A 60,948-nucleotide genomic window follows, 5' to 3' on the forward strand; every position below is an offset into this window, starting at 1 on the left:
TTTTAGAAGTATATTATTCTAAACTGAACCTATGTATCATAATTTTGCTTAAAATTTGAGACTCCTATTGCAAAGTACTTTAATTTTGCCTAACACAAAAGCTAGAGAATAGTAAGTACCTATTTTTTCATATCGGTTATTAACTGATACCACTAAGTATCAGTTACAAAAAACTAATACTTTATAAGTATCTGGTACATATCACATATTCTTAATTTAGATCTTAAATGAAAGTGGAGGAGAAAAATTTTTAAGTAAAATTTCTGTTGCTTTTGTTGGTGCAAAAAGTTTATATTGAATTTATAAACTTACCTAGAATTTTAATTTGCTTAAATTGCAGGTTTAAAAGTAGTTTTGGTTATGAAATTAAACAAAGGTTGATTTCAATCGATTATGAAATTACAAATATTTTGTTAGATGAACAACGAATGTGAAGACATGTTAAAAATACTAACATTTTTTACATGTGTTCATTATTGTTGCTTACTATGAATTAATTAAAATATAATAAACCATAGGAATCATATATCATATAATTAAGACAAGTTCATCTGTTAATAATAACTGAAAAATGAACTAAATGTAACCCTAAACAAGGCATTTTAAGTTTATTTCCTTTTAATTAAACTATAAGGGCTCATTAGGAGTTTTTTGAGGTCATTGAAGAATTTTAAACACATTAACCAAAGTAATTGGTTCTAAATTTTTGTGAAAATAATCAGAAAAAAGCTTATGGGGAAATCACTCTAAATAAATAGTAATTAATAGTACCACAATAAATATTTATGTAAATTTATTTATTATTTTGCAAGTTGAAAATAAAATTAAAAAATTGTGAAAGTATTTTAATAAATATAACATTAAAATGTAATCATATAGAAATGAAATTATTTTACAAAACTGTGACAAAATATCTGTATCGATTTGAAAATATCAACTTGTTACATTTTGAAAAAGGCACTGTTTCAGATTAAATAATCAGCAGTTGCAGAGTCCTACCAGATCCAGAGTAATCATTTCACCTAAGTTGGCACTTTCAAATTGATACAAATTTATACATTGATAATATACTTGCTCCTTAGTGGTATTGATATGGAGAAAATCCAAAATGAATGCAATTCTGAAGGAATACAAGATTTTTTTTAAAATTGTGTAGAAACCTAGAAGTTTAAATAAGATTTAAAAGTTATTTTTCGCTTTTTTAAGAGATTTAGTTAACTTTATTCTTTAAAAATGAATTGATACAAAATGCTCTTGCTATATTCATGATGTATTTTTTTCAATGTTCTAAGTATTAAGTGCTTATTACAAAATATCAAATGAAATAATACAGACCCATCTTTAAATTCAAATTTTCTCTTTAACCTCCAAACCTGGTGGACAATATTTGCAAGAAAAATTGGTGTGAAAAAAGGTAGGAAATTAATATATTATATAGAAAAAATATTTGTGCACATAAGCAGTTTATAAGTTCAAGATTTTGTCCATTATCAGATATTCTCTTTTAAGGAAGTGGGTCAAACTTTTCTCCAACCGGTATTGGACGCCTCTGCTTTACTGAGTTTTGAGGTAAGTCTCTGAGATGTCCGTTATTTGGAATCTTCGAATCGTACATTTGGTTCAAGTTTTCTTTTCTTGGGGGGTAGTAATTTAATCCAGATCCTCTTAAGTAATTCACATCTGGCGGATTTCCTCTTCGACCCCCAAACGTAATGGGCAATCGTTTTCGAGGGAAATCAGAATAAAAATTGGGTGGAAACTTATACAATCCAGGGAAATTATTACTATATGCACTGTCTAGATCGTTAAGTCTATTCCCTAAATTGTTACCTTGCATCCCATTCAATCCTAAATTGCTGTTTTGTAGATCTTGTCCATTTATATGTATCACAGAAGGCTGATTCAGGGGTCCACTTGGTGCATTACCCATGTTATGGCCGCCCCCAATTATTATTATTTTGGGAGCATTATTGCTATTGGCATTATTTCCAAGAAGTGATGACAAGCTGACAACGTTGCTGTCCGATCCTGTTAATGATTGCAAATTAATATTTCCTGAGCTGACTGAAGGTTGTGCATAGCCGTAGGTTGTAGATCCTGTTCCATGACTAGAAATGCCTCCTAAAATTTGACCTATTCCTGGTGCATGATTTGCTCCATTGCCTCCACCTCCTATGACCATTGTTTTGCCGCCGCTGGAAATCCTAAAACATAAATTTTTAATTACAGGTCTTTACAATATGGAAAAAATAAAACAGTGCGATGATTTAAATTACGATAAATACGTATTTCATTCCTGTCACAATTGCAGTGTGCTCGTTTTGACAAGACAGAAAATAGTATTTACTGTTATTAAAGAGGATATATAATAAGCGCAGTGTGTCAAGTTTGCTAATTTTGGATACATGTTCTAAACCATTTGTAATTAAATTGAAGGGCTTATTTCTGTATAAGGTAAGTGAAGTCGGATGCACTTATTGTCGGTGAGAGACAAGTATAATTTAAAAAGGGTAATAGGTAGCTCAGTACCTACGCAGATGGAAGGTTTTACATTAGTGCCCGGTTCTTGTACTATAGGAAACAGCTATATTGTATTCAATCAAATAAAAAAATGCAACGAGCCAGGATAGCCTGATTGGCAGAGCGCTGGACTAATGTTCATGAGAGCGGGAGTTCGAATCCAGCCGACCGAAGACAGTAATAATGCAGTAAATGGTGACTAAATCCTCCATGCTCCCATAACAAATTATATCTCTGGGGGTACTGAATTGGAAATTGATCGTTCTCTGGCTAAGATCAAAATTATGATCTGTGGATGAATGAATGGGTCCGTATTCTAAGTTTTTATTTTTACTATAATATTTTAGTTACTGCTCGTAGAAACAAAAAAGTTGTCTTAATTGATTTAATAAGCATTTATTCCATAGATAAGGCAAAAGCATGTAGCACTATGGTTGTTACTTCAGTGTTAAAAAAAATTTTAGAAATTAGTAGCAAAATTTCAATTAAACAAAATAAAAATTCGGTACTGTAAGTTTTTAATTTGCATTAAAATGTAAATATTGCGCATTTAAATTACTAACGTCCACGTCATTCTGGACGGTGTAATACTTCCAGCATCAAGATGTCACTCTTAGTCTATGACAGGAGAGCTTTTCTTTAAAAAATCAAAAAAAAAAATCAGGAGTTGCTTATGCGGAGGAAATAAAAAAAAAAAATCTTAAAACTCTTGGTCTAAATCCTTTTTCCAGATGTCCCTTTGTTTTCCCTTTGTTTTTGTTAAAAATAAGCATTAAATAAGTTTTTTTTTTTATTCGTTGCATACAGTTAAAAAGTATAATTATTGTGCCCTTTACAACAAGAAACGCACCCTTCTTGCCTTAATGGCATACGACAGCACATTGTGCCCTTAACGACAAAAATAAAAATCTGCATTGTGGGTAGGGTAATTAATAATAGATAATAAGAATAAAAGTGAAAAATAAAAATTGTTTTAAAAGAATTCTAATCTAAATAAAAGTTAATTTCGAGCAGTATGTAAGCAATAATAATAAAACAATGAAAAATAGTTAAATAAAGTAATGGTGTAGATCAGGGGTTTCCAACTTACATGAGTCCGGGGGCCACAATTAAAAACACAAATCAAATGGCGGTCCGCAACTTTATCAAAATTTTATGTCGGACTCTTTTATGTTTGAAGGAACATTAAATATTATTGTCAGATTTTCACCAAGTTGTACAAAACAAAAGTATTGAATTACAAATTAAAAAAAAAAGTAGATTTTTAAAAATATTAAAATGCGTATTAAAAATACAATAATTTTAGTGTGCTCCCATGTAGTAAACAATTAATGTGCAACAGATATCTAATTGTTAAGATATAAAACTTTTAAAAGGTTGATATTAAAACTTGCATAGTAGCACACAAAATGTTCAATAACAAAATTGAGGTTTGTTTGCTGCAACCACCAGAGAATAGATATTTACATTTAAAATTTACAAATGTGTGTGTAAATATTTTCGTCTAAAATGAGTGGTTTCAAAAAGTTAAATCGGAGAATTTCTTCTAGAAAATGTCTGATAGGCACATGCTAAATTATATTCACAAAGTACAAAAAAATGAAATAAAAAAGAGCAACATACCGTATATTCGGGCGCATAACGCGCACACGTAATTTCGAATTATTTTTTTTAAATTTTAAGATACACATCTTCGTATAACGCGCACGAAAATTTGGATTGTACATGTGCAATATCTCATCTTTCAAGATCGTAAATAAAAAGTATTTTTCCCTATCTTTTGCAAAAATAAAAGAACTGAATTTGACATGTATGTGAGGGTAGAATTGAAAGAGCAATAATGTGATTCTGGATGGACAAAAATGGTGCTAAATTGTGGGTAAAAAATATCTGGCAAATCCGTCCTGGCTGCGTAAGAAAACCAGAAAGCCCTTTAGAGTGGGACATGTTTAGGTCCCACCTTACAGATAATACAAAAAAAAGTTATAATTATAATACAAAAAAATTTTAATAATTGTAATTGATAGCGGAAGACGAATATAATGAACTATTTATGTAATAACGAAAATCAATGAAGTATATAGGTAAAGATATGTTATTTCTTTAAAATAAAAGTATTTTTCTATATTTAAATTTTTTTAATCTATAATTTTTTATATTCGGCGTATACCGCGCACCCGTAAATTCCAATGTTATTTTTTGTATTAAAAGTGCGCGTTATACGGTACATACGGAATATACGGTACATGATTATTTTTGTATTTGAATAAATATTTTCTTGGTTGCAAAACCTGTAAAAAAAAATTTTTTTTTGCACTGTTGGTATGCTAAATTTCACAGAAATGAAGGAATCAGGTTTTTATTAACGAGAAAAGTATTTTAAACCCATAGTGATTTTTTACGAAAATTGTCCACAAAAAAATGACAATTAATATATTTTAGTTCGCGGGCCGCCAGTTGGAAACCACAGGTGTAGATAATTAAGTACAATTATGATGGGAATTGAAAATTGAAACAAAAAAAGAAACAAAAGAACATTGTAGCCAGAAATTTTACAATCATCTTTTGAATAGTACATTATTAGAGGTTTATAATACTATTAAAAATTGTATATAAATCTCTTGGAACACTAATGAACTTAATAGAAATTTACTTACGGTAATTTGATTATCTCGTTTTGAGCAATAGGGATAGGTATCGGAATTGGCACTGGCAATATGGTTGGTCTTTTTCCCAAAGCTCTTGCAAATGCCACCATAGTCATAAATTTTTTCATTTTGTAAAAATGCCACATATCGTGACCGTGATGACTTTCGATACAGAGGAATCCAAGAGCAAATAAAAGAATTATTTCCCATTTAATCATCCAGTTCGATAAGTTCATACTGTTTGATCTAACTGAAAAGAAAAACAATTATAGTTTTACAATTTACTCAAGAGTAACTTCGTTGAAATGTACATTACAAAAATTATTATGTTTCATCGTTTTATTCAATGAGTTAGGCAAACTTGTCATTGAGAAAAGGTCACAAAGCAATATAATGATAAGCCACATTTTAACTTATATTACCGAAGTTATTTTCATTTAAATTAAGATGTAAGATTACATTTACAGGCTAACTTTTTTTACGACATTTATATATTCAATAAATTTTTATTAAAATAAGCTTTTTTTACTGGCGTAGTTTTTTTTTAAAAAATAAAATATTTTATTAATAACGTTATTACTTATGAATTGAATAATTACGAGGAACTGAAGCGTAAAGATATTCTTGGCAATAATGAAAAAATTTCATTTACGTGAAAATTACTTCGTTTACTAATTAAGGGGGAATTAAGTTATTTCATTCCTATTAAGGTGAATTCATTTCACAAATATATCTTGTTTATTAGTTCATTCCATTCTTATTTAGTCTCTGATTTTTTAATAATTATAATCATTGTTTAAAATAACAAGTTGATATAATTTTTGTTAAGTGCTAAAAAGATGCATAAATACCACATGCAGATATCTTAAACTAATTTCTGTAAAGAATATATATTAATATTTTTCATCAAATGCATGGAGGATATATATTTTTACCCAATTATCGTATCTCAAATATTAGCTTAGGAAATTATCTGTCCTTTATGATTAACTCTTTTTGTTAAGACAAGTGTAAACAATTGAGTTAATTAAAATATTAAATTGCTTTTTCTGCATAATAACCTTAAATTAAAAGTAGTAGAAAATGTCTGTCTTCACGCATGCGCATAATGTGATGTGACAACGAAATCGAATAAAAAGATAATAATTGAAGGAAAACAGAGAGTTAAGGTAGCTGAAAATGTAGGGATTGTGGGTTTGCTTTTTCCGAGACAAAGACATATCACAGCAAAGGAAAAAAAAAATTATCATGAAGTTTTTTCCTATGTTTCCGTGGTTTCTAGCCTACTTCCATTTCTTCACTGGTTTACCTGTTCATGACAAGGAACAAAACAAGTACATACTTTATTCTTGGTATTATTGGAGAATTATTTTAATATTAAAGTATAATGTTGAGTTGATATATCAAGTATATTATATGACAGTAATAGCCAAAGACATTAATGATTTGTTTGGTTTGTTAGACGTTGCAGTCGGAGCACTAGTGATGAACTCCCTGACTGGTAAACACGATAGACTTCTAAATTTGCAGAAAACAATTAAGGAAGATTTAGGAATTGGAGTTTTTAAAATTAAACCAAGTGATAAGCGCTGGATACGCATCATGGGATTTTTGTTTTTCTTCAATATATTCGTATGCACGTTTTTTCTTGTGGGTACATTTTTAACCTACGATGTAGACCTTGAGAATTACATTTTTTCTTCGTGGGAGCTGAACTTTACTTACATTGTATTCATGTCTATTACTAACTGGATGACGGTTGCCAGTTGTGCTTTGTTTTACTGCGCGTTCTGTGTACATTTAAAATCCATGTTTCAGTCAATTAATAAAGAGGCCGTGCAATTGGTTCAGAATGTTGAAAAAGATAGAGATAGAATTCATCTGTGTAAGCGAAAGAAATGTCGGGTGCTGGAAAACACTGACGTAGAACTGGTTGAATTATATAAGCATGAAAAGCACGATTTACTTTACAGCAGTTTGGTTTCAGAAGACTTCGACAAGCAGGTTGAAATCGAAGCTTCAAGTTCTAATCAGTCCGAAAATATAACTGACATACAAATTTATGCAGAGTCTAATGTTGATCAATATAGTCTAGCAATTCCCGCAATCAGTATAATATCCATTAATAATGCAAAAATCGATGCCGCTTATCAAACCGACGAAGAAGAATCTCAAAAGGGAATTCTTTTGACATTAGATCATAATATTGCCGGTTGTATTCGAGATATAAATAAAAGGTTTCTAAAAGCTGCAAACTTGGTGAAAGAGACGGACGATATATTTTCCCTACAAGTTTTATTTTTATTAACTTTCACTTTAATTCGTACTTGCTGCTATATTTTAATTTATATCAGTTCTGACTATAATTTAGAAGTTACTACGCATGCTTGTTTAGTCATAGCTGGTAAAATCACTTTGGACTTCTTAGCATTTGGATCTGTAACTATGGTGGCGTCACAGGTTGCTGAAGAAGCCAGTGAACTAGCTTCTATTATAGCCAGAACGCGAAAACTTTTCGGCAAAGAAGGCATGAGAACTCACATTCAATGCGAAACGACTCTGTTTGCTGTTTACTGTTACGATATTCAACTCACAGCTTGGAAATACTTCACCATATCCAGAAATTTAATCCCATCCGTGATTGGTATAACAGTTACTTATGTATTATTTATTTTACAACTTTATCAAGTAATTATAGAGAACAAGTGCGTAAACAAGACTGGTCAACAAGTATAATTTTCTGAATTTCAACTTAAGATACAACTTTTATATGAAGTTTAAAAATGTGTTGGTGCAATCATTACTGACTGATTAAAATAATATGGAAATGAATTGTAGAAAAATACATTAAAAAAATTACTTAAATAATCAAAGATTATGTTTTAAGTACATTCATCTCGTACCTAAGGGGATACTATCAATTTTGTGAATTGTAATAATTTTACTGACTTAATGTTTTACGAGTATTCATTTTCCAATTCCCCCCCCCTTCTTTTCTTTAATTTTCCAATGCATAATGGTCTTAACTAATGGGTCATCAGATTCTTAGTTAATAATGTGTTCCAAATTAATTTACATACATAAATTTATTATATTTTAACAATTAAATTATCTTAAATATTAAGTTAAACCTAATCAAGTTACAGAAAAGCCAATTTGCTCCGCTTAATGGTTGTTGTTGTTAATTAACGTCGCACTAGAGCTGCACAATGGGCTATTGGCGACGGTCTGGGAAACATCCCGGAGGATGATCCGAAGACATGCCATCACAATTTTGATCCTCTGCGGAGGGGATGGCAGCCCCGCTTCGGTAGCCCGACGACCTCCGCTTAATGGAGAAATTATTTCTAGTGTTCGCCAAATTTATTCTTCAATACTTATTTCTTAGCTTAATAAATTTGATTAAGTGTAGCTCTATCCACCACGACCCACACCATATTAACAGTTCAAACACATGCATAAAATGCCACTTTATTAAAGTTATCTCATTTTGAATCATTTAAAGTATTTTTATAATTAACTGAAATTCAGAAAAAAATTAGTGTTTATTCCTTTATTATTTCATAAAATCATTTGAAACAAAAGGGAAGTTATTGCCTTCCCTGAAGTTAGATGATTTAATTATGCTTTTCATGCAAGATAGTGTAAACCAATATGTCTTAAGAAATTTGAAAAGTTAAAATTATTATGCCACAGATTTTACCCTGTATAATTGCTTGAAATTTTATTTCCGGTAAGTTCAACATTCTTTTTTTCAGCTATGAATTTAAATTATTAAAACAGGTTTTACATCACGTTTAAAATATTTTAAGTCTTCTTTTATGTTAACGAACCAATTTAAATAAAACCGGGACCTCATCTGTCGGACATAATCATGTTATAAAATACAGACTAGATTAAATCCAAATCCCAGGGAGATTGACTATCTCAACTGTAAAAGATGGACTTATGCTTATAGCAATGCAGAGATACATGATCAAAATTTTATTTGGGTTTTTGTTATTAAATCTGATCAACTATATACTAAAAGTTACAAATATACCGAATTCGTAACCACTTACATCCCTTTATTTTAAACTCCTGAATGTTTCTCAGTATAGAAATACAACTGTATTAATTTAATTCTATAAATACCCTAGAAACAATTTTACATTGGCTCCAATTAGGCTCAAAATTGGCTAAATATATGTCCCATAAGAGCATGTATTGGAGCCAATATTGGATTATTTAGATTTTTTTAATATTGATCCTAGAATTACTTTTAACATTGGGCAATAACAATTTTATCTAGAGCCGATATTGGCTGAATAATGGATATATAATATTAAGTTAATCTAGCAATTCTATATAGAGCCAATATCGGAAAATATCGGCCCTTTTTACACTTATTGAGTCAATATTCATGAATATTTCTCCAATGAGGGTTCAAGTTGTTTTGCTGCTACAGTAAATATTTCGATAGGGATTTTTTATTTTTTTCAATATATACTCAGTTTTATTTAACCAAGTTGGATTAAACCGGGTACTAGCATGCTTCGAAAAGAATAATTTATACTCCAAAAATCTTTTTCTCATTAAATAATATTTATTTTTGGGAACAAAAGGGTTAATTTACGTATCTGCTTCGGAAAAAAAAGTGGAAAACAATTCCTGGTTATAAGTCTTGGGTTACAATACATTTATTGAATTTAAAGTATATTTGAAAACATAACTGGTAAAGTAATATACTTTATTTTGTTTCTCTTTCTCCCCAATAACAAGTATGTTGGGGACTTTCTTTGATCCTGTCCGTTAATCCAGTGTTCCGCAACCTTTTTATCACCCCGGACCCGCCAACGTTTGATAATTTTACAGCGGCAGGGGGGGGGGGACGTTGATTGTTTATATTTTAGATTATTTTGATTTATTAATTTTAATTCAATTGCATTTAAACATGCATTCGAAATAAAATACAGTTGCACCAAAAAATAAATATAAAGTGATTTAACATTTTAACTTACTACAACGTTAAATCAATGAGAACCAGGAGCTTGTTTCTTTGCAATGAGACGGTTCCATCTGGGGGTAATCGGGGGCAATGATACATTACAAACATTAAAAAATTTATATCGCTACCTTCGGGCCCCCTTTTTTTTAAATAAGTAAAATTTTAATGGAACATAGATAATTTTAATTAGGGGTATAAACCTAGGATTTTAAATTCAGTTTCAGTGAAATGGGCGGCCCTGTACCATTTGATCCATGGACCGGTACCGCTCCGTGGACAAGGCGTTGGGAAACACTGCGGTAATCGATCCTGGATTAACTTCATAGCTCTCATTTCTAACCCTATATTCCTCACCATCCATTACAAATTGTTAGTCCTCATAAAAAAATGAAAACGCTCATAAGCTCATGTTGTTGACACAAATAAAATACTACGGTATATGTTTTTTTTTTCTCCCTTTTTTTTTTTTAAAGGAATCTAAATACGATGGACTGTCCAAGATTACTGCCCTTGGCACAACAATCTTCACGGTTCAACTATATCTCCGTGCAGGAAAATCTCTGGAGCGTGATAACTGAAGAGAAGACAGCAGAAATCACACCTAATTGACCATCATCAGAAGCTACTCTTACTTATTTTCTATTTTGCTCTCTTTGTTTTCTTTTTTCAGTTGATTGTGGTATTTTCGAACAAAAAATCGTCTCTGGGGAAAGATTTTACAGGATGTTTTTCATAAAGGACACGGTAACCTATTTAGGGTAACTAGATATAGATAAAAGACCATAGTTGGTAGTAATTATTGTTTTCAACTGAGGTAATCAAACTTTTACTGCTATTTTACAATAATTTTCTAAAGATTGAATAACTGTTCCAGGATTTATGACAGTAAACACAGGTTTTAGTTCCAAATTATCGTATAATCCGGGACAGAATGGAGATTTACGAATGTAAATGTTAAATTAAATTATTTTTCCCCCTTGGACACTCAGAAGAAAGTGCTGGTTTCACTGCAATTTTGACGCTAAGAAAAAGTAAAGGAATTTTAATTAAGCAAACTATCAAGTAAGTAATACTTAGAGGTAATTATTAAAAATGTTTCTATTTAGAATAAAATTAATATGCCAATAATTGTATTACAGAGAAATATTATGTATTTTACAATAGTAATATATTTCTTTTTTTAAAAAAAAAAAATTTCATAAAAAAGAAATGGAACAAATAAGAGGAAGTCTATATTACAGTTAACTTTTATTCTCAGAGAATGAATTTCCCTTGTTGGGATAAGTTAAAGATAGAAACATATAAATAGAGTTCTCGTCCACTTCTAGGTGTCGTTAGACAATTTTTCACAAGTGCAAGTTCCTGGTGGCGATGCAGTAGCTTTACAACTTGGTGAAAAAATTTTAAAACCTGAAATTTTTCATATTTTAGCTTCTCTAGATTAGTCAAACCCTGAGAGATTTTTTTAAAATTAAAAGAGTTTAAAATTCACTTAGAAGGAAACATTTTACTTCTCGGCCTATCACATAAATACACTACTATCCAATGGAATTAGAATTTCTGTTGCCTACCCTTCTCATGTAAAGACGACTTTAAATGTTTTCTCAGTTCTAAAAACAAGTTTTTATTCGATGAGAAAAGTGCATATTTTTTAAATCCTTGTCAGTACATATCAATATCAAATACATATCAATTTAATATAAAAACAAACAAAACTGAAACATGCTATCAAAATCTAACGATTCACTTTGAAGGTGGAAGTGGAAATATCACGATTTGATAGATTGCCAGAGGAAATACAGAGGATTTGAAAGACGTTTTTTAAAAAACAACAACCATGTATCAACATGCAATCATATAGTATTGATGTTTGTTTTGTTTTTTTATCCCGCCTCTCACACTAGCGATTCGATAACGTATTTGTTTCTTCCTCTTAAACCCTTATTACTCTAACCGGCAGTAATACTACCAAATCTAAGAGTTCCATAACTTCAGAAAATATTTTTTCAGGTGGTATCAGAGATAGTGTATGAATATTTCAGTGAATTATAATTAATGGAATTTTTTTTCCACCACTACTTACATTTTAAATTTACATATATTAAATTTTATTACCGGTTTCACTTTTGTACATGATTTTGAAGTGCTGTTCAGCACTGATTTATACGCTGATTTATACACTGATTATTATGATTGATTACTAGCTGAATATCCGTTTTTTACTCAGGGGGGGGAGTAAATAATCAATCAATGAGTACTGATCAATACTAAGTAATCATGCGTAAGACTGAAAGACACATACCGGCACAATTAATAAATCAAAGATAATTCGAATTCCTTTTCATTTATTATTATATTTTGTCCTTATCAATGACTTTACCTTATTAGATTATCCCGATCATCCCATCAAAATAAAGATTAACTGTGTTTAGTATCATTTGGCATGATTCTATTGCTCGAGGCAAACTTATAATAGTCAAAATTTACCGCGATCAAGCGATTTTCTCCGGTACCCTTTCGTGGTACCAGGATTGGAAAAAACTTCTTTCCACAGTATCTAAATTAAGACTGCACAGCGTTGATGCAGCTTTAATAGGTATCGAATAAATTAATTTTATCTATATAAGTATATTTGGTATCTGTTAAACCTACCCCTATTACTATACCAACATTGGTTCCAATAATAGTATAGCGATTTTTTACGTTTTAACGAATTGAAATCGTTCCTCTATTGATTTTTTTTTCATAACTTATTTTTCAAAATTTAAATTACTGTTTATTTTAAAATATTTAAAACATATATTAAAGGCAAAACTATGAACAAAATAAACACGCCGTTTCAGACAACTTTAGGAAAACTAACTTGGTGACGTAGATCATGCATGCTCCCCGTTCACATTTATCATTTACTTTATCTGATAAAACTATACTAATGAATCATTAATTATTAAAGAATGTTTAATATACTCCTTTTTAAATAATTCGAGTTATAAGCTACTAAACATCAATAATGTTATCTTAAAGATATTTTTTAAAAAAATAGAACCGTCTACAGTTTAATTTAAAATAATGGCTAATGCTAAATCATTCAGAAAATTCCATTTTTCAAATGCCTCTCTCGAACAATCTATTTTTTTTTAAATTTTATATAACCGTCGTTGAACAGCCGACCCAATTTTAGGCTTAAGACTACAACTCCGCAGCCTTGTAATTTTGAGCCAATCCAGAAGACAAGGAAACTCCTGGATCAGTACCCCCAGAGGTTTGATTTGTTGTGGGAACATGGATGACTTTGTGTCTCGACAGATTTAACGTGCATCAGTCATCATTTACTACACGGGGAATCTTCAACCGGCCGTCATCGAACTCGCGACCTCTTGAACATGGGCCCAGTACCCTACCAACCAGGCTAATTTTAAACAAATTTTAGAAGGAGGGGGGCTAAAATTTCAGGATGTTTACCTAAATTTTGTAGGAGTTATATGTGGACTTGCACACGCAGACAGGCATATAAACTCTTCATTTTATTAATTGTATGTTTTCTTTCTTATTCTTATTATTATTTCTTATTCTTATTATTGTTTCTTATTCTTATTATTATTTCTTATTATTCTTTCTTATTCTTATTCATAAAAAGTATTTAAAAAATTTTTTTTAACCTTTGAACATAGAAATTTTATACATGTCACTGCCAGCACAGAGAATCATTAATCATTTTTCAGTTATTTTGAAAGCTTATATAAATGAAAGGACTTTCATCCCCCCCCTTAGCCATTGTTTTTAAAAAGTCTATTCTTTTTCGCGAAAAAATCAAAGTGACTTTTCAAAAACGCTATAATTTTAAGACATTTTGCTACGAAAACCGCAAGCATTTAATTACATTCATTTTTTACTCATAATAAGCAAATTATGTTGGTTCTATAATGAATATGAGCGCATTAAATTTAAATTATGCATATTTTGTGTAGAGAAAAATAGGATTTTTTATGAAATTGTTGTTATTAAAATAAGGATCAACTGTTTCAATTTACTCCTTTCATTTTAGCCTATACGAATTTCGCATAGTTAGTTACAAATAACAATTTCTATAATCTTTGGTCAATGGTTTTGGCCTTGTCTTTCAAAACATACTAACAGTTAACAGTTTTTTCTCAAATAATATATTCAGTTAGAGAAAACGCTATTTCTATATCATAACCTTGTTTCCCTGACGTTGTCTACCCATACGTACGTACGTAACGTATAACTCTGCCAAACACCAAACAGTTTTATAGTACACAGTTTGAAACCGAATAATTTTATCGTTAACTTATTTTCGGAAGACTCATTTTTGCTTCTTCAGTCACAAAAGTTCTACAGGAGCCAAACAGGAACCTTTCAACAGGATTATGCTCCGGCACTCATAGATAAAAGCTCTCAAGAATGATACAAGGGACCAAACTATTTTTAACTTGTATCAACTTTTTTTCCTAGCTTTTTAATGATTTTTTTGCCCTAGCTCTTTTAAATTTTTTAATACCTGCAAATGAAGTAGTGTGGGTATCTCGTTCCTGATTGGTTGTTGAAACGTGGTATTTGTTTACGTTAGTAACTGTTCTTTCCATTCTATTTCGAGTAATCCAATTCCGTCAAGTATCAATTCTCTTAAGTGACACATTCTATACTCTTTCACGAAAACTTCAATTCTTTCACTATATATTTCTTACTTAACACAATGACTAGCACGAAGCCATGTGGAACATAAACAAACTAATTATGCATCGAAGTTGCCAGGTACACAAAACAAAAATATATCGCATTTACAGCAAAATACAAACAAATAATAAATCTAAGTTAAGTAAAAGGCGTAGACGAGAAATAGTTGTATTTCAACATATTTGATGGGTGATACGGAGCTGTATTTGATTAACTTCACGTTAATTAACATTCTAGCATATGTGGAGAAATTTAGTTCTACCTTAACACGCCATTTTGCTCATAAAAGCTCAGCTGCCGTCATTGGTCACATATGTGGGTGTTCGTGATCTTCGTCTTCTTGAAGTGCAATTATCCAATAGCTCAAGAATGACCACCATAGCGTCAATAGACGTTTGCTTTTAGCTCTTTTTGGAGGCAATAAGGTTTGTTCTAAACAAACAGAATTTGTTGTTTTTAAGAAAATCTTTGAGGAAGGAAAAGGACACAAAATTAGTAGGCGAGTTGCGGCTTATAGCAGAAAATTTTGTAACTTGCTCAGAGCTATTAAATAAGGTCAAAAATGGTCTCTTTCAAAATTTGTAAATAGTAATATTTTCACCCTTATGATGCAATTCGTATCTGCTAACTCTTCCAGATTTTATTTTAAAATTTAGTATGGTGGCAGATTTTTCGAATTCATTCTTGATTTCAGTTTTAATAAATTAGATTTATTATAATTTTAACTATCATTACATTTAAATAATTAAAATATACATTAAGAAAATCAGCTAGTTATCTCAATGGGCTTTGATGAAAATTGTGTTTTTAGTGAATTTAGCATTGGTCTACAATATCACTTCAATTAATTCACTATCATCAGGAAAAAACTTTTTTGAAGAGGGTAAAAGTTGGCAGGTATGTGTAATTCATATAATAATTATTAAAAGTTTTATTAGAAAAAGAGTGACAATACTAAATTTTTTCAATTAAATGGGTATTTTCATAAGTTAACTACCACTTAAGGCTTAAAAAAATATGAGAATTTCATGATTACCGAATAAAATTGGTAGTTTCATATTGCTAATATTCACATTGGATAGACATGTTTTATTTATTCAGGGTTGAAACTAAAAATTGTGCCATCAGTTTTCATGTTCTTAAAGCAAAGAAATGGTATACCATCTAACCAAACAGGTATATTGGGTTAGTTTTCGTTTGAAAGTTGTCCCTCGTTAAGACACAGTTCCCAGCAGATCTCCGAAGCCAAGCATCACTGGATGCGTTCAGTGTGTGGATGATCACTTTGGATCAGTTTGCATAGGGACCGAGGGTGTGCGGTATTGGTCCTCTTTAAACTGTTCTAGCGGAAAGGGCTCGACTTTGCGTGCATGTCGTCGGGCTACCGAAGCGGGGGTGCCATACTCTCTGCAGAGGATCAAAATTGTGATGACATGTCTTCGAATCATCCTCGGGAATGTTTCCCAGAACATGGCCAATAGCCCATTGAGCAGCTCTAGTGCGACGTAAGTGAACTACAACAACATTTGAAAGTTAAAAATATGGTTGTGATGTTTTAACAAGCATTGAAATTTTGTATCCACATTATTTTTTGCCATCCTGTATATATAAGGCGATATTGTGGGTTCTTGCTGTCATTTTTTAAGCAATTCCACACACCTGCACATGAAGAAAAGAAAAGCGTTATTAGTTTAGTATTTACTTAACAAAATGCTTTGAGGAAGCTGTAATAAGCTTTAATTATAATTTAATGATATTTTTCGTAACATGACAACATTTGATTAAATGATCCCATCAGCAGGGTTTTTATTTTAAATCAAATTAATGCGCTTAATGAAGTAGGTTTTAATAGCTACTGTTTGAAGTATTTATTTTGTTTACATTTTTCAATATTGTAGATTTAAATATCACGTTGCTCCTAAAGCACAATTTAAATACTCAGAATTTTAATTACATTAGTTTATTAAGTCATTAAAAAGCTGCTTACCTTATTATTCAAGATATAGAGCTATAAGCACTACATCAATATATTCCAATAGAGAGCATCTTTCGTTTGCATTCTTCCAATGAATCGTTTGCACTTCTCGAACCAAAACTTCGATCGATCGCACTGACTATCTACAAATGAGAAATTTTCTTTTGAGCAGGATTTCAAAAATTTGTCTGTCTCAAAATTTTTTCCCAGGTCTATTTTCGGACATTTTGGCATCACACATATTTACGTGATGACCCATTTTTTATTCGAAACGCATCATGGAACATAAAGTACATCGAGCTTTTGTTTTCGTTGATGATGTTTGCTTTGGGATGGATGTGGTAAAAATGTAGTATCCACTTTCGACTTACATTTTCACCTGGTCGGTTCATTATGGCCAGTCATCCGTGGTCAAGAGCACGTGGAAATGGGTCTTCTATCTTTCATTTTATCTCCTGCAGGCATCGTTAACTCAAAGCTTTCTCTTATTGGTCTGCGTGCGAGGATACAGATGAGATATTTTAATTTGCATGTTTGTCTGTCGTTTATGATGAGATCATTTTTATGTACGCAATTAATGTAAATTCAAATAATTTCCTTAGTTTGATTGACTATATAGGATTTTAACTATAGAATAGTTTGATCGATTGTAATTATACGATTGCATCCTGTTTCTAGAGCATTAGACTGAAAACGATGTCTTTAATAGTAAGCTAATTATCTAGAAATAGTTCCAAATGGATTTTAATAACTTACAAGGAAGTGGATGCATATAAGGTCTTTAAGGACACATGAAGTTAAATTTAAAAAAAAAATTATACAAAGATAATATCCCTATCAGGAATTTCCCGTAGAATTCAGAGCTGAAAAACTTAGGAATTTTCAAAAGAAGATATGTTTTATAAAAGTTTATTGTGCTGCAACTGTAAAAAAAACTTAATTGAGTTTTGAGTTTTCGAAAAAAAATTATGAAGGCAAAATTACTTTTGATAAAAAATATCACTCAAAGTAATCGTGATTAAAACAATAAGGATGTAATATTAAAAGTATGAATTGGATTTGAAATTCTCTGGCCATGACCTTTAAAGTTCAGAAGTCAATCATAAAAATAAAATTGGTTCAACGGTTTATTTTTGTTAAGGATTTTACAAATTGTATTACATGGTATAGTTAAAATGCTATTGCAAATTATTTGGTTAAATTATGCATGGTAATTCTTAATTGTAGTTTTTATTATAAAGCACATTTTAGGATTGCTTCAAGGATGAGTTCCTGCAGTTTATTTTGTGACAATTTATTTGCGGGATTTTGCATGAAAGTTCATATTTATAGAACAGAGTTCAGGAAGGGCATTAATATGCCATTCTAGCAAGAATTGACTAATTAATCAAAAATTATGGATTACATTTCACCTGATTAATTTAAGAATCCATTAACTACTACGATTTAAAAGCGGTTACTATACTATCATGGGACTATTTCCTTTTTTGGACAGTCTACATTATATTTAAGTACTACAATGAGCGTTCAGTTAATATCTATCAGTAACTATTTAAAATATTTAGCACATTCAAGTTCTATCACATGCCTGTGTACACTAATGATGCAGAGTTCTATAGAAACAGCACTGAGGAGATTATACGTACGTAAACTTACAGGATACTAAGTGAAAGAAAAGCAAAAATTTCAACCAATAAAACTAAGCTGGTACAGCATGTCCCAATATTTTGCGGTCCCAGTGATCTACCAAAAAATAGTTGTAGCATTAATTCAAATAGTATATTCAAGTATTAGTAAGCTACGAGCTAACAATAGTAAGTTGTCAAAATAAATGAAAATTTATCTAATTATGTAACCACTGAAGTTCAAATTCTTTTTATCGACATTTCTATATATTTATCACAGCTAAAAGGAGTTTTGCGGTGATCAGTTACGTTTTATAATAAGTTGATTCAACACATTTCATGATACAAAGTTTACTATCACTATCATTATTTTAACAGTGCCACAAAGAGACTTATAAGTATATCAGAATCATCCTATTTATATTGGCACCGGTTTAGAGAAAAATGTTGAAATTTAGTGATTTAAGTTTCCGTAACCCAAAAATGATAGTTTTATTCAATTTGAATTGAATTTTAATGCTACAAATTTGAGTGCGGAGCAGTTTAAAGATGACCCATACTGCTGCATACCCTCGGTCAACTCGCAAGTTGACCAAAGTGGTCCTCCACCTATACAGTGACCGCATTTTGTGATGCTTAATTTCGTTAATTTACTGAGAACTATGCTTTACTATCAGACCAAATTTTAATTTATATATATTTAAAGACAGATTTAGATCAGAAGAACAGTAAATTTTATACGTAAAATTTTCGTATGACACAGAAAACAGGAAACATGAATAACAATCGTAAACCTATTTTTTTTAATCAGATTTAAATATCCTTGATACGGTAAAAATTTGTGACAAAGTGCGAAACACGTCATTCTAGACCCTTTTTGATAGTTTATCTTTTGAACAAATATTTTGAGTTCCGTTTTTTCTCCAGCTGTTTTTATAAAATGTCACTTATATCTTATCTAAAAATGTTTTATTTCTGGCAACCGCCTGAAAAAGTATGGGGGCGCACAGCCGGTACAAATAGATATTTTTTTCGATTTTACGAATCAACTGACGCCTTTGTTTGTAACAGAAACGAATTATTTTTTCAGCGGGCAACATGAGATCTGTAACTTTATTCTTAGCCACGATCGTTCTTCTGGGATTACTGTAAGTAAACTCTTTCACTCACTATGTTTGGTACTATTATTAAATCGTTTTTACATTAAAATAGATTTATTTTAAAAATATATAGTTAATTTTAACATAAGTTAGAATAAGTTAGCAGAAAATAAATAATTTCACCACAGACAATAAATCATCGTTTCGATTATAGTCGAAGTACCTTTTTTTGAGTTGGGACAGAAACAGATAAGTAGATCATTAGGTATGTTTGAGTAATATTTCTTTACCAGAAAATAGGTACTTTGATCATTATAGCTCACGAAACGATCTTATCATTTGTCGGTTAATGTAACATTATGCACTTTTCACATTATTTATCTTTATATTGTTCGAACTTTATTAATTGCATTTTCATCCTTTCTGTAATAAAAATATCGTTGACGCGTATATGTAAGTCCTAAATATTCATTATTTATTCCTTATAATTTCAAAAAGTAATGTCCTTCTTACGGTTAGAATTTTTTTTCCTTCATAATTGTTGTTAAAAAACTGAGCTAAATATTTGAGTTTAAGACTACCGATTTTCAACGCCGTAACCTTGTAATTTTGAACCTAATCCTGAAGACAAGGGAACTCTTGGATCGAGTATTCAGTGAAATTTGCCTTTTTGAACGACTTTCTGGTGGAAATAATCCTCATATGAGTAACATAGTGAGAAAAACCACGAAAAACCCCCATGGTTAGCCTGACGGCAAGGACGGTCCGCCCGCCTGACTGTGTCGCCAATGGTTGCGGGTTCGAATTCCGCTCCGGGCATGGATGCTTCTTTCTATGCAGTTCTCTATTGTGTGATGTGTGAATGTGTCCCTGGGTATCTGTGGGGGGGGGTATGAATGGGTATCTGTGGCAGTGTGGCGTGAGTAATGTTGTTCACTTCCGTGATTTAGGTTTACAGGTGCCCACTGGGTAACGATAAATGAGCAACACTTCCGGAAGTTCAGTGCCTGCCATAAAAAAAAATTTCATGCGTTAATAATGTAATTTGCAATAAATTATTGATAAGCAGCATTTATCTAAATCGTATTTAATAAAGAGTAGAAGAAATATTTACTATCTTTGACTAATCAAAAGAAGAAGAAAAATTAAAATGTTTGAACAGAGCACAATTAGTATTTATTAAATAAACTAATTATCTCTCTATACATTTAGAATCTTTACAACTTTTCTTACGGATGATAATTTCATTTGCACTAAGTTATATGATGTTATATGTTTGGCAATTAAATATGCAAAAGAAACAAAAGCAAAAGAAGTATATAGATAAAATTTATATTGTGTTTAATAAAAATAAATTAAATTCTAGTACATTTAATATTGAACTATATTTTGTACACTCTAATTCCGACAGTAGCTGAAAACTTTTAATGTCAAGTAATTTAGGCAGCAGAAAAATTAAAAAAACAACAATTTGTAATTCGTTTCTAGTCAAGTTTTGAGGTTAACTGATGTTCTATATTTAAAAAGAAATTTAGTTATTTGTTTTTCTGAAAAATCTCATTTTTAATAGTTGAAATATTTAAATGTACTAAGATTTTCTTACTTTGTTTACGATCCATATTTTGAATTATAAATATGCAGATGGATGAAAAAGTTATTTTTTGTGGAAGAGTGCAGAGAAATTCAGGAAATAAATATCATTTTAAAATTATTACTCAGGAAATTTAACAATTATGTTTTCGTTGAAATGAAGATTCCCTTTCTAGCAGAGATTGAAATTCAATGATTAAAGTAATGTCTTTAGAATAACATTCAAATTACTACGACCTTCAAAACGTAGATGAACCGTGATGTCACGAAACGAGTGCTATGTCCACCCGGAACTAAAAACTCCTTCTTTTAAGGCTGCCCAGGCCGGGTGCGGAATTCGTTTCGACCAGCCATTGCTGGGATTCGAACCCGGTTCACCTCATTGGAAGGCGACCGCTTTATTCCCTGAATCACCACGGCTTTGTCTGCTCTTTCGAAAATTATACTAAAGATAAAAAGCATATGACTTTAACTTATGGCATTGTATACTGAAATGTATTAACGCCTTCCTCCTACCACGCACTGCGTTCCAGAGAAGTGGGGATACTTAGTAGTCCCTCAGGTGAATTTTAAAGAATCCAGGTTTGGATTATTATGTTAATATACATGAAAATTGTAGCAGGTTGAGAGAAACCGGTTGTTGATTTGAAATTAGACATGTGATAGAAGTTGGTCCCGCAGTGGACTGATCGTTAAGTCACGGCTCCCAGCAGATCACTGAAGTCAAACATCACTGGCTGTGGTCAGTGTGCGGGTGGGTGACCACTTGGATCAGTTTGAGTAGGGACCGAGGGTAAGTGGTATTGGTCCTCGCTAAACTGTTCTACCGTAAAGTGCTCGACTTCGTGTGCAGGTCGTTGGGCTACCGAAGCGGAGGTGCCACCCCCCTGCAGAGGATCAAAATCGTGATGGCTTGTCTTCGGATCATCCTCAGGGATTTTTCCCAGACCGTCGCCAATAGCCCATTGTGCGGCTCTAGTTCAACGTAAATGAGCTACAACAACAACAGCGATAGAAACTAAGGTAAGCAACGTTAAAGAGCTCAAAAATATTACTAAAAGCCGACAGCTGTTTCGGATGCTCAAAGGGCAACCTTCATCAGTGCAACAGAAAGAAATGAGAAAAGAAATGAAATTTTGTGCTCTTTAACGTTGTTTACCTTAGTTTGTATTTTAGCACAAAGGTCGCCCTCTTGTGTACTTAACAGCGATAGAAGCTGAGATCTGCCAAAAAATCTCAATGCAACAGAAAACAAAATAAGCTAAAAAAAATCGTTCCCCAGTGTGATCAGTAACATATAACTATATTTTCACATCTTTTACAATCACTAGATAAATTTGTATGGCGAAACAACTGATTACTGTAGGTTTATGAACGCTCAACAATTAAAACCGCGTGGTCAACTCAGCACAAAGTAGGGAAGGAAGATTTAAAAAGCAGGTTATAGGCTCCTTTCAAAAGCGGGTGAACTAACTGGCCGTCGAAGAAGAAATAGGATAGTTTGACTACCAAACAACGGTGGCTCAGGGTGTAGAGCGCTCACCACTTAATGAAGTGACACAGGTTCGAATACCAGCGATGACTGGTCGATACGAATTTGGCACTGACCACAGTGCTGACATAGAAATATCTTCAGAGGTAAACGGTCCATCGTGAGTTAATCGTGGGATGTTTTCGTGTTTTTCTCCCTATGTAACATAAATACGAGTTAGCTGCATCAAAAAGTCATTCACAACAGCTAGTTTGTCTCAATGCTTGATTCACGAGTTTCCTTGTTTTCTGAGTTGTGCTTAAAAAAAAATCAAGGCTACGGAGTTGAACACTGACAGTTGTAAACCCAAAAATGGATCGGTTGTTCACAACGCCTGTTACGAAATAAAATTAGACAGTTTAACTACCGAGACGTGTTAATAATTTTAGTGATCATATTTAGTTGACAGTCGTGTTGACTCCAAAATAGAGTGAGCTAAATCTGAAATACTTTGTTATCTTTTTTAAAAAGTGAGTAGCACTATTTAATTTTTAATCGGGATCTATGGCCACAGTTTCTACATCATGAATTGTCAAAATTTTTTTAATGGATATAGATTATCAAGGTTATAAACTTCTCGGACTGGATATCCGTAATCATATGAAGACGGTCATTAAAGAAAAATTTCTTAGTAATAAAATCTTTGTACGAATCTTAATTTTTAAAGTTTAAGAAAGGATCCTTTTTATTTTCGTTTGTCAAATATGACAAATGAATTGTTGAAAGGTAAGCACATGAAATTATAAATAGAAATATAATTGGAGAGTTGTGCTTTTGAATGTTGATGAAAATCAGCTGTACAGTGTGGTTAAAAGTAAAGTATTCCCGTAACAGCCCATTCATGGAGATTAAGGCTCCACAATTCCTTGCCCAACTGCGTGATTGTGGCCATGTGGTCAGCACTGAGCACAGGCCACCTTTACTTCACAGACAAACTAGTACCCATCCATCTGAAGCTGGGTAGGCTTCAAGCCACCACTGGGTAATCGAACCCCAGTTCAATAACAGTTCACAGTGCTTTAACCACTGAGCCATCGTGGCTCACAAGGTGGTTAAAACTGTAAAAATTTATAAAGTGATGACTAATGTTTTATGCAGTTGTTGGAAATTTTTAAAGGATTAATGCCACTTTAATTTTGGGAACTGCATTGAACTGTTTTAATATCCAAATGCATTTCCTTTAACTTACAAATATGTTTTGGTAGATAGGAATTAGTAAAAATACGTTCTTTCTTCAATCTTACTCAATCATTCTTTAAAATTTTTAAGGTTGTGATCACTATTCTTACATTTTTTGAAAAATCCCCCTGCTATTATTATTATCATACTACCATTTGGTAGAAGTTTTCCAACAACTCTGCCACTTGATAGAGTGCTAAAAAACGTTTTAAAAGAATTATTGATATTTGGACAAAATAATTTCAGGGTCCTAAAGTCTGATGCTCGATCTCCAAGAATGTGTGAAAAATGCAAACCTGAATCGTGTGCTACAATTTCCTGTGAATGCGGCAGCTACAAAGATGAATGCAATTGCTGTGATGTATGCATGAAGGTAATAAACTAAATAAGAATAATTAAATAGAATTTTATTGTTTAAGTTTTAGAGTCGGTAGGGAAAAAAAGACAAAACAACTTCCGATTTAATGATGGACATTTTCCGTGTTAACTCTTTATATATAAGTGGGAAGTATGCTTCATAACTTTTTAAATATTCATAACTTAACAGGAAACAATTTTCCTACCTTTGATTTGTTTTACCATCTACTGAAAAAATAAAAAATATAGTAAGTAAATAAATAAAATAGAAAAATAAAAAAAATGCAAAGGAAAGGCTTTGTTTACAATTACATAAATTTCTTTAACGGCAAATGTTTTTTGGATAGTGTCTAGATTTGATGTATGTTTGGAGGAGATTTATCTCCTTAAGACATTTATAAATGTTTAAATTATAAAAAATCAATAATGAATTTTTTTAAATAACTACATCCAACTTACCGTACAATAGTTCATTAATCAAGTAATGTATAATTTCAAAGGAAGTTAGACCCAAAATTGGGTCGGCTGTTCAACGACGGTTATAAAATAAAAATAAAACAAAGCTATAGATGAGTGGCTAACTGAAATTCAAATATTATTGTATAATCTTTTAAAAAAGGGTAGAACTTCGATTTCTTTGGATGGGGATAAGGACGATTTTTTTAGCAGGCGATGGTGTAGAATTCATTCCATACCGTGATCCTTATGACGATAGAGATCAGGGTTTCTTAACCTGTGGTTCATGAACCTTTTAGGGGTTCATGGGTTGAATTTTGGGGGTCCGCCGACTACTCCTAATTTTTAAAATGTTTGGAAGCCTTCCCATTGCTTGTAAAATGAGCTGTGGCAGCTATAATTCCGTTTTCTACAGTGTATCCTTGCGAAGCGGGATTTTCCACACTTGTGACAATAAAAAACAAAACATTGAAATTGATTGAATGTTGAACATGATGCTCCTTACCTTGTTGAAAACCATTACTCAAGTCAATTTATTAATTAAGGTAAAGCAGCAACAACATTAAAAATATTTATTTTAAAAATTTTGTATACTAGTAAAATAGCAAAATTATATGTTTCCTGATAATTGTTTTTTTTTTTTGCGATTAATTTTTTCACTGGGGGTGGTCCGTGACTTCTTAAAAATTTTTAAAAGGGGTCCATTCTACCAAAAAGGTTAAGAAACGCTGATATAGATGAAATTCTGAAATTGACGATACACATGAAATTCTGTAATCTTTAAATTTGTAGTTCTACGGTATGATTTAAAAGTTTTCATTGCGTTATATATTTAGAAATACTTATGAATAAATAATATTATTTAATTCTTATTTTTTTTCTAGACGTAATTTAAAGTATTGTTTCGAAAAAAATATTTTTATGAAAAGAAAATATGAGGAGAGAAAACGCAAAATTAAGTGTACATTACATACAAAAAAAATAGTTTTTAAAAAGGGTTAAATTGATACAATAGTTCAAATCTATCTCATTGCTTATAATGCATTAATATTTCGTGACCAACAAATGTCCAACTATATAACTGGTGTGTAAATCGACCCACTGTTTTTCATAAAATTTTGAAGATTTGATAAGTCGACTATGCGGTGTACTTTTGCTTATTATGTGATACAAAATTTGTCTCAGAAAAAGTAGTTATAGATTCACTTCGCAATGAATGATATACTTACATTCTCTTCCAGTGTGCGAGAGAATCCTGCAGTACATTGGAAGGTGACGTTTGTCAGGATGGTTACGTTTGTGGTCATCCTCCAGGAACAAGTCCTGTAGATAGGCACAATAGGCCTGGAACATGCTTACCATATTCAGAAGTCCCTGATGACGATTAAGGCATGCAACTAATAATCTGTATTTATTCTTCTTTTTAATAAACTGATTTTAATATTTCGTGAGACCTTTTTTATCCTTTTACAGACAAAATATTCTTGAGAAACTTTACAGTATTTTTGTAGTAGGTGGAATTTTTTTAAAAACCTACCCACTTTCCCATGAAAAGTGACATTAAAAATCAAAATAAATTTAAGCAATAAGCCAAAGGAATTTTCTTTCATAAATCAATTCATTTCCCAAAACATAACATAATATTACTAGAAAAAAATTATCCTATGACAGGTTGATAACGCTTGTATTGTTATCAAAACTACTATAAAAGATGAAATTCAAACCCTTAATATATATATATATATATATATATATATATATATATATATATATATATATATATATATATATATATATATATATATATATATATATATATATATATATATATATATATATATATATATATATATATATATATATATATATATATATATATATATATATATATATATATATATATACATTATAGAAATTATACTTTTCCGATGTGTGTTTTTATTTCCAGGGAAGTTTTTTTTCTTCTTCAATGTAACATATATTCCAATTTTTCTGGTTTCAATGCTTGATCCAGTTTTTATTTTCCTAATCATATTCCAATTTTTTTCATTTAATGTTTGTTTTCCAATTTTCCAGTGTTTATGTTCCAAATTTTTTCTTCTAGAGTGTCTGTGTTTCAAATGTTTTCGTCTTGTGTTGGTGTTCCAATTAGTTGCTTCCAATGCGTGTTTTTTTTCTCTCCAAAGTGTGCTTTAAAGTGTTTTTTTTTTTTTAAATATTTTCCTTCAGCTTTTTCAATGTGTTTTCCGATTGCTAAAACTTTTGTCACATTGACCGTTTTGTTTTATGGCCTTGTTTCATTTTTGAACGACTCTCTAATTCCTTACGGATTCTTTTTTTTCCCCATATTTTCAATTTTTTCACTTTGCTAAATTTTATTTTCGAATTTTCCAGTTTCTTCTATGTTCTGTAATTCTCCTTTATGTTCAGTTCCTGTTTTTTTTCTTTTTTTCTGTTTTATTCATTGCGTTCCAGCTTTTAATCGATTATTTTTCCTAATGTAGATTCTATTTTTATTTTTTTTTCAGTATATAATGTGTTTTTATTTCCAATATGGTTTGTATTTTAATTTCTTGTGGGTTCTATTTTATTCCGATGTTCCGATTTTCGTGTTCCGATTTTATTGCCAGTGTGTTTTCCAAATTCTAATTTCCAATGTGCGTTTCAAGTTTTTTTCTTTCGATGTGTGTTTTTTCTTTCTTTTTCAGTATGTGTTTCAATTTTTCTGTTTTCAATGTTTGGTTCAATTTTTATTTTCCAATGTGTGTTCCAAATTTTTTTTCCAGTATTTTTTGTATAAAATTTTTTTCAGCCTGTGCTTGTGTTCCTAATTTTTTCACCCAGTGTTTGTGTTTCCAAACTTTCTTCATCTAGTGTTTAAGTTCCAAACGTTTTCGCTTGATGTTTATGTTCCAAATGTTTTCCAATGTGTCTGTTTTATTTGTTTCAATATGTGCTTTAAGTGTGTCGTGCATTTTTTAAAATTAATTCATAATATTGAATTTTAATTAAATATTTTTTAAGCTAAAATAATCATGTGATTTGTGTTAAAAATAAATCTTGTAGTTAGTAATGTGAAACATTTTGTAAGTTTTTAGATATAAGTTTTGACAATGCAAAATTTTTTTTAAGTATTCGAATAAGAAACTAAGAATATGTACAGTCCGCGAAAAGAAAAAGATATCACCCTGAATAACTTTTGCTTTAGTGATCGGATTTTCACGAACTAAGTGTCAATCTTAATGGTTCCAGGGGGTGACCACAAATATGCTAATTAATTAGTGCTAACTAATAATTAAGTTACGAAATCAGATACAAAAACGTACTTTCTCTGAATAAACATATATTTTTTTTTTACATATTTGGATTCTTAATCTTCAAAATATAGGGGGTAGCCGCAATCTGGGAAATGTGGTCCCCATAGTTTGGGCAGGAGAGCGATTCAAAGTTTGGACCCCTTAATGTTAATTTCACTTCTTGTGTTTTTAGTCATATTTTAAAAGCTAATTAAGGAATTCAAAAAATCCTTCAAAAATTTTTACCAAGGTGGAACCTTCCAAAATTTTCCATCCTTAATTTAATTAAATAATAAATAATTATTAAAAATTATTTTTGTCGTGAAATTATCTTTGGGTAAATGAGTTTTATGAGTGGGTGTAATTTTTTTTTGAATTGCTTAATTAGCTTTTAAAATATGACTAAAAACGCAACTTGCGAGGAACTTGACTTCGCGTGCGTAACGTAAAATTTCATTCATATTTTTTTCGCTAATAATCGTTTACTAATATTTTTATTTTTATTTCTTTCAAACTATAAAATACGATATTTCTTTTTCAGTCGTTTAATAATTTACTTGCAATTTAGTAAAGAAATTTGAATAAACATTTTGAATAAAAAACACTTTATTCAAGAATGTCTAGTTTTATAAAAGCGTGCTTCTAATGGCATATGATTATACGAGGGTTGCTATTTATATTTCTGGCCTAATAATGAAAAAACAAGTATGTAGGATCGAAATTGGTTTTATTGTTTTTCAAAATATTCTCCATGATGATCAATACACTTTTGCATGCGTTTGAACCAATTTTCAAAGCACTTTTTCCAGTCCGATTGAGGTAACTCCAAAACATGCGTTTTGAATGCATCAACCGCTTCTTCGGGGGTCGAAAATCGTTGTCCGCGTAATTTATTTTTGATGTGTGGGAATAAGAAGAAGTCATTGGGTGCCAAATCAGGGCTGAACGGCGGATGACCCATCAGTTCGATCTTTCGCTCTGTCAGAAATGCCTTTGTTTGAGCTGATGTGTGAGAGCTCGCATTGTCATGATGAAGAATGATTCGCCTGTTCTTCTGCTTTTTTCGAATTTCTCCGATGACTTCTGGCAAACAAATGGTCGTGTACCATTCAGAATTGACAGTTCTGCGTTGCTCTAACGCCACTGTTGCCACATGACCGTTAATGCCGAAAAAACAGGCAATCGTTTGTTTCGATGTGCTTCTTCCTCAAACAACTTTTGTTGGTTTTGCCTCATCTTGGAAGACCCATACAGTTGATTGCTGTTTTGTTTCCGGTTCATATGCATAGATCCATGATTCGTCACCTGTGTAGATGTTATACACAGCCTTTGATGTACCTTGAACGTATTTTTCCAACATTTCCTTGCACCAATCGACACGAGCCTTTTTTTGAGCGTTTGTCAGATTATGCGGGATCCAACGCGAACAAATTTTTTTAATGATCAAATGTTCATGCAATATTTTATTGATGCTAGTCATACTAATGTCCAAAGACGCCTCTATCTCACGGTATGTCACATGACGATCTTGCTTTATCAGTTCACGCACAGCATCGATCTTTTCTGGCACAACAACGGATTTTGGACGACCTGCACGGGATTCGTCCTGGATCGAACATCGACCACGATTAAATTCGTTATACCAATTTTTTACAGTGCTGTACGATGGCGCCTTATCGCTGAATAAAGAATTAAGTTCATCGAAGCACTCTTGTCTTGACAATCCACGTCGAAAGTTATAAAAAATAATGGCACGAAAATCTTCACGATTCAATTCCCTTTTTTGAACGAGAAGAACTTTTCAATTTACAACAACACAAATGAAGCTATAATGGTAAATCGTCTGCTGAATTTATGTTTAAAAATATCAAACTTTCGATTAAAATCGTCTGCGGTCACCTAGCAACACTTACTGTTGCCAAGGCCAGAAATATAAATAGCAACCCTCGTACACCAGATTGCGCTTATTTAATGTGATTATTTTTCATTTTGTTTTTCAATAACTGATACAATTTCAATAATATACATGCGTATGCATAGATTTGGAATTATATATTTATCAATTTCTTGAATATATATTTCATGAATATTAATAAAAATACGTAGTCAGCATTTTTAATGATCTTAAAACTTCTTTACATCTTAATCTTAACGCCTTAACCTTAAAATAAATTTGTGAATTACCTATCTGCGCGTGTTTCGCAGAATTATTTACCTTTTAATTGAATTTTAATGCAAAATCTTATTTTTTATTCTACCATATACACAGAAGAGCCATTATATTTTGACCACCCTCAATCTATAACAATGGGCTCAGGTTTTCATGGCTTCTCGCCCAGAACAATGTTTTCATGGGACACATTAGGACCCATAATCCTCATACAGAACAATCCCTGAAGTCTGTAAGCTACTTGGACATAGTTGCAGACCAGGTTCACCCATTCATGGCAACAGTTTTTTCTGCGGGGGATGGTGTTTACCAACAGGATAATGCACCGTGTCATACGGGTCGAATCATCATGGACTGGTTCGAGGAACATTCCAGTGACTTTCAAGTCATGTCTTGGCCCCCAAATTCACCCGACCTTAATTCAATAGAGCATTTGTGGTCCTACTTGAAAAACCAAATTCGTGCTGCCACACTACCCCCTCGCAATGTGAGGGAATAGCAGGACCAGTAGGTGAGCGCTTGGTACCAGATACCTCAGACTACCTATCAGCACCTTGTGGAATCAAAGCCACGGCGGGTGCTAGCAGTTTTGAGGGTTAAGGGTGGTCCTACATGTTATTAGCAGGGTGGTCATAATGCATAATGTAATGGCTCTTCGGTGTATATTATTTTCCAATAATATACTAATCAACAGTTTTAGCTCATTAATTTATGTTTTCCTTTAAAATAAATTACTTTTTAAATTATTGCTAAGTTCTTATTGAAAGAAAACTTAGAATTGTTGTCAGCTATCTGAGAATTAAATTTAAAATATTCTACTGATCACACACAATATCATTCGATGCAGAACAGCTGACTATTTACTAAGAATACTATTGTTTACGAAAAATGAAGATAAATTATTAATTTTCTTTTTTTTTTATTGTTTCTTATTTATTCGAGTAATGAAAAGTAAATGCGTATGTGTGAGCAGCAAAAAAATACAACAGATTGTTTTTTTTTTTAAATGAACAAAAAACTATGGACATACAATTTTATTTCGACATTGAAAGTTATTCTTGTGCGCTAACTTAAAGTTACCCTTTTGTTTTAAAAAGTTGAAAATATTTGCTTAAAAAGTTGTTTATATGATTTCTTAACATATAAACAACTTATAAGCTTAACATATAAGCACAGTTCTAAAAAATATTGCTATATCAGGAAAATGTTCCATTTGACTTTTTTCTACTTAAATAACTTATAATCATTGTTTTAACACACGTTTTGAATAAATTATGAATACAAATTTCTCCTAATATTTCGTAATAAAAAAAACAAGAATATTAATGATTCATTTATAATTGTTTCATTGAACCAGAGTAGTTAATTGTTTTCGTAATAATCGGCCTTAACTATTTAACTTAGATTGTTTGGACTAGGGGTCACTTCATGCATGTCTTTCGAGATTGAAATTTCAGTGAGAAAATGTAAAAATTACAAGAATGCGTAAGCTGGTTTCAAGTAACAAAAAAAAAAAAAAAAAGGACAGAATCGTTGGCAAAAGAAGTTATCTCATGAAAAGAGTGTCAGAATTAAAAAAGTATTGTAAAAACTGTAACAATTGTTACTCTTGTTTAATTAAGGGTATTATAAACCTAATTTTCCTTTAATCATATTTTTTTTAAAAACTAACGAAAGGAGTGTGTTAATAACATCAACTCTTTTTACCGCAAATTAAGTTTACTTAATATCATTTGCAAATCTTATGAAGTGCAAATTCTTGACATGCTCCTTAAAATAAAGTTTTATTTTAATCGTAGTTGAAAGAGTATGGATACGTAGTTAAAGGAGGTATGTGACATCCGGAAAAAAAAGTCGTGTGATAGAGATAGTTTTAAGCAGAACGAATTAGTTCTTTTGGTTGAAATGCTGACAATATCATTACAGCATCTTGGTTTACAAGTGCCATGAAAGAAGGTTCTGAACTTAAAATATGAATTTTAATATATTTTCCTATTTGCATACCTCCTTGATCTCCGCACCGTTTTAATATTCTGTAAAGCATAAAATGAAATAATGCTGAATAAAAAAAGAGATTTCAAATGAAATATTTTATTTTCCTTAATGCAGGATATCTGATACATTTTAGATGTTCAAAGTCATGACTTTTTATGTCTACTTCCAAGAACTTTTCATGACTTAACGAAGTTACTATTTTCTTCGACAAAAACAGAATAATAAATTTAAAAAGCATTATAATCACATTATATTAAATGATAGGTATAACCAAAACTGTAATACTCTGCATCTTCATATTTATTGATTTTAAATTTAAAAAACAGAGTAAAGAAAGAGTTGAAGCAATAAAATAGCTGAAAAAAATAATAGCTGAGCAAATATTTTTTTTCCTGCAGAATTATATTCTAAAGATACTTTTCTTGTTCATCAGAAATGAAAGAAATACTCCTGATTTTTCTGTTCTCATTTCGGAATTTAAAAAAAGTTGCCAATGACTGACTTGCTTCAGCTTGAATTTTAAATTGATAAAATAAAAAGATGAATAATAATTATTCTGAAATCACATAAGTTTAAAAGATACTTCGCTCTAGAAATGATGTTTTTTCTTTCATTTTTCGAAAGAATAGCATAATTTTTAAAGAACATGATAAAAACATTTTATATTTTAATAAAATATGACTCAGAGTGGGGATTTTGTAACAAATTCAGATATTTGGAACACCGTGAAATTGGGGAGGGTTCCCATTTTAAAAATAAAATCTTTCGGAGACCTAAATCCATGACTTTACATGATTTTTTTAAAAAGAATAGTTAAATTCATGACAAATTGTGTTCAATAACGAAATTCATGACTTTCAAGGTGCTGTTAATATTTTGTCATGAGGCCTTGGCGGCGGACGACTTCGGTCATACGATTTGGCAAGCTGTTGACAAGATTGGTAGCAAATGACGACCGTTCTTTAACTCCTCCCAAGCTTCCAGGACTTTGCCCCACAATCGATCACATGATGGAGTGCTGGTGAGAATTACCTTTTTTTTTTTTTTAAACTCAGACCATACATTTTTAATAGGATTCAAGTCCGCAGAATTACTTGCCCATGCCATGGTTTCAAATGCCTGCTGGTTTAACCAGTTTTTAACGATCTTGCTACAATGTATCCCAGAGTTATCTTGCTGGAAAACAAAGCAGCCATCGTTAAAATGATTATCCAAGACATCTGAAATCATAATATGCTCAAGTAAATCACGATAACGAGCTGCATTCAGACGACCGTCGATCCGATGAAGAGCTCCAAGTCCTGATGAGGAAAGGCAGCCCCACACAGGTATCGAAACACGGCCACTTCGGCGTATATTCTGGAAATATAAGGGGTCATTACGCATTGCAGCAGGTCACCAAACCCTTACACAACCAGAATAATCCGATTGAATGCAGCTTTCGTCCGTGAAAAGGACTCTACCCCAATCATGTATGGTCGGTCCAGTTTATGTGTGCATTGACAAATGCTACTCGTCCTCTTTTTTGTTTATCAGTGAGAAAAGGCTTCTTCTTAGCTATTCTACTTGATAGGCCTGCGTCATGAAGCCTGTTTCTCACTGCCTGAGATGTCACCTAAAATATGAAGAAAAACAAGCTTTTAAAAAATTTAAAATATAAATAAGATAGCTTATTCTATCAGCAATTATTATACCATATATTGTTTTATTTATTATACAATAAGCAGTTTTCGGTTTCCCTTAATGTTTAAAAAGGTTATATGCTTTGTTTAAGGTGTCCCAAAATGAGACTGACAAATTTAGAGGAGTTGTAAGAGACATGGAGAGGAGAATGAAAGTTTACCATCTTGCATACGTCTTAAATCAAGTTGAGAAGGTAAAAATTTCAAAAACCATTTAGGTTTCGGGGACACTCTGGAAAACAAAGCTATTACAAGCTTGCTGACTACTTAAGCATTTATTTTGCTAATAGTTACAAAGGTTACTCGAAGTGCGCTCTATGGTGTTATTGCACAGTCTACAATGACGTAAAAATGATTTCGGGTGCTCTTGAAGATAAGTTTAATATGACTAACATCAACTGATCTCTACTGCTTGCATCTTATAGATTCAGAATCTGCAAACGTTTACCCTCTTAACATGTTTTGCAACCTCCATGTTTTGTGGTAAGTTTTCATCTGGTTGATGACGCTTTACCCATTCCTGATTCATTCGTCGAATTTTTGCAATACTAAGTCTATCAGCGGTGTCAAATTTTTTTTCGGTAACCTTTTTTAAAGGAGATTAAAAAAACAAAAACAATCTGTTTTCGTTGCCCAGAAAGCAACTCGAAAAATTCTTTTGGTTGCTTAGCAACTAAAAGCACTATGTTTTCCCGTATTGTCATTCATTCAGTTTCTTTATGGTTGTTATAAGTTATTTCTCCTTCTATGGAGAGGTAATTTGGCATATCTTTAAATCTTCGCCAGATATATAAATCCTTATTGTGACCCAATTTACAACCCATTTTTTTTCTCGAAATTTTGTAAAAAAAAATATATATAAATGTTTATTCAGAGAAAGTACGTTTTTGTGTCTGATTTCGTATCTTAATTAATAGTTAGCACTAATTAATTAGCATATTTAAGGTCACCCCCAGAAACCATTAAGATTGACACTTAGTTCGTGAAAATCCGATCATTAGAACGAAAGTTATTCAGGGTGATATCTTTTTTTTTTGCGGACTGTACCTCAGCTGTTAATGTTTTTAATCAAATAAATAACATTTTATTCATATATTTATGTAAATAAAAAATATTTATGAAGGTCAATTTTATGAATTATGAATAAGTTCATGAATATTTACGCATTATACTATACTTATACCAATTAGGAGTAAAAAAAAAATTATGTAAATAAAACTTATTTAAATAATTATTTATTTGCATGTTTTTGCAATGCATTTTCGACTTATACGGCCTAATCGGACAGAAGTTTATAAAATTTTATTTATGAAAAATATTTTTTTCAGCAAAAAATAAATATTGATATACATATTTAAATAAAATATATTTAATAAATAGTCTTTTTTTAAAATTCATGTAGGAATTATTAAAATTCTGATTAGGAATAGATTGATGAAACTATATAATATTTTATTATTTAATGTATGAAATAAAATACAGAAATCCTTGCTTACAGTTGTTCATCAAGTTAAACATACAGTATTAAATGGGAAAATAAAGTAGTTTTTTACCCCCAATAACATTTTTTCCCTGTACATAGGGAGAGAAACTTCCATATCTCATTTAAACTTAGCATACAAAAATATTGAAACATTCAAGCTAGTATATATTTTATACCTCTTCGAAAACAATATTAATATAAAACTTATTATTTCATTGGTAATGATGAAATAAAAACTCAAAATTTTTTACATCCAAATTAACATACTGGATATTATTGTTATTCAGAAAGATATCACCACACATCGCAATTAAATATGGATCAAATAAGGAATTGTGTACTATTCAAATGAAGGAAAAGTTTCGTGTGATAAACTTTAAATTACATAAAACTTGTTTAGATGTTGCTTTTAAAACCACAAATACTGGGAATTGTGATTAGAAATGTGGATTTAAAGAATTTTAAACCGTAACCGCTCTCAAATAAACATTAAAAAAATAATAATTTTCCTATGTTCAACTAAGAGAAAAAAAATTTTTTTTTTCATAGTAATAACCAGATTTGTTAATAGCGATAGGTTGAAATTTATATTTCATTAGGTACTTGAAATTAATTAGAAACATTATAAACAAGTGAGAAAAATATAAAAACATCCGAAATATTTCTCAAAAGAATAAGTGACATTAGATAAAGAATTGTTTAACTTTCAGAACTAGCAATGCATACAATTACTGTACTATTCTAAACGGTAATATAATCAAAGGGAGTACAGAAAGTACTTACTGAGAACAGAATATCAGAACCGTGCATGTTTATAGGAACCACTAATTCCTGCAACATTGGAACAGATCACTTTGTTTATCAGGAATTCTTTTTCTTCAAGATCTATTTGAAATTTACCTTTTATGGAATGCTGTTCTTTCCCTATTCTTGATCTCTACATGATTATCAGATTTTTCTTTTATGGTCACAGTTACTAAATGGCCTGCATCAACGATTTTCTCCGCTTCTTTAATAATACGAGATTCGATTCTGTTAATATCAACAAAGGATAGAATTTCTGCAAATCTTAATTTCAACTCCATTGTAGAACAAAACGGTAGAAATCTCCAAAATGGAACCCATCTCGAGCTACTACACGACTGTTGTTCGTAGAAATCGTCTGCGTCTGGTTAACATCGGCCCTCTAGTATTTTGTGATCGCGAATTGTTATTTCTTTTGATTTATTATTATTTATTTTACTTATTCATATTCCTTTTTTTTAATGTTATTTCTTTTATTTAGTAATTGATCAAGTTTTGTATTTTTTCCCATTTACGCATACATAAATTTAAATCTTAGCATTATTTTCTATTATCGTTTGAAGAACAATGGACTTACTCAAAACACCAAATTAATCTTAGAAAAGAAAAAGAAAAAAATGAAATTAAAATTTTTATCTCACGAAATGGTTGAAAAGTATCTAAAGAAAATAAAATGAAATACAAAATAAAACTGACGAAAATGAATTGAAATTAATATTTGAAAAGTAAAAAATTATTTTAAGAAGAGTTGGTAATTGATCGAATTTTGTATTTTTTCTCATTTATGCGTACAGAATTTCAAAGCTGAGTATTATTTTCTATTATCATTAAAAGAACAATAGAATTACTCAAAACACCAAATCAATCTTTAAAGAAAAAAAAAAGAAAAAAGAACATGAATTATTCTATTGCTTAGAGGTAAACCTAAACCAAACTTCTATTGTCTAATTCTTATCTCTCGTTAATGATTCAGTTTTGTTTTTTTACAATTATTATGAACAAACAAAATATTTTTTCCCTCTTCTCCGTGACAGTTATTAGCTGATAAACAATCAGAATGGGGGAAATGATAACGTAAAAGGGTACTTCCTGAGTGTTTTATAAAATATGTTAACTCTTTCGCAAAATTTCATTTTAAATATAAATTTGGTAAAAAAAAACTCATCTGAAAATGAAACCACTTTCTTTGTGCATAACTGCAGTCACAATATTAGGAGCAATGTAAGTATGAAAATTCTTTCTTTCATAACTGTGTAATAAATTATTAATTGAAATTTTAGACCATAATTATAAAAAAAAATAACGTCACAAGTGGTTTGATAAGTAGTACTATTAAATTTTCAAATTTTAACCCATTAATACCCGGTTTTATATTTTGCAGCAATTCAAATGGTAAAAATCAAGAAAAATTTTAAAACTTTGATGGAGAAGAATTGAAGAAGAATATTGCTTCTACTAATTCTCGCTTATAAAAATATATTTTTAAATTATGAGTTATATATCTAGATGCTGAATATGACTAACTTACTTCAATTTATTTGCTTTTCAATAAGTGGTAAATTACGGTTCTAGTCAGGAAGAACTTTAACACCACCAATAATATAATTAACGTGCGTTCATAAATCCTATATTTAATCTATATGCTGTGGTTATCAAAATTATATAAATTAAATTTTTAAGATCAAGAATTTAAATGAAAAGAATAAATTTTTTAAAGACTTAAAATCTAATAATAAAATTCTCCTGAATATATGAAAGAATTTGCATGCATGCAATATTCATCCTCTACATTACTGTCTTTATGTAAACCATAAATCACGAAAGTCTAGGCAGTTGAGAAACTTTTCTTAATCTTAAACCTAAATTTTAAAAGTTAAATATTTTTTCCTACTATGACAGATCAATAATTTGGAACTTGCACTTCAAGAAAAAGAAAACTACTATACCCACACATGCGACGTATGACATCAGCGCCGGCTGATCGTTTGTATGTAAAATGGCATGTTAAAGTTGAGCTAAGCTTCTCCGCATAAGTTAAAATGAAGTTAATTAAATATGAAGCTGTATCGTACATTGAATTTGTTGAAATATAATTCTTTCTAGTCTACGTCTTTTACTTACCTTAGATTTATTATTCGTTTGTGCATTTTATTGTAACCGTGATATATTCTCATTTGTGTATCTGTCAACTTCGATGCATAGTTAATTTGTTTATGCTCTACCTGGCTTCGTGCCTCTCTTTGTGTTGAATTAGAAATAAAAAGTGAATGAATTGAAATCTTTGTGAAAGAATATAGTATGTGTCACTTCACTTAAGAGAATTGATACTTGTCGGGCTTGACGTACTAGAAATAAAATGGACAGCAGAACAGTTTCTAACGTAAACATATGAAAAGTTTCAACAACCAATCAGGATCAAGATTAAGTGTGTTCACGAATAATTAAAATTACGATACACCTCGGTATAGGGACAATTATATTAATTTATCAAACAGGAAATTTCACAGAAATTTTTGCATATGATAGAACATCGCTTTTCAAGATATAATTGTGCTTTTTTCATGAGAAAGAAGCAATAAATAAGGTAATCATAGGAGTCGCCCTTTGAACGACCTTTGAGAAAATTTTTCTGAATGGGTGTATCATTTATGTATTAACGTATAAATATTAACTTTAAAAGCTTAACCCTAAAATATTTTAACAACCATAAGAATTCAATAATTGAAGCTTTTGCTTATCCATCAGATATATTTGTTAGATAATTATGCTTAAGTGTCGACAAAATCGTAAAAGTTTTCGGAAATTCTGTGGAAAGTGGTAAAATAATTATATATACTTAATACCTTAAGTATATTTAATTATATTACCACTTAGAGCAGTCTTAAACCAGCGGTATAAATTAATAGTTATGGATAATAAATTGTAGCCTTCAATCAAAAAAGCATATATCAAAGATAACAATTGGAAGATTTCAGACAATGTTTATTTTTTCAGGATTGTTAACACAGAGGCGCTCTCTCAGCCAGTTTGTGATGAATGTGATCCTCAGAGTTGTCCCGAAACATCCTGTGAATGTGGCACAGTTAAGGATGGTTGCAACTGCTGTGATTTATGTAGTTTGGTAAATAGTATTTATATGATTATGTTGGGTGTGTTTATAATTTGGAAGCATGAACTTTAAAAACTTCAACTTTTTAAACCATTTTGTTGCGATTCATTGGTAAACTCTACGAATGCAAGATAGACGAATAGACTAAGTTCCCTTTACAACAAATTTGAAAGTTTTATTCTACCTTTTAGATATGTGATATGTTTAAACAAAGTTTTTTTGAGTAATATATAAAAATCATAATGATACATCACGCACCGTTTTTGTAAGAGAAATGTCGACTCTAGTCTTGATATTTCTCGGACATCTCATTTCCTAATGCTTCTATAGCCTCTAAGTAATGGCTCTCATTAAATAACGACTATTTTACACTTTGACAAATATTTTTTTAATATTCAATATTATTTTCCAATTTTCTTAACAAAATTTTTATTTTAGGGGGAATTCCCGTCGGAATTTGAGCCATAACTGATGTTACTTTTAAAGCAGATATTATACCATAAAAATGCAAAGAGTAACAAAATACTTGATTATATATTTCTTAACTTCTAAAGATTAATCAGAAACATTAAATTGCAAATTACATTTAGAATGAAATCAATTAAAGCTTTCAATTATTATTCCCAATTATAATGTATTTTTGCATTTGCGATTCTGTATTTTGCATTCATATGCCTCAGGATCTCATTTAATTTCAGTCCACACAGTATAAATTTCTTCAACTGTCAAGTTTAGCTGCCCAGCTTCATTTTCTGCACATATATCTGCAGAAAAGAAAATTAGCTTTCATAATTTTCTTTTAGTCCAATTTAGAAAGGAAGGCAAATCATGCATAAACGTTCGATAATAAATGTAGCAAAGCCAAAAACAAGTCAACACTATTCTTGAATAAAATATTGATTACATGAATATAAAACTCGTCGGTACTTTAAAAACTCAAGAGAAGATCAACACATTATAATATTTTAATTGAAGTAATAATATTAACTTTTAAGTATTATTAATATTTTATGTAATAAAATATATAATAAGTATTAATATTTTGTTTCTTTACTAATTGAAAAGGTAAATGATTGAATAAAAAATATGAAAGACTTATTTGCAAGATTGATCGTAATAGAAAGCTCTGAGAATCGAAGAACAATGATAAATCGTTAAATGGCGTCATCTAACGATGCATCAACAATTAAATATTTCCATCTGTGATTGTCAGCTTCAAATAAATCGTGTGTGACCATCTAGTATCGGAAAATAGTATTATAGAGGTCGTAAATCCATAATGGATATTTTGTTCTGTTTTAATATATGGAAGTATTATTAGTTTGAATTATAAGTCCCGTAGTTGCATAAAGGGTCGATGCTCAAGTGAAAGCTAAATTTACAAATTTTTCAGTATCTTTGAGAAAACTTAACTTTTCCTTTTTTGAAGATCATACCCCGTATATTTTGAGAGTCACAAATTCAAATTTATCGAAAAAAGTATGTTTTTAAAGAAAACACGTTTTTTGTGTCCTATTTCGTAACCTATAAATTTTACTTACACTATCTAATTATAGCATAAGGTGTTGCCGGCGGACAATTAAACTGAGTTCTGTTACGTGATAATCTGATCATTACAAATCAAAAATTATACGTTCTTTTTCATTTTTGTACTGTTCCTTTCAAAGTTGTAACAAACGCCAATTTTCTTTTAAACTTAATAAGCTTTCCCTCTTTCCAGTGTGAAGGTGATTCTTGCAGAATATTTGCTGGCGATGCATGTGCTCAAGGCTTACACTGTGGACATCCCCCTGGTACAAGTTTTGCTGACAGATATAATAATCCAGGAACATGTGTTCTCAACGATTCTTAAACAGAATTTTTTATTCATTCACTTCTAAAGATTAATTGTTTATCTTTTGAAATAAAGAAGTAAATATTTCAGAGTAAATTTTATTTCATTTTTTTTTAATTTTATAACCGTCGTTGAGCAGCCGACAAAAATTTTTGGGTTTACGACTAATATTGTTCAACTATGTAGCCTTGTAATTTTGAACCCAATCCAGAAGACAAGGGAATTCCTGGATCCAATATTAAAAGAAATTAGCTTTTGTGGAGGACTTTTTTTGATGAAACTAACCCACATTTGCCTTACATCACGAAAACCTCCCATAGTTAGCCAGACTGCAAGGGGACTCTAACCCATGATCCATCTACCACTAAGGATATTTTACGTCAGCAACAAGGGAACTCCTGGACCAAGTTTTGGGAGAAATTTGCCTTCGTGGAGGACTTTTTTGATGGAATTAATCCGCATTTGCGTTACGTGGAGAAAACACGTAGATCTACCACGGTTAGCCTGATGGCAATTGGACTCTAACCCATGATCCGTCTACCACTGAGGATATTTTACGTCAGCACTGTGATCGGTGCAAGCCTGATGCGGAATTCATATCGATCAGCCATCACTGGGATTCGAACCCGGTTCACGTCATTGGATGGCGTACGCTCTATCTCCTGAGCCATCACGGCTCGTTCAGAATAAATTATAACCATCATTGAACAGTCGACCCAATTTTTGGGTTTATGACTACTAATGTTCATCTATGTAGACTTGTAATTTCGAACCCAATCTAGGAGACAAGGAAACTCCTGAATAAAGTGTTGGCAGAAATTTGCCTTCGTAGAGGACTTTGTGAGGAAACTAACCCGCATTTGCGTTACATGATGAGGAAGACCATTGCCTTCGTGGAGGACTTTTTTGATGGAATTAATCCGCATTTGCGTTACGTGGAGAAAACACGTAGATCTACCACGGTTAGCCTGATGGCAATTGGACTCTAACTCGTGATCCGTCTACCAATGAGGATATTTCACGTCAGCACTGTGGTCGGTGTAGTCTGGATGCGGAATTCGTATCGACCAGCTATTTCTGGGATTCGAACCCGGGGCACCCTAATGGAAGGCGAGAAGAATAATTTCTTCTGTCTTTATTTCCTATTACTCAAATTGTTAATTAAAAGGTCACTTCCCGAAAGATATGGCTAAATACGCCGAAAGTGAAATAAACATTAGAAGGATCCGATCAAAATTTTTCCAAACTAAACAATTGGGACCAAATGTTTCAGAATGAGGCTATTCCCCATATTTTGATGGAGTAAACCCTGGCACTCATTGTGCTGTCTGTCCACTGAGTTTGAATTGCTGATAGCGATGTTTTTCAAAAAGTAAATTTTGATAATTTGCTACTATACTTGAAGCAAAATTGCAAGGTTCTACTGAAGCAAATAAAGTGACTTCAGTGTTGGCTTAAAAATTACAAGGATACGAAAGTCAAAGGTTTTGTTTAAAGCTCATATGTATCTTGGTAAAATATCTGAAAAGACAAAGTAAAATGAAACTGAACTAAAATTAATTTTGGGAATTGAAATGAGCTGCAGATGGAGTAGGGCAGAAATAAGACGTGCAACCCGTTTTCTTCCCAGATGGTGATTTTTTTAATTAGAAAAATTGTTACTCGATCACACAAATTTTCTCTATTTGTTTTTTCTTTTCTTTTCTAATTTACACAAATAAAAATTCAAAGTTGAGTATTATTTTCTATTACCGTTAAAAGAACAATGAACTTATTCGAAAACACCAAATTCATCTTACAAAAAAAAAAAAGAACATGAATTATTCTATTGCTTAGAACTAAAGTAAACTTCGATTTTCGTAATAATTTTTATCTCTCATTAATGATTCATTTTTGTTCTACCAAAAAAAATTTTGATTTTTTTTTCTCCCCTCCTAACGCCACGTGGAAGTTATTAGCTGATAAACAACCGGAACGTAGGAAGTGAGAAATTCTGATAACTTAAAGGCACTTCCTGAATACGTAATGAAATATGTTAACTCTTTTGTTAAATTACATTTTATATTAATTTAATATTAATTTCTTACAAAGCAAATCTCAAAATGAAACCTCCAACTTTGTACATCGTTGCAATCACAATATTGGTGACAATGTAAGTATAGAGTGAAAATCCCTTTTTTTTTAATAACTGAGTAATAAATTATTAGTATTAATTTATTATTAATTATTATTTTAGATCGTAATTATAAAAAAAAATTATCCTCACAATAGGTTTGATAATCATTACTGTTAAAATTTCAAATTTTAACCTAGTTTTATATATTGTAGTAATTAGAACAAAGCGGCAACAACCGGGAAAAAAATGTAAAAATTGATAGAAAAAATGAAGAAACGAATTCTTTTTGTGAATTCTCTTTTACCAAGATTTATTTGTAAATTAAAAGATATCTATCTAGATGTTAAATTTAACTAGATTATAATACTTAAAATTTAAAGTGAAATTTAAAGCTATATAATTTCTCACAGACTAAAACATTTGTATAACTGGTAATTTCAAAGAAAATCAAATCAATTAAGCAAAATCAAGCATGCATTCATAATTACTATATCTGATCTATTTATACGTCATGCTGCTCAAAGTTACCGAAATTAAATTTTAAAACAAAGAATTAAAATTAAATAAAAAAAAATCTTACCATTTTAGATCTAATAATAAAATCCCCAGCTAAATACGAAAAAATTTGTAAAGGCGCGTGTATATCACCGTGTAGTACAATGTCTTTATGAAAATCATAAATGCCTTTATAAAATTATAAGCCAATTATTTCGCTGCTGTTGAGATACTTTTCTTAATCTTAAAAGTTAAATCATAAATCAATTTACCTGTTATGACAGATCATTAATTCAAACATATGTATTTAAAATTCGTTAGTTAATCAAGCAAATACTGATGATTGCTGTAGAGCTTATATTTTAGGAAATTATTTATGCCTTGAATATTATTACGCTGCAACTTTAAAAAATCTTTTTCAACAACCGTACAAATTGACAGGTTCGAAAAACAGTGGTAGAATATTTACGTTACACTTTATTTGCCTAAACCATTTAGGCATGATATAATTTCTTTCAAATAACCAAAAATATTTTTACAAAAATATTTTTATACATTTAAAAAAATCTCATGCAATAAATTTAAACTCTACCTGCTAAGTTTTCATTTGTTTAGTTCTGCAATCATACTCGATAAATTTAAGTTAGAGATTTTAAATTTCAGGAGCATAAGCAGATTCATATTGCTATTCATTTCGAATAAAGATTATTAAATGCATGTCTAAAATCAATTCTTATATATTTATTATGCTAAAGCTAGCTAAAAATATTTCTAAAATATATGCTCCCAATTTATGTTAATAATTATTATACTAATTTGATGTTTTACTAAAACCTTGCTGTTTACCTTGCATTTACCTTAAATCCATAATAAAAAACATTATGCATAAACGTGAAAAACTAGTTTAAGCAAACGAACAAAAATATAAGAATAAAATTTAAAGCGAACTAGATTTTAATAAATGCGTTATTAAAAGAACATTGATGACGCTATTTTATTTTCTGCAGAAAACTTAACGTTTGACTTAATATTAATTTGAGAAATATGCTAGAACTGTTTTATGATTGATTTACATTTTGTGAACAAATTACTGAGAAACGATTTTGGGGGGAGGGGAGTTACGAAAAGACGTAACGGAAAGCGTTGTCAAGAAATCCAATCGTCTAGCTCAAAATTTCTCTTTGCAATCTGTAGTTGTAAAGGTTGGTTTCACACCTTCCGATTCGAACCAATCACAGTGCTGACATAAAATATCCTCAGTGGTATGCGGAAAATGGGTTAGAATACCCTGGCCGTCGGAATAACCATGGGAGATTGTCGATGTTTTCCTCTCCTTATAACGCAAATGGTTAGTTCCATCAAAAAGTCTTCCACGAAAGCTAGTTTGTACCAATGCTTGATCCAGATGTTCTATTGTCTTCAGGATTGGAATTAAAAAGCCGTAAAATTATAAAATATACTTTTCCTGGCACTTGAATGCAAAGAAATAATTCTAAAGTGCATAAAGTTTGTAAACTAAACTGCTCTCTATAAGGTATTAATTAGGGTTGCTAAATGAATAAATTAATTATTAAAGAAAAGCTATTCTAAACATTTTAAATTTTTTCCCGGAGTATTTCTTGAGAATTACCTATATTCTCCTTTAAAATTATTCTTTGGTTAAGATATGGATCTTTTCTTGGTTGGATTATGCAGTTTAAATACTACCCCAGACATTTTGATAATCCCATGTACAGTGAAGGAAAAAAAATCACTCTTAAATAAATTTTGTTTGAGTGATCAGATTTTCACGTATTGTGTGCTAAACTAAATGATTCCCGTAGGTTTGACCTCAAAAAATTGAACCATTAACTTAATGTTAAAATTACGAAATCCCTTTCCAAAAGTGTATTTTTTCGTGGAGGATTTAGATTTTTGATAATCAAAGTTTGGGGATAACATTAAGTTAATAGCAGGAGAGCGGTTGAAATTTGAGCCCCGTATTTTACGTATTTCGCTAATATATAAGAACTATGAATTAAAAAATTTCCTCACACATTTATAAAATTTGTTTATTCACACAATGATAATTTCTTATAAAATATTATTTATTTTATACTAATTTATAATTTTTTCAATTTTAATTAATAGTCGAAAACCTTTGAACTGTACGGTAATTTATTTTTTTGCGTCATCTAAAATTGTGGGGTCGTTCATATATTGCGTAAGCATAGTTTTGGTTATTTTGGACTCTCCTCCCTTTGTTTTCACCCCAAGAAAGTTACAACACACCACACCTTGCTTTTGCTTTAACTTTGGCAATAGTTATCTAATTTTAGGATAAATTCAAATAAAAAGTTTCTGTTTAACAAAGTTTATAATGAGTATAAAGTAACCGTTTTTGTTTAATAATGTTTCCGTTTCAATTCATTTTATAACATTTAGAGTGGAATTTTCTTTAGAAAACTTTTGCCTTCCTTTTGTGTCCAAAACTCCTGACGTCTGAAACCCTTCGAATAAATTTTTTAAATTTTTTTCTTTCCCTGAATTAAATTTTTATTGCACATTTGTTTTTTTTTTCGTAGCGTTTTTATTTAGCATCTTAAGATAATTTTGAAAATAAGGGGTTTGTCTCACGTGAGCATTGCTCATACCCTTCCTTCCCCCTTCTCAGCAAAAATAAGCAAATCACAAAACCTCCCACTGTTAGCTGCCTACGTAATATTAGAATATGCAATTTTAAATGAGTAAAAATAACATTTGAATGAAACTGGAATCGAACTCGAAGCAAAAAGCATGTCACATCTCTGTAGTAGGTAGTATCATTAGTAAGTAGTATCATAGTATCATTCTTCTTTTTTTAAGGTATGTTGTTTCTAGTGAATGTGTAACGTTCATTTAGTTTTAATTGCATGTTATAACGAAAATTTCAAGTAAATATTGTGCAGTTCTCAATGATATCATGATAGTTCGTCTTCTAAACTAAATTGTAACTCACTCAAAGTAACTGTGTTGAATCTGTTAGAAAAGAGAAAAATAAAGAAAAAAATATTTAAAATATCTTTAAAAAAATATTATTAATCCCTAAGAATTGAACACATGTTTATTAACAAAAATTTGTCGAATTAAAGAATATATTTACGCCATATTTTGAGTATCGTATCTACACTCTAAAAACTGTACCTCTGATTTCAGAGGCACATTTGAATCATTTGTGCCTCTGAATTTTAAGGGCACAACGTACCTTTAAAAATGAAAGGCACAATGTACCTCTGATTTCAGAGGCACATTTGGATCGTTTGTGCCTTTGAATTTTAAGGGCACAACGTACCTTTAAAAATGAAAGGCACAATGTACCTCTGATTTCAGAGGCAAAATCAGATGTACCTCTTAACTTGGAAGGTACATTGTACCTTAGATTTTGCTTTTATGTACCGCTCATTGAAACAAGCATTTAGTGGTACCAAAACCTGTTATTTACCAGATTTGAACACATTTTTTTTTACCTATTTGTAATTTGCTAGCACTTTATATGAAAAGAGACTTTCTGTTTGGTTTACACTATTACCAAGATATTAATTATAATAATTCTTAATGAAAAATATTTCTCAATTCTTTGAATATTGGCCACTAGAAAGTAATCATTTCAAGGGATTCCATCTAAGGCTTTTTCATAGACAATTATAAAATATGTAAATTTATACCATTTCTTTAATTATGTAGCGTTTAATGATACTTCAACAACTACAGTGATGCTTTTCTAATCAGATATAGGTACAAAAAGATAATATTTATTTCTGTTAAGTCAAGTCTATATAATTCATGGATTTTTTTTCTTTTCCAAAAAGCATCCTCAAAATGGAAATTTATTATAAATTTAGATATTTTTTAAATATTTAGAGATTTCATAAAATAGTTTTATAAGGATCAAAAATTAAACACTAAATATCATGAAATCTAATATCTTTTATTTTCACACATAAACAACAATTTTACATAATTTAGTAACAGTTGCAATATGATGTATACAGTTGCACAAATTTGGAAAAACATAGAATATTTAAAAATGATAGATGTGGATTTTGACAACTTGGCTATTTTATAACATGAAATATGCTTAAACAAATGACTTAACAAGTGTAAAATAAAAGATTTCTTTCCATTGAAATGAATTTTTTTAAAATCCAGATTTTGGCGAAACATATTAACCCGTTAGGCGCCATCATTCCCATTTTGGGAACATTAGCTTTCAATTTTTTTAGAACTAACTGTACTTAATATTATTTAATCTATGATTTTATTTGAGCTCAGAATATATGAAAAGCCTTCTGCAATTTTTTTGGAAAGCTTGTTTCAGAATTTTTTTTTATTGTATTTTAAAAAACGTGAAATTCTGCATTTTTGCCCCAATCATTAAACATGCATTTGTTTTATAAATATTATTAAAATAAATATTACTTTCGTGCTTAAACTTGATTACAACAATCGGATATAATTCTCTTTTCTATAATCCGAATTTCGATAGTAGTAAGGGCAGGCATCTATGCGGCGGAAGTGATGGGCAGTCAAGGGGTGCTTATTTCTGCCCCAACCGGAAGTTGCTTTTTTCTGCCCACATACAAACCGGAAGTTGTTTATTTCTGCCCATCTACAAACCGGAAGTTGCTTATTTCTGCCCGCTTGAAAATCGAAACTTCGTCTGCAGCGTCATGGGGAGCTTATTTCTTTTTTTCTTAAGCCTAATATATTTTTAGTTTCGGTTTCTGTTTTTAATTTAGTTTCGTTTTTTTAAATATTATTTAATTTATTAGTTTTTTGAAGGTGACAACACTTATTATTTTTAATATTAGTTTATAAGGATGGCAACACTTGTAAACTTTGTTATTTGGGAGAGATATTGAATATTATGAAGTTATGACGTCATCTTTTGTTACATAATGAATAAATGATATCATACTTTTACTCTAGTGGGGCCATCTATGTGAGAATGTTAGAAATAGAATAACTTTAAATCTATTTTAATATTTAATTCTGTTTTATTATTATTTATTAAATATAATTAAGGCTGAGGATCGAACTCAAGCCATCAAAAAGCCTTCGTGGATCAGTAGTTGGATATCATAACCACTGACCCACGAATGCTTGGTTGAATATGTGTTAATAAGTTAAACTTTTGTATTCTGAACACGTGTATAAATGAAAATGATTTCATAACGATATCATCCTACTGTTTCATCGATATATTTTTCACTTAACCTTTTGACAGTTATTAAATAATTATTTCTGCCCCTCTTATTGTTATTATAACTTTCTCTGGGTGGCAACGGTACAGACCATACACGTGTTAATTATTACATAATAAATAAATGATATCATGCATATGCTTTTTATTCTAATGGCTCCATCTATACCTAAATATTAAAAAGAAAATATATTAATAACTCTTAATTTTAGTTATTTTTTAATATAAATATAATTGATAAGACTTTAATTATTATTAACCTAATCAATATTAATGAATACATTTAAATAAATTGATTCTATATTGAAATAAAAATTGTATTAAGTATGTCTACTGTGAATATTAAAAGTATCAGACTTAAAGGCATATTAATTTTAAGTCAATGAGTGTTATTTTATAAGATTAGATATTTATCACCTTCGTTTGGATTTACGGCTATCAATGTTTGTTATTTTTGAACCCAGGAGACAAGGGAACTCCTAGATCTTGAGACAATACATGTCTTCGAAGTGGAATTTGTGAGTACCCATGTTATATGAAGAGGAAAACTATGAAAACCTCCAACGCTTAGTCCAACGACAAGCAGTGGACTTGGTTTTGTTAATCAGTATCCTGTGAATGTACAGAGATCAGAGGAAAAACTTAAGGTTTTACTTTGAAAAACTAGAAAATTTTTACTAAAATAAAATTTTTTTCTTAAAAGTTCGATATTATTTTTACAAAAATAAAAATATTAGAAAGTTTCCCTGAATAATGAAAATATTTTCTGAAAATTGGAAAATGTTAATAAAAAGTTTGAAATATTTTTACAAAACTGAGATATTTTTTACAGAAAGCAGAAATATTTTACTGAAAGATAGAAAAATTTTATAAAAATAAGAAATATTTTCTGAAATGTTAGAATTTTTTTTTTATTTTTTTTTTTACAAAAATAAAAAAAACATTTTCTGAAAACTGGAAAATGTTAATAAAAAGTTTGAAATATTTTTACAAAACTATAATCTATGATTTAATTAATCTATTACGCAACCACACTAATGATGAAAAAATGAATATGATATTAGCAATGAATGGTTGTTAGTTGAAAACTGGACAGATGCCTTTGATTTCACCTAATTTTTAGTTTTGCAAGAGCTCCAACACGTATTAATATAGATATTTAAGAAATATAAATTTTATTAATTTTCTATAAAATCATTTATGAAAAAAAATATTATCTAATTAAAAACTAATATGTAACAATATATCTACGGTGTTTATTCAATCATATTTTTATTAAAATAAAGACATTAATAAATTTGATTTTATTTTCTATTAGAAAATGAATAACGACATATTTATATTATCAATTATATATTAAATTTACTTAAAATTTCAAATGAATTAATTTAAATCTAAGAAACATATAAATGGAATTTTTGCCGCTTTAAACTCATTTATGTTCAAAACATATTCATTTATTATTATTTAATATTATAATAATACAATTAACTTACTTTATTTTCAAATTAGGAATTAATTTTAAACTATCTATAGCCATTCTATTTGAAAGTATATATTTAAATGATACTGATTACAGAACTTGAACACGATATCTATTTCTCACAAAATTTTACAAAGTAATGTCTGTACAGGACGTTTAGGGTTTATCTACGTTTTATCAATTAGTCATAATATAAAGTGCAACATAGTGCTTCATACTTGTTATAGAACGTGGGAATACAACTATTTCTCTGAAAATTGTTAAGAACCATATGATGTATGCTCGCAGAAGTGATTGGGTGAAACTTTGAATAAAATGTTATTTATTTTATTAAAATATATTTTGTCTTTATTGATCATTTTCACAGGTGAAAAAGTTTATATTATCTAGAAAAAATTACACTCTTTAATAATTAATACAAAAAGTTTCAGAAAAATATATAGAATTTTCTGAAAAACTAGGAGATTTCAGCAAAAACTTAAATATTTTTATAAAACTAACAAATTTTTAACAAAAAAGTAAAAATATTTTCTTAAAAGAGATTTTTTTTTTGTTGAAGCATAAATATTTTCTTAAAAGATGGAAAATTTTTAACAAAAAGTTAAAATTTTTAACAAAAAGTTAAAATTTTTTCTTAAAAGATCGAAATTTTTTCTCCAAAAACATAAATATTTTCTTAAACGATAGATAATTTTTAACAAAAAGTTAAAAAAAATTTTAAAAGATAGAAGATTTTTTGTAAAAACGTAAATACTTTCTTAAAAGATAGAAAATGTTTAACAAAAAGTTAAAATTTTTTCTTAAAAGATAGAAAAATTTTGTAAAAACATTAATATTTTCTTAAAAGATTGAAAATTCTGTTAAAAAGTTTTAAATATTTTTATAAAACTAGCAAATTTTTAACAAAAAGTTAAAATTGTTTCTTAAAAGATAGAAAATTCTTGTGAAAACATAAATATTTTCTTAAAAGATAGAAAATTTCGTTAAAAAGTTTGAAATTTTTTATAAAACTAGCAAATTTTTAGCAAAAAGTTAAAATTTTTTCTTAAGAGGGAAAATTTTTTGTAAAAAACATAAATACTTTCTTAAAATATAGAAAATTTTTAACAAAAAGTTGAAATATTTTCTTAAAGGACAAAATGTTTTTGTAAAATCATGAATATTTTCTGATAAAATAGAAAATTTTGTTGAAAAGTTTGAAATATTTTTATAAAACTAGCAAATTTTTAACAAAAAGTAAAAATATTTTCTTAGAAGAGAAATTGTTTTTGTAAAAACATAAATACTTTCTTAAAAGATAGAAAATTTTTAAAAAAAGTTAAAATATTTATTCTTAAAAGACAAAATTTTTTGTAAAAACATGAATATTTTCTGATAAAATAGAAAATTTTGTTGAAAAGTTAGAAATATTTTTATAAAGCTAGCAAATTTTTTACAAAAAAGTTAAAATATTTTCTTAAAAGAGAAAATTTTTGCAAAAACATGCATATTTTCTGAAAAAATAGAAAATTTTGTTAAAAAGAAATAAAAATGCTACATTATTTCCTAGCTCGATAAGATTTTAAGATGATTACTTTAAGGAAATTACTTAAGGAAATAATGTAGCATTTTTATTTCTTTTTAACAAAATTTTCTATTTTTTCAGAAAATATGCATGTTTTTGCAAAAATTTTCTCTTTTAAGAAAATATTTTAACTTTTTTGTAAAAAATTTGCTAGCTTTATAAAAATATTTCTAACTTTTCAACAAAATTTTCTATTTTATCAGAAAATATTCATGTTTTTACAAAAAATTTTGTCTTTTAAGAATAAATATTTTAACTTTTTTTAAAAATTTTCTATCTTTTAAGAAAGTATTTATGTTTTTACAAAAACAATTTCTCTTCTAAGAAAATATTTTTACTTTTTGTTAAAAATTTGCTAGTTTTATAAAAATATTTCAAACTTTTCAACAAAATTTTCTATTTTATCAGAAAATATTCATGATTTTACAAAAACATTTTGTCCTTTAAGAAAATATTTCAACTTTTTGTTAAAAATTTTCTATATTTTAAGAAAGTATTTATGTTTTTTACAAAAAATTTTCCCTCTTAAGAAAAAATTTTAACTTTTTGCTAAAAATTTGCTAGTTTTATAAAAAATTTCAAACTTTTTAACGAAATTTTCTATCTTTTAAGAAAATATTTATGTTTTCACAAGAATTTTCTATCTTTTAAGAAACAATTTTAACTTTTTGTTAAAAATTTGCTAGTTTTATAAAAATATTTAAAACTTTTTAACAGAATTTTCAATCTTTTAAGAAAATATTAATGTTTTTACAAAATTTTTCTATCTTTTAAGAAAAAATTTTAACTTTTTGTTAAACATTTTCTATCTTTTAAGAAAGTATTTACGTTTTTACAAAAAATCTTCTATCTTTTAAAATTTTTTTTAACTTTTTGTTAAAAATTATCTATCGTTTAAGAAAATATTTATGTTTTTGGAGAAAAAATTTCGATCTTTTAAGAAAAAATTTTAACTTTTTGTTAAAAATTTTAACTTTTTGTTAAAAATTTTCCATCTTTTAAGAAAATATTTATGCTTCAACAAAAAAAAAATCTCTTTTAAGAAAATATTTTTACTTTTTTGTTAAAAATTTGTTAGTTTTATAAAAATATTTAAGTTTTTGCTGAAATCTCCTAGTTTTTCAGAAAATTCTATATATTTTTCTGAAACTTTTTGTATTAATTATTAAAGAGTGTAATTTTTTCTAGATAATATAAACTTTTTCACCTGTGAAAATGATCAATAAAGACAAAATATATTTTAATAAAATAAATAACATTTTATTCAAAGTTTCACCCAATCACTTCTGCGAGCATACATCATATGGTTCTTAACAATTTTCAGAGAAATAGTTGTATTCCCACGTTCTATAACAAGTATGAAGCACTATGTTGCACTTTATATTATGACTAATTGATAAAACGTAGATAAACCCTAAACGTCCTGTACAGACATTACTTTGTAAAATTTTGTGAGAAATAGATATCGTGTTCAAGTTCTGTAATCAGTATCATTTAAATATATACTTTCAAATAGAATGGCTATAGATAGTTTAAAATTAATTCCTAATTTGAAAATAAAGTAAGTTAATTGTATTATTATAATATTAAATAATAATAAATGAATATGTTTTGAACATAAATGAGTTTAAAGCGGCAAAAATTCCATTTATATGTTTCTTAGATTTAAATTAATTCATTTGAAATTTTAAGTAAATTTAATATATAATTGATAATATAAATATGTCGTTATTCATTTTCTAATAGAAAATAAAATCAAATTTATTAATGTCTTTATTTTAATAAAAATATGATTGAATAAACACCGTAGATATATTGTTACATATTAGTTTTTAATTAGATAATATTTTTTTTCATAAATGATTTTATAGAAAATTAATAAAATTTATATTTCTTAAATATCTATATTAATACGTGTTGGAGCTCTTGCAAAACTAAAAATTAGGTGAAATCAAAGGCATCTGTCCAGTTTTCAACTAACAACCATTCATTGCTAATATCATATTCATTTTTTCATCATTAGTGTGGTTGCGTAATAGATTAATTAAATCATAGATTATAGTTTTGTAAAAATATTTCAAACTTTTTATTAACATTTTCCAGTTTTCAGAAAATGTTTTTTTTATTTTTGTAAAAAAAAAAATAAAAAAAAAATTCTAACATTTCAGAAAATATTTCTTATTTTTATAAAATTTTTCTATCTTTCAGTAAAATATTTCTGCTTTCTGTAAAAAATATCTCAGTTTTGTAAAAATATTTCAAACTTTTTATTAACATTTTCCAATTTTCAGAAAATATTTTCATTATTCAGGGAAACTTTCTAATATTTTTATTTTTGTAAAAATAATATCGAACTTTTAAGAAAAAAATTTTATTTTAGTAAAAATTTTCTAGTTTTTCAAAGTAAAACCTTAAGTTTTTCCTCTGATCTCTGTACATTCACAGGATACTGATTAACAAAACCAAGTCCACTGCTTGTCGTTGGACTAAGCGTTGGAGGTTTTCATAGTTTTCCTCTTCATATAACATGGGTACTCACAAATTCCACTTCGAAGACATGTATTGTCTCAAGATCTAGGAGTTCCCTTGTCTCCTGGGTTCAAAAATAACAAACATTGATAGCCGTAAATCCAAACGAAGGTGATAAATATCTAATCTTATAAAATAACACTCATTGACTTAAAATTAATATGCCTTTAAGTCTGATACTTTTAATATTCACAGTAGACATACTTAATACAATTTTTATTTCAATATAGAATCAATTTATTTAAATGTATTCATTAATATTGATTAGGTTAATAATAATTAAAGTCTTATCAATTATATTTATATTAAAAAATAACTAAAATTAAGAGTTATTAATATATTTTCTTTTTAATATTTAGGTATAGATGGAGCCATTAGAATAAAAAGCATATGCATGATATCATTTATTTATTATGTAATAATTAACACGTGTATGGTCTGTACCGTTGCCACCCAGAGAAAGTTATAATAACAATAAGAGGGGCAGAAATAATTATTTAATAACTGTCAAAAGGTTAAGTGAAAAATATATCGATGAAACAGTAGGATGATATCGTTATGAAATCATTTTCATTTATACACGTGTTCAGAATACAAAAGTTTAACTTATTAACACATATTCAACCAAGCATTCGTGGGTCAGTGGTTATGATATCCAACTACTGATCCACGAAGGCTTTTTGATGGCTTGAGTTCGATCCTCAGCCTTAATTATATTTAATAAATAATAATAAAACAGAATTAAATATTAAAATAGATTTAAAGTTATTCTATTTCTAACATTCTCACATAGATGGCCCCACTAGAGTAAAAGTATGATATCATTTATTCATTATGTAACAAAAGATGACGTCATAACTTCATAATATTCAATATCTCTCCCAAATAACAAAGTTTACAAGTGTTGCCATCCTTATAAACTAATATTAAAAATAATAAGTGTTGTCACCTTCAAAAAACTAATAAATTAAATAATATTTAAAAAAACGAAACTAAATTAAAAACAGAAACCGAAACTAAAAATATATTAGGCTTAAGAAAAAAAGAAATAAGCTCCCCATGACGCTGCAGACGAAGTTTCGATTTTCAAGCGGGCAGAAATAAGCAACTTCCGGTTTGTAGATGGGCAGAAATAAACAACTTCCGGTTTGTATGTGGGCAGAAAAAAGCAACTTCCGGTTGGGGCCGTATCAAGCTATATTAAAGAACTGTTCAGTTTTTTTATAAAAACATTTTTTTCACACCACAACAAATACAATAACAAATATAAAGTACCCGTAACGGGATAGTTAAATCTTATAAAGGAAACTAGAAAAAGTGCCCGGAGCGGGATATATGAAAACTCACCCGTAACGGGATAGATAAAATATCATAAAACAAACTAAATAAACCCGTAACGGGTAATATGAAAACTCAAATTCAACACAAAACTAATTCTAAAAAATCAACAACTTTCTGGTGTTCTAATTTTATCGTCTGCTTTTATTATTTGTATTTCGTCATAAAATATTTCATTGATGTGCGCATGCGCTTCTTCTCCGTTACATCGTACCGAAGAAAAAAATTGGAAGCCCATTTGAGAGGCACAGGGAACCGGTAAAATCCTTTCGTACCGCGCATTGACTCGCGTTTGCTTTGGTGCCTTTCATTTCTTGTGGTGCCTCTCATTTTTAAAGGCACATTAGTTATGTGCCTCTAACGCGAGAAAATAAAGGGTACATTTAGCTTGTGCCTTTTATTTAAGAGGTACAGTTTTTAGAGTGTAACGATAAAGATTCGATCAATAATAATATTGAATACTACGATTAATTTTTAGTATGAAATATTGTGAGTATTATTGGCAATGATAATTATATGAAATGCGATAAAATCACATTCATTATTGATAAGTACCGAATACTGTAATTTCACGATCATTATCAAGCACGATACTTTTATCTATTATTTTTTTTACAACCGACGTTGAACAGCCGACTCAATACTAAGTTCACCATTAACAATATTCAACTTAGAGACACCGTAGTTTTGAATCCAACTCAGAAAACAAGCGAACTCTTGGATCATTCATTAGGACAAACTAGATCCCGTGGAGAACTTTTTGATGTAAGCTACCCGCATTTACATAACACGGAGGAGAAAACCACGAGAACCTTTCATTGTTAGCTCGACGTCAATGGGATTCTAACTCATGACCTGTCTACCATTGAGGGTATTTTGCGTCAACACTGTAAGCGATACGAGGCAGGATCAGAATTCGTATCAAGCAGCCACCGTTGGAATTCGAACCACTGGCACCTAATTGGGAGGTGGGTGATCTACTGGGTCATCGCTGTTCTGACCCCGATACTTATTGAATACAGTATTATCATGACTGTTGATGATTTTGCTTGCTTGATAAATATCGATATAAGTTTTATCCCGATAGTAAGTTTTTCAAATCGCCTAGATTTAAAAATGTAAGAAAACAAACTATGAAAAAAAAGAAAGAAAGAAAAAGAAGGTTGCATCCGTTATGTGATTTCTGTATTAACTCCATAAAATAATCAGAAACTGTAGCAAATATTTGATTGCGTTAAATGAAAATTTATTTCGCGCGTTTATTTTTGACATTTTAAGTGATCACTGTAATAATTATAACACCATAAATTACTATACACCTCATTACGAACGCCAATAATTAAATCATAACACCATTAAATTACGACACACCTCATTGTGGGCATAGTTGTCTTAATTACGTATAATTTTGCTATTTTTTACGTATCATTTTTAGGATGGGATGTTCAAGATGTAAGCATTCTTTTTTCAAGAGAAGAAAGCAATAAATGAGATGAACATAGGAGCAAACTTGCACGGTCGTATAAAGAGAACTTTTTCTTAATGGCTGCAACATTTATGTTTTAGCGTCTAAATCTTAACTTTAAAAGCTAAATCTTAAATTATTTTATGAATCATGACAAATCAATAACTGAATCCTGTGCATATCAGATATATTCGTTAGGCAACTATGTTGAAGTTTCAGTAAATTCTTAATACCTTAAGTATATATAATTATATTAGTACTTCGAAAAAACTTTCCTAACCGCCGTATAAGTTTGCTGTTATGAATAATAAGTTGTAGTCACATCAAAGATAAAAATAGAAGATTTTATTCATATTCTTAGGATTGTCAACATAAAGGCGTTCTCTCCGCCAGTTTGTGATGATTGTGATCCTGAGAGTTGTCCCGAAACATCCTGTGAATGTGGCACTACCAAGGATGGTTGCAACTGCTGTGATTCCTGTAGTTTGGTAAATAGTATTTCAAAGTGAAAACTTCAACTTTTTAATCCATTTTGTAGTGGTTCAGTGGAAAGCTCGACGAACGCAAGACAGGCAAACAGTATTTATTCACTGTATAACGTTTTTTCCACTTTTTCGATGATAAAATGTGATTAAATCAAAAGGTGCTTGATTAAGTATAATGATCCATCCCCTAAGCCGTGATGGCTCAGGGGATAGAGCGTTCGCCTTCTAATGAAGCGAACCGAGTTCGAATCCCAGTCGATACGAATTCCGCATCCGGCTTGCACCGACCACAGTGCTGATACGAAATGACCTCAGTGGTAGATGGATCATGGGTTAGAGTCCCCTTGCCACCAGGCTAACCGTGGAAGGTTCTTGTGGTCTTCCTCTCCATGTAACGCAAATGCGGGTTAGCTCCATCAGAAAGTTCTCCACGAAGGCAAATTTCTCCCAATACTCGATCCAGAAGTCCCCTTGTCTTCTGGATTGGGTTCAAAATTACAAGGCTGTGGAGTTGAACATTAGTAGTCGTAAACCCATAAAAGTGGATCGGCTGTTCAACGACGGATATAAAATGATTCATCCCGTATCATTTTTATAAGGGAAAAGTCGTCTCTAACTTCAAGTGAATTCCCAGATGTCTCGTTTCGTTATGCACCTGAAGCCTCGAAAGTTCAGGAAGGTAGATGAAGCTTTTAATACCAAAAAAGTCGCCAAGATCACCGAGATGGTCGCCAAATTGGAGATCATCACACTGTTCTTTCCTTTTGCCTGTAGGTTGTTATTGTGAGATCTTCAAATGCGTAAAATCACTAAATTAAACCACAATAGATTTCTCTGGAAAAATTGTGCGTGGTAAACAAATAATAATGAGAGATTCGTTATTTTTATCGAAAAATATACAATAGATACATATTTTAATCTAAAAGACAATTTTCATGCTCTCCATTAAAATCGTAAAATAAAAATGTATTTTCCAATGTACCTTAATTATTGATATCTTGTGGTTGCAAAGGGTAGAAAAAATAAATTTCATTATTTTTATTATGCATAATTGCATCAATCACTTAAATTTTTCTTCATGGAATCCACTCTAAAAGAATTTCAAGACAGAACTTACATTTTGACTAAGTAACGCGATCCAGCGTTGCTCAACAGAATTTTCAGAAATTTATTTCCCCATAACAGCAAAAAACATCTTTTCATCAGAATGGCCCAAGACTTGTTGTATCAATGACTTGTTTTTTCTAAAAATTTTTGTTTCTTCATTTTTTTAGTTTATTTTTCACAGCAAACAAAACAAAAGCTACCTTGTATCTTTTCTTACACCATTTGCTAAATAATAAACCACTAATTTTTTCTTGAAGCTATTCATATCTCTACTTATTTTTCCCTTCATCAGCATCAATTTTTAGCTCTATAAATTTTTTTCCTTCAATAATCACAACTTGAGCATTTTATTTCGACTTTCTCAGCATTTCTAAACATCAGGGGAAAAAAAACTCAATCAGATTCAGATTAAACTTGAGAAAATGTTGTTCTGTCATTCATTATTATTTTGCTGTAATTACGAAAATTAATGCTTTGATTAAAAAGTAATAATTTTTTAAAATTGTTTTTAGCCAAAAATATCAAATTTTTTTTAGGAAAAAGAAATTTTTTTAAAAAGAATTCAAAAAACAAATTGGAAAGTGGGTGTAAATACCTTTCCGGGAATATTTTTTTAAAGCTCAAGTGAAAGCTAAATGTAAACATTTTTCAGTACCCTTGAGAAAAACTTAAGTACCATCTTTTGATATTTCCGAGATCACAAATTCAAATCCATCTAAAAAAAAACATGTTTTTTTTTTTTAGAGAAAGCACATTTAAAGTAAGGTTCATTAAATCAAAAGTTATTTATTTTTTAATCTTTTGCAATGTACATTTAAGCATGTGTATTGTACACTGATAATTACTTATGGTTCCAATTTTATACTTAATAAGCTGTTTTTCCTCCCTAAAGTGTGAAGGTGATTCTTGCAGAATATACGCTGGAGATGTATGTGCTAATGGCTTACACTGCGGACACCCCCCTGGTACAGATTTTGCTGACAGATACAATAACCCAGGAACATGTGTTCCTAACGTTTCTTAAAAGGTTTTTTTATTCATTTAAATACTTTAAAAGATTATCTGTTTATCACCTGAATAAAAGAAGTAAATTTGGCATGATTTTCTGCTATCATAATTTCTTATTACAGAAATTGTTAATTAAAGGCTTTCTTCCCAAGAGATATGGCTTCTGCATACTTATAAGCATGCAGAAAGTGAAATTAACATTAAAGGGACATACTTTTTGCACCACTTGAATAAAATATCGAGACCAAATTGTGGCTACTTCCCATATTTGTTGAAGGAATATCTAGTAGATTTATTTAGAAAAAGTACATTTTTGTGTCTGTTTTTGAAACTTAATATTAACAATACAAGTCACTCTTTTTAATTTGTCACTTAATTTGAGAATATTCGATCATAAGGAAAAAAGTAATTTAATGTGATGTCTTTTTTATTTTGCGCACTGCACCTTATCTTTCAGGTTCAAAGAATTTTTCAAAATACTTTTAAGAAATGAATTTAGACACGTCAAGGAATAAAAGAAAAATTGCGAATAAAAAAAGTTGCTGCATAAAAAAAGGGGGAGCTTTCCACCATTCCAACCTCAAAAAACTTTTTTAGTTTTATCAAAAATTAATAATGAAAGTTAAAACTTAATTAAATATTAAAAAATATTTTAACAACCTCCTTGTTTAGAATACAACTTGTTATTATTATTAAAAGTACTCTTTTTATTAAAATTAAATTCATCATTTTCATTTTAGAGTTTATTTGAGAGAAGTACAGAGCTAAAAAAATATATATATATGAATTACTTTCGTTCTAATGATCGGATTTTCACGTACTGAGTGTCAATCCTAATAGTTTTTGGAGGTGACCTCAAACAAATGTGCTAATTATTTAGCATCAACTATTAATTAAGTTACGAAATCGGACACGAAAACGTACTTTCTCAGAATATATATATTTACATATTTGGATTTTTGACCTTCAAAATATAGAGGGTTGACGCAATCTGGGAAATATGGTCCTCATAGTTTGGTCAGGACAGCTGTCCAAAGTTCGTTTCCCTTAATGTTAATCTCCCTTTCTACGTTTTCAAAACTAGTTAAACAATTTAAAAAA

General features: G+C 29.8%; 4 protein-coding genes across 4 annotated transcripts; 3 read left to right on the top strand and 1 right to left on the bottom strand.

Annotated features, from left to right (window-relative positions):
- Positions 1–1,364: 1,364 nt before the first annotated feature.
- Positions 1,365–16,977, bottom strand: LOC107446931 (uncharacterized). The gene is made up of 3 exons (XM_087150275.1): positions 16,838–16,977; positions 5,178–5,418; positions 1,365–2,204 (listed from the first exon to the last, which is right to left on the bottom strand). The coding sequence occupies exons 2-3, from the start codon at positions 5,402–5,404 to the stop codon at positions 1,505–1,507; spliced, it is 927 nt and encodes a 308-aa protein (XP_087006401.1). The 5' UTR covers positions 5,405–5,418; positions 16,838–16,977; the 3' UTR covers positions 1,365–1,504.
- A 2,460-nt stretch (positions 16,978–19,437) lies between these two features.
- LOC107446932 (uncharacterized) lies at positions 19,438–26,109 on the top strand. The gene is made up of 3 exons (XM_043039193.3): positions 19,438–19,598; positions 24,097–24,223; positions 25,905–26,109. Exons 1-3 carry the CDS (start codon positions 19,549–19,551, stop codon positions 26,049–26,051), a joined length of 324 nt encoding a protein of 107 aa, XP_042895127.2. The 5' UTR covers positions 19,438–19,548; the 3' UTR covers positions 26,052–26,109.
- A 10,961-nt stretch (positions 26,110–37,070) lies between these two features.
- LOC107446942 (8.6 kDa transglutaminase substrate) lies at positions 37,071–41,132 on the top strand. Its single transcript, XM_016061727.5, has 3 exons — positions 37,071–37,314; positions 39,088–39,214; positions 40,923–41,132. The coding sequence occupies exons 1-3, from the start codon at positions 37,265–37,267 to the stop codon at positions 41,052–41,054; spliced, it is 309 nt and encodes a 102-aa protein (XP_015917213.2). The 5' UTR covers positions 37,071–37,264; the 3' UTR covers positions 41,055–41,132.
- Positions 41,133–42,996: 1,864 nt separating this feature from the next.
- On the top strand, positions 42,997–59,940 carry LOC107446943 (8.6 kDa transglutaminase substrate). The gene is made up of 3 exons (XM_016061728.4): positions 42,997–43,188; positions 57,609–57,735; positions 59,732–59,940. Exons 1-3 carry the CDS (start codon positions 43,139–43,141, stop codon positions 59,861–59,863), a joined length of 309 nt encoding a protein of 102 aa, XP_015917214.1. The 5' UTR covers positions 42,997–43,138; the 3' UTR covers positions 59,864–59,940.
- The last annotated feature ends 1,008 nt before the right edge of the window (positions 59,941–60,948 follow it).

The sequence above is a fragment of the Parasteatoda tepidariorum genome, chromosome 8, assembly GCF_982258835.1.
Source record: "Parasteatoda tepidariorum strain Cologne lab strain chromosome 8, Ptep-v5.0, whole genome shotgun sequence".
In the NCBI taxonomy this organism is placed as follows: Eukaryota; Metazoa; Arthropoda; class Arachnida; order Araneae; family Theridiidae; genus Parasteatoda; species Parasteatoda tepidariorum.

Bases quoted from the DNA above. Each gene is read 5' to 3' on its own strand.
- LOC107446932 (XM_043039193.3), top strand. From the start codon at position 19,549: ATGAGATCTGTAACTTTATTCTTAGCCACGATCGTTCTTCTGGGATTA. The intron at 19,599-24,096 runs GTAAGTAAACTC...AAATAATTTCAG, and splicing joins ATCGTTCTTCTGGGATTACT to GGTCCTAAAGTCTGATGCTC. The intron at 24,224-25,904 runs GTAATAAACTAA...ATTCTCTTCCAG, and splicing joins GCTGTGATGTATGCATGAAG to TGTGCGAGAGAATCCTGCAG.
- LOC107446942 (XM_016061727.5), top strand. From the start codon at position 37,265: ATGAAACCACTTTCTTTGTGCATAACTGCAGTCACAATATTAGGAGCA. The intron at 37,315-39,087 runs GTAAGTATGAAA...TTATTTTTTCAG, and splicing joins GTCACAATATTAGGAGCAAT to GATTGTTAACACAGAGGCGC. The intron at 39,215-40,922 runs GTAAATAGTATT...CCCTCTTTCCAG, and splicing joins GCTGTGATTTATGTAGTTTG to TGTGAAGGTGATTCTTGCAG.
- LOC107446943 (XM_016061728.4), top strand. From the start codon at position 43,139: ATGAAACCTCCAACTTTGTACATCGTTGCAATCACAATATTGGTGACA. The intron at 43,189-57,608 runs GTAAGTATAGAG...TCATATTCTTAG, and splicing joins ATCACAATATTGGTGACAAT to GATTGTCAACATAAAGGCGT. The intron at 57,736-59,731 runs GTAAATAGTATT...TCCTCCCTAAAG, and splicing joins GCTGTGATTCCTGTAGTTTG to TGTGAAGGTGATTCTTGCAG.
- LOC107446931 (XM_087150275.1), bottom strand. From the start codon at position 5,404: ATGAACTTATCGAACTGGATGATTAAATGGGAAATAATTCTTTTATTT. The intron at 2,205-5,177 runs GTAAGTAAATTT...TTTATGTTTTAG, and splicing joins AACGAGATAATCAAATTACC to GATTTCCAGCGGCGGCAAAA.